The sequence below is a fragment of the Ochotona princeps genome, chromosome 8, assembly GCF_030435755.1.
Source record: "Ochotona princeps isolate mOchPri1 chromosome 8, mOchPri1.hap1, whole genome shotgun sequence".
Lineage (NCBI taxonomy): Eukaryota > Metazoa > Chordata > Mammalia > Lagomorpha > Ochotonidae > Ochotona > Ochotona princeps.
In genome coordinates, this window is record NC_080839.1 from 68,051,628 (window position 1) to 68,123,716 (window position 72,089).

Genomic DNA, 72,089 nt, shown 5'->3' on the forward strand with positions numbered 1-72,089 from the left:
TTTACTTCACATTCTGATTGCTGCTTCTATAACATCGATTTGACTTCATGCAAGAAAGTCCCATGCTTTATGATCTTGTGAGGGCTTTAACTCTGCTGTTTCCTTCAGGATACATTGCATCTGTTTTTTGTCAAGCTGCAACTGGAGAGCAACTACTTTGCAGGAAGCAAGATGAGTTGTGTGTGACCTCCTGTCAATAACTTGCTCTGAGTGAACTTCAGTTAGTTCATCAATAACATGAAAATAATCATACTGCCTATCTCTCTGGCTGCTGAGAAGCTGAAATGTAACAATATACACAGAACACTTGGAGCCGAGTACATGAGTACATCGTTATGTAGTGGAAAAGTATACATTCCACCAGTTCTTGTCTCTTTGTAATCCATCTAACAGGAATACCTCTGTCCCTCGCTTTCCCATCTTGTCTTGTGTCCTCAAATTACCTTATGAGCTGATTACAGATCTTCATTCTCTTTCTCTCCTCTTTTAGTTGCCTTGCCTGTTTGCCAAGAATCGCATTTTTTTAGAAAAAAAATTTCAAAAGTAAGTTAAAGGGAGAGATACTTAACCAGAGAGAGAGTAGTGGGAGGAGATCCTCTATCAGCTAGTTCACTTCCCAAATGGCCACTGTGGTTGAGTCTGGGCCAGGCAGGAGCCAGGAGCCAGGAGCTTCATCCCACACCCCACCCCCCACGTGAGAGGCAGTGGCCCAGGTACTTTATTTTCTATTCTTTCCCCAGGGTCATTAGCAGGAAGTTGCATCAGAAGTGGAGCAGCAGGGAACTGAACTGAACCAGAGCTCTGATGTGCAATCCTATATTACAGGTAGCTGCGTAACCCACTGCACATCACTGGCCCTGTGTTCTTAATTACCCTTGTAAAAAACCTAATCTTTCATCACAATGTGAGTTATAGATTATTTTTCAACTTTTTTTTTCTTAAAAAAATAATGGTTCTAATTCACATGGTGAAAGGTCACACTTGGGATGGGATTTGTTGGTACAAAAGAAACACCTGTATCTAATTTTTTTAGCCTGGAAAACTTTTGAGGGAAAAAAATTTGAAACGCACTCTGAGAGATGAAAATAATGTTCGAGGATTGTGGTGCAGCTAATGTTTGTGGTGCTTAGCTGAGAAAAGCTGTAACTGGGCAAAGGTCACGTGGGGTTTTTGATCATTTTTTATGATACTCAATGCGAAGAGTAAACTATGAAAACTCCTAATTTTAAAGTGTTTAATGTTTCTCAGAATGAAGTAAGAGATTCATGATGGGAAAAAAACTATTATTCCATGTCAGCATAACCCTCATTTCTATCCCATGGTCAACATTTATTGCCTTTATTGTGTTATTTCCACTTCTCGCTGACATTTGAATGACAATGAGTAAAAATGATCTCTCTTGCAGCATACATTGTTTTGCTGTTCTGTGGATCCAACTGAATAATAGTAAGAAGAATTTTTTTGAGCATGAGCTAATCATCTATGTTTTATTTATGCCTTGCTGGCTTGCAGAGGTATGGCTTAACCCATGGAGAATGCCAGCTGTTTGATAAAATAGACTCTATCAATTTGGTTTTCATGTGGCTCATCAATTTATAAGGTTTTTAGCTTTATGCTGTGGATTTAAGCTTCTCTTCTATGTGTCTTTGATATAATTCACATACCAGAAAATTCATCTTTTCAGAGTGTACAATTCAGTTTTTTTGTCTCTAAAACTTTGTGCAACTACTGGGCCCATTGCGGTAGCCTAATGGCTAAAGTCCTAGCCTTGAATGCACCAGGATCCCATATGGGCACCAGTTCATATCCCGGCAGTCCTGCTTCCCATCCAGCTCCCTGCCTGAACCCTGGGAGAGCAGTTGAGGTATGCCCAAAGCCTTGGGATCCTGCATACATGTGGGAGACCCGGAAGAGGCTCCTGGCTTCAGATGGGCTCAGCTCCAGCCATTGCAGTCACTTGGGGAGTAAATCAATGGACAGAAGATCTTCATCTGTCTCTCCTCCTCTTTGTATATGACTTTCACATAAAAAACAAATCTTAAAACAAAAATTGTGCAACTATCCATACTAGCTAATTCCAAGCATTTCCATTACACCCAGACTTAAAGAACTAGACCTGTTAGCCACCACAGCCCCTTCCCTATGATCTCCAGTCCCAGCAACCACTAATCTACTTTCTATTGTTATGAAGATGCCATTTTGCAGTAAGGAGATTCCTTGGATATCTGATAATAGATCTCCCATATGACCCAGCCACCCCACTCCTGAAAGTTGATTAAAAAAAAAATGAAATCAGCATATGGGAGTTATCTGTGCCCCCGTGTGTATTACAGCTCACAACAGCCAAGAAATGGGATCAACATGAAACTCATCAATGGGTGACTGAATAAAGAAACGTGGCAACTATGCACTAAGAAATACCACTTTGCCATGAAAACAATGAAATCTTGTTGTTTGTAACTAAACGGATATTGTTGGAAACCATTATGCTTAGTGAAATAAACCAGTTCCCCAAAGACAAATATATTTTTCTTTGTTATGGTAACTAATACACAGAGTCCAGAAAATATAATCCAAATGTAGAAGATGATACTCCAGCATCTGATCATGGGTTAAAGCCTTTGTTTAGATTCCCAAGTAACAGTAGTGTTTTTTGTTCTTTATTATTTTCTACTTTCTACAGGTTGACCTTTGTCTAGTGGAGTGTTAACTCTGTGATTGTAAGGTGAAATGAAATGCATAAAAAAATTAATAAGAAGAAATAAAAAAAGGAAAGAAGGAAGAGGGATTGGGCGGCACTGTGAGCAGGACAGAGGTTGGTGGTGGCATCACTGAGCTTCTAGATCTGAATTGGGAAATGGCTGAAATCTGTCCACTTTACAGGAATGCATTTTAAAAAAGTTTGTCTATTTTGGATGACTGCTATTAATAAAATCATATAATATATGGCTTTTTAGCTCTTCTTTCACCTAGCTTATTATTTTTAACATTCATCCATGCTGTCGTATTACTTTACTCTTTTCTATGACTGAATAATATTCAAATGTGTAAGTATAGCACATTTTGTTTACGCATTCATAGCTGACAGGTGTTTACGAAGATTTTTAACCTGGGTTAGTCACTGGAGATTTTTATTTAAGGATAAATTGTTGTTTCTACAGGAGCTGAACTGTAAGCACCAAATTCTAAACAGCCAGCTAACATCTTATTCAGCAACCTTCAATAGATTCCCAGGCTCCTAAAGGACACACAGCCCAGGCAGAGAACAGGGGTCACGTGGGTACTGCCAAGGCTGGTGGCCTGAGCTTTAGCAGCTGTAGGGAACTTGCAAAGGTTGCCATAGGTCAAATGCCAGGTTAATTGGGACACATTTCCTTGAATCAAAGGGGGGGGGGAACACACAGCTTTCATAAAACAAAGCAAACACATTTTTCATATGCTTCCAGGTACCAGTGAGATTCTGTGTATTGATAGGAAACGGACTATGTTAAGAGCTCTTGGCCCACTGCCAAGCTCTATTCTATAGCCAGGGCCAAGGAAAGATCCTTAGGGGAATATTTTATAACTTTTCCAGACACTGAAAAGCCAAATCCAATAGCTTGTATCAAATAGCTTTGGTGTATTTTACTATATGTGAGTTTCTGCCGTAGATAGCCAAATTTCCTCAAGCCAAGAAGAATTATGCCAAAAGGTGATGGGAAAAGATCAGTGTGAGATTGACATTAAAAATGTCTACTCAAAGGAGAATGCGGATGCTATGTCATTTGATACAGCCCTCAATTCCATACTAGCTTTCAATAGAAGAAGGAACTCAAAGGGGAAATCAACTTCCAGAAGTTTTGAATAGACTAACTTGGAAACAAATGTACCTCAAACGAGTCTTGGTGATAGGCAATATTATGTGCAAACTTATTTTACTACAAAGGCAGCAATTTTGCAAAAGCTACTTTTGGAAAAAGGAGATGCTTGAAATTAAGGTAAATATATAATTCCAAATCAATTTCCACTGGAAAATTATTCCCAGTGAGTTTATTACAGAACACAGATGAGCTACAATTTGATCATCATAAATATGGATTTTAGGAATTAAGAAATTTTATCTTTGTGAAAAAGTAACAGTGAGCCTCTGGCAAGGAAACTTTCCTGGAAATCACTCCAGGTAGCAGTTCTAGTTAACTTGGCAGACAACTGTAGGGCAATTGGGAAGAAGTGACCATCGTTAGCCACAAATACCTTCTTGTGAGGGAACTTTTCCAAACGTCGTACAAAGATGACAATTCTCACTTACTTCTTTTCTTTACAAATTATGAATGGATGGAATGAACTATTTGACATCCTGGGTAGTAGAGAATAGTGGAACCAAATGCAGCATCCATTTGATCAAAAGGGATAATTACTGTGGATGGCAGGAACCATCTTGTTTGTTAAAACTGTTTTTGGTTCTGAATCATGGTAGTCGCTTCCCACAACTGAAAACAATGAAACCTAAGATTGGAACTGAGCTAATAAAAACTTGAAAGAAGTTACTCTTTCTACTAGTCAAGAATTGGTTTAGCTCAAATTTAGCAGTGTGAGAAACTTACAATGGTATTATAATAATATCTGCTAACACAGAGAATCAATTTGAGACAATGTATCAATAATTTGAATTACAGTGGCAATCAAACGAAAATTTTTTTCATTTTACTTAGGTGGTAGGATGAATATTAAAGCCCACATATCCTGACTCAAAACTGTCTCTTTTACACTCTAGTGAACTCTTTCTCAAGGACATATTTCAGATTTTAACTTATAAATTTTATTTACTTATTTTTATTTTATTACTGATGGAGTGTCAGAGAGAGAAAGCGAGCTTCCTTCCACTGCCTCACTCCCCACACGCCTGCAAACACCAGTGATGGGCCAAGCCCAAACCAAGAGACTCAAACTTCCTTCATGTCTCCGATGTAGGTGGCAGGGCTCAAAGCATCGGAGCCATCACCTGCTGTCCCCCACCTCAGCATGCAGTCTCAGGAAACTAGGTCAAAAGTGGAATAGCCATGACTCAAAACAGGGATGTGGGTGTGCCAGGGATGACTCAACTATTTAACTCCTAATAGCTATAAAATATGGGTGGTTAATATTTGCAATTTCGTGTTTGACCAGAATTTGATATTGAACAAAATTTGTTTTTAAAACTCTTAATGTTAAACTGTATTTAAATACCCTCTAGTGGGAACAGAATGGACCAATGAATATCCCTCCCTTCTAACATCAACTAACCAAGCTAAGGACAGCAAATACACCCAGGAGCCAGCCACATGATCGACAGAGTGTCTCTCAGTAGACAGCCATGGTCACAACCACAGCCTGGGCTCAGGGAACAGTCACAGCTGAGTAGACATTCTTGATGGTTTCATCCATGGATACGACATGGGCTCTGAGGCTGCTGTCAAGGCATGGATACACATCACAGCCGGCTTCCACACAAAGGCCTCACAGTTGTCAGCAATGCCCTTGCTGTTTCTTTCTATCCTGTACCACATGCCACCCTGGGCATGCCATACCCACAGCTGTTGAGGATGTTTGTGGCATCAAAACCAGCACTGTCACATAATTGCCAAAGCCTGGGCATATGCCCCAATCAGCAGCTGTTGTTTTCCTGGAATAGTTCTTAAGTATTCCTGCAGGTGCTTGGAAAGCTGCATCTCAACAGCCCTGCCACCAGCCACTACTAGAACGTTCTTAATGGTCCTCTTAACAATCATGATGGTGTCATGTAGGGACTGCTCTGTCTCCTCCATAAACTGCTTGGCACCACCAAGGATGAAGATACACATCTTGGCCTTGGGGCAGCCAGTAAAGAAATTGTATCTCTCATCTCCAACTTGCATTTCTTCAACACTTGACCATGGCCCAACATGTCTGGTGTCAGAGCATTCACACTGGCCTGGGTGGAGTCTCCAGAGGCCATCATCCTACTCAGTCATTTGGCTAGCAAAGAACATGTCCCTGTCTGCAAAGTACTGGGTGGCCACATCCCCAGAGGGGGGATTGGATGCATCACCACCATACCAACCACCCTCTTAGCAAAGAAGGCTCTCTGCTGAGCGATCAGCTTGGAACTCAGGGCTGTCATGGCACACTTTTCAGCAGCCTCCTCTGCTTCACTTTATCTTACTTCTTCCAAAGAACCAGGAACAAATGGCTGATAAACAACAGGACTCTATCAAGATGCAGGTTCCAGCATGGCCAGTTTCTGACGTGGACCCTATTCCAGATTGCAGATTGCCAGTTTTTGTTCTATCTTGACATTATGTGGTCATTTTCATGAGGACACTGACTTCAGTCAAGAGGGTTCAGCCTCCAGATTTAATCACCCCAAATGCCCTGTCTCCCAATACCATCACAGTAAAGGTGAGTTTCAGCCTAAAACGCAAACATTTGTTCCACCGCAATATCATTTTCCTATCCTGATCATTGTCATAATTGCATCACTGTCATCCTCTCAGCCAGAGCTTTTCATGTCGATCCTTTAACTTTCACTTCAGCCTGTTTCATCCTTGCAAACCAATGCATTGATTTCAGAAGGGCCTCACGTGTGAGAGGACTTTCAAGAGTTCATGGGAAAAACAGAATTAAAGGTTATGAAATTTCCTGAAAAGTTCTGAAGCCCTCTCAAATTGCCCACAGATTCTCACATAATCAGCTTCCAAATTCATGACATGTTCTTATCTTCAACAGTAATCTATGCTAAGGGTCTCCTTTCAATTTGCAATCCTTACATTCTTCTTTTTTTTTCCAACTGTATTTTATAGTGTTATAGAGCCTGAACCTTGTATGTGAAGGGTGCATGTAACCCTAACCTACAGGTCAAAGACGTATGCAGAGCCCTACTGTCATTTCTATGAATCACTGTAGAGAAAACTTTCATGAGGTTCAGCTGGACTTGCATGGTACTGTAAGAACCCCACACTGACTGCCAAAGTCCACATTCATAATGCTACAAGTGCAAAGCAGGCATGGAGATGTTTTTTTAACCATATGAGACTTGCTGAGGATAGCAGGCAGCTCCCAAGTTGATCAGACAATACTTGAAAGACAAAAAAAAAATCTCTTTTTTTGAAGGTAGTGAGAGATGAAGGTGTCCACACAAAGGGAGAGGTCCACGTGGTCTCAACCTTCCTTTGAAATCAAGGGTATGAGCAGCAGCAGGCTTTTTAAAAAAAATTATTTTTCACTTAATGGGGCAGAAGGGAAGAGAAAGGGTAAGATGTTTGACTGCTGAAAGCTTTTAAGGCCAACAAATAACCATAATGCCAATTCTACTGCAAATGGGACTGTCCACTGTTTCCATTTGTAATTCTTATATGAAGAGGGAAAAATGTTCAGGTTGACTACTGTGTAAGAAAGAGCAGTTCTGCTTTTCTTCTGCATAATTCATACAAGGTTATATTGATGAAATTCAAAAGCACTAATCAACAAAATGAGGGTAGAACAGACAAAATGGGTAAGATGGAATTTTTGGACAAAAGTTAATTTATGTATAGGGTCGTCTGTCTTATTTGGAGCGATATTGAATAATCAAGTTCTCATTTTTAGATATACAAAAATGAAATGGTTTGTTAGAATGCAAGAGTAGTTGCTAAAGAACAGAAACAGCATGGCTAACTTGCCAGAAGAAGGAAAATGCATGAAGTATAACCAGACAAATGGAAGTAAAGAAAGAGAAAAAGCAAGAGTAAAAAAAATATCAGATGCACGTTTTAAAAATTCCAATGTCTGCAAATGAAGAGAACATAACCCTTGCAGGAGAAGTTTTGTGCTCATGTTGGCAAGGAAACATGTCAATGTGACTGACTGCACCACTGTTTGCGATTTGTAAACATTAGGACAAATTTCAATGCCTGTGAGCACAGAAATGGATGAGTAAATTGAGTCCTTTTTTACCATAGGCTACTGTGTGCTAAGGTTTGAACATGACTCCAGAAAGTTCCCTACTGTGTCGTGTATTGGAAGCTTGGTACCACCGTGGTGATAATGTTCACATGGTGGAAGCTTTAAGAAGAGAGACCCAGTGAGAGGTAATCAGGTCATGAGAGGAGTACTGTCTTCAGAAAGGATGAATGCTGGCTTCATGGGGCGAGTTCTGGGGAGAACCAGTTGTTACAAAGCCCTTTTAGGATATGGCCAATTCCCTTCCCACTTTTCTCCATGTTGTTGATGCAACCAGCAGAGCCCTCACCAGATACCAAGCAAATGAAGCTACCTGATCTTAGCGTTCCATTTAAACTGCAAGCCAAATAAACCTCTCTCTCTCTTTCTTTCTCTGAACCCAACATTAGTCAGCCTTAGTTACTCTGTAGCAACAAAAAGGAAGACCAATACACTGTGCAACAACTAAAATGAATAAAAAAGACACATGTATTTAAATTAGAGATATCCCAGAAAACGCTGAGTTAAAACTACACTTCCAGGAGAGACGCTTGGCTGAGTGCTTCAGATGCTTGTGTCCACATCAGATACCTGGGTTCTAGACTGTGTTCCATCTCTGACCTCAGCCCCTATAGTCACAGCCTCTGGAGGGCAACAGTGCTGGATGGAGTGACTGCATTCAGGACACTCGTGGGAGAGAACTGGATTGGATTTCTGGCTCTAGATGTTAGTACTTGACCTGCTCTGGGACCACTGTGGGCATCTGTGGCATGAACCAACAGATGGAAGAACTCTACCCTCTTATTCCCCCTGCCCCTCTCCTTCTCTGTTTCCAATACACACTCTCTCAAATTAGCAAAAGGTAAACAAACACTTGTCAGAATGATTCACACAACCACTTTTTTCAATTTAGTATTAAAACTATAAAATATTGAGTTCAGCAGAGTAGACTAGTGGCTCAAGTCCTCACCTTGTATGGGTCAGGATCACATATAGGCATCAATTTGTATCCCAGCAGCCCCGCTACTCCTCCAGCTCCCTGCTTGTGGCATGGGAAAGCTGTAAAGGATTGCCCAAAGCCTGGGAACCCTGTACCCATGTGGGAGACCTGGAACAAGCTCCTGGCTCCTGGCTCCTGGCATCAGCTCAGCTCAGCGCTGGAGGTTGCAGCCACTTGGGGAGTGAACCAGGGGATGGAAGATCTTTATCTCTCCCTCTCTCTCTATAAATGTGACGTTCCAACAAAATAAAGAAATAAATCTTTTAAAAAACTATAAAATATTACATATAATTTTAGTGGAAAGAGTATGTATTCCAGCAGAATAAACACAAAACCAGGACGAATATAATGAAAAGTTTCAGGAAAAATGCAAAAGAGAAAATGAAAAGATTAGAAAAAAACTTCAGCTGGTTTTCTAATATTTTGCTTTCACGTTTCATAATCTGAAGCAAATTTGACAACAATTTAAATAATTTTCCTACTGATTTTTTTTTTGCTATAGAAAGCAGAGCATTCTTGACCTTGTATAAGTCTAAGAAATTTTCTCTAACACAGACATCTCTTTCTAAAATGTAAACGGGGTGAAGGGGGATGGCAAGGAGCTGCTGGGAAGGAGATGGCGGAAATGCAGGGAGAAGGTTCACTCCGCTCTACAGTGAGCTTCTTCAAATGTGAAGAACTTCAGCCAAGGACTCAGAAGACATGGGCCTTCATTGCCATGAGTGGGACTGAGGTGAAATGGGACAAGAGCAGGCGGACATGGAGCTCTGCCCCCTTCAGACTAAGTTTCCCATCCAGTGGTTTTTATTCTATCTATAAATCCAGAGCGCGAGTTCACAATAGTAAGTGTAAGGATCACAGAATGCGGAGGTCATGGTGGTTAGAAATCTGAAGGTGAGACACAAATTGAGAAAGGTTTTCTTTGGGAAGTGGGAGGGGGCCTGGATGAGCAAGCAAGCTCTGGAGCCAGGCCGACTTTACAAAAGTGATCTCCCACCACTGTAAGTTCCATATTAACTACAGTACAATACCTTGAGACCTCATCAGCCACCAGAATAAACACACAGGATCAAGCAGTGGTATCAGTAATGAGGTCCAACACAGTGTCCATTTTGCCAAGTCAAAAGATAATCAGATATTAGTATTACAAGCTGACCAAATGATGATTAAAGAGGCCCTTTCTTATGCTAGGATCAGAGGAAGAGGAGGACAATAATAATAAAGAAATAAATTTGAAGCAATTCTCACAATCACTGTACCCTAAAATACCATTCCTGTTTCAGCACCAGCTTCGTACTAAAGAGCAGCAGGAGGTGGTGGGCATGTCTGCTCGGATCCCTGCATCCCTGCCACCTCTCTGTGAGTCCCGGCTGCTGCCTTCAGTCCCAGACTTGGTAGGGAATGAACCTGAGCAAAGATTACCCTGCTTCTCTCTCTCATTGCTGTTCTAACAAAATATTTAACATTTTTAAACATAGATGTAAGGATATAAGCATATTCATTTTATAGGCAAAAATGGCATTAAATAATGGCTAACATTTGGTGCCTAGAAATTGTGTGGCTATCTATCCAAGTCAATAAATAATCACCTAATAATTATTCAATGAATACATAACATTGAATTTTGGGGAGTGGACAAATTTACATTATATTTCTTTTATTGACTGGATGGCATTAATGTTCTTAGCAAATGTTTGCTATCATTGTATATTGTTGTAATACTCAATTTGAGGTTCATTCATTCATATAACATACAAAATATTTTATATAGATGTCTACACATTCATTTAAAAGTCAAACTTGTGGCATGAGGAGTCAGTCAGAAAGATATCTTCCATCTGCTAGTTCACTCCCCACATGGTCTTAATGACCAGGAATCAGCCAGTTGAAAGCTATATTCTAGTCAATTAAGCATGCTGAGAGTACACACAGAAAACAAAGATCAGTTCAAATTCCCCTTCTTGATTCGACATTTATTAATCAAAATACAATATATTTCTAATAACCAAGTTGATCGCTTTACAGTTATTTTCCTTTCTGCCTGCCAACTTTTGCCAGTTTTTCCGAGCACACAGGACAATCATCTTGTAAAAGTCTATTGAGCTGACCATGCCACAGGCACTTTGCAAGACCTGGGAAATCGAGATACTAAATTGCACAACATGCAGATTCTCCCATTTTCAATGTTCTTACACTATTTGTTATGTATTTTACTCCTTGAACTTTAAAACCCACAAGCTGTGGTAGGAGGATTAGCTTTCCCAGCCTCCAAGATGGGGATCTGTATACAATGGATGCATGCAGAATGCTGTCAGAAATCACAAACATAACCAAACTAGAAAAGAACGGGAGCAGGAAAATTATGAGAGGAAAATTATGAGAGGACCAAGCTGGGGTGTGGAAGCTCTGTTGTTCCTGTACTGAAAACCTGGGGACATGTCAAAGTCCTAGCAAGCCAGGACTTTGCCCCTTTGGATGTACCACACATTTTCTGTATGTTACCCTGGGTCAGCCCTTAGACCAAGGGTATATCATAGATAATGATCCAGTACAAGCAAAGAGCAGCACTCTTCAACAAGTGGTGCCTCAGTACTAAAGAGACTGAATCCGTGAAGTCCTGCTAAGACATTAGCACATGCTGGCGCTGAGGGCTAGTTCTGTTAAGTCAAATCGCGGAACCACCCGAAAAGTGCATAAATCGGAATGGTGAGTGACCCAGGAGGGAAACAATGGGTTCCCCCCTCCTGGGTCACTGCTCCCGCGGGAGGACATGACAACTTGGAAGGGGGCTGGGGAAGCTAGACAGAGAGGAACACAGCAACATCAGTAGGGGCAGGTTGGCTGAGCTGGTTAATTAGAACTAAGCTTTAAAACCCAGGGACAAATACAAGAGCTAGATGGGATGGGGGACAGACTGGACTAGTCTGCTATACACACAGGCAAACCAGGATAGGGGGCAGGCCTAGTGGGGGTTATTGTGGGTCGCCCCGACTAGGCTGCAGCCCCCACTGGTTGATGCAAAAGCTGAGTACGTGCTAGGCAGATCCAACCTAGTCTGCAACACCCTCTGGTTCCAGAGCAACTCCAGTCCGAAAACAAAACCAGCCCAAGAATTGCACCTACAAACTGATTGTGGCGATGACCAGCTGGACTCAGAACCCTAGCCAAGAAAAGACAGAGGATGGAACGGGTCAATCAACCATCTCGGATATATGTTGGCAGCAAAAACTGGGCGAATGAAGACTCTATGATGGGCAGTGTCAACCAGTGAACTCTGCAATGACCTCATCGAGCTGGGAAAGGCGAGACTGGCAGTGATTCATAACTAGAGAAATATTACAACCACTAGGGGTTGATCACAGCTAAATAGCCTCCCCAAGAAGCTGGTCAATCCATCTGGACAATGAGCAGCTGGACTATATGCTTGGCATCTGTTTGCAGGGGAAGAATCTTGATTCATTTTGAACTGTAATGCTGCAAAGGGGTGGGGGGTCCACCCGTGGGGGAGGGGCATGGGGAGGGGTGGGGGGAATCCCAGAGCCTATGAAACTGTCACATAATGCAAAAAAAAATCCAGAAAAAAAAAGACATTAGCACATGTTAACTTCTAATATGGGAGACACAGTTCTGCATTCACCCAAGGAAGGCATGAGTTTCCTAACTCCAAATGAATTGCAAAGTCCTGTCGATCAAAGAGGGTATATGGAATTTGTTTCCACACCACTCTGAGCTAATATTTCATCAGAATCAGGTGCCTTGCTGCCCCACTTTGTGATAGCCTCCCTCTAAAACTTACACAGCACTCATATCTGCCTCCTCACTTATCACCAGCATCTTACTGTTGCATTAGTAATTTCTTGCCTGAAGTGCTGCTTAAATTTTGTTTCACCTTGTTGTTAAAATCTCTCAAGTTTAACAGAAGGCAAATCATATTATTATGTTTAAATAGAGTGAATGTTGAATTTTGCACACACAATCTTGGAGTATACCCATATACTAAATACCACCTTTTTCATTTTGTGTTATCTACTCTCTCCTGCATCTTGGAATTGTGCATCTGATGACAAGAGTGTGTCTGCTTAACTCCAAGCATGGGGTCTTCCAGATGAGTAGTTGACAATGTACTTCATGTGTAGTCTCAGGTCAAAGTCTGAGAGAGACTAGTTAAAGCTGCAGCCAACAGACAGTAGAGGCAACATCTATACAAGTTTTCAGGGCCACGTCTGATCAATCAGTGCAGCTTTTAGGAATAAACCTTGCTGTTCCCTGTGAACATTTTACTCAGTGAAATCCCATTTCTGTTTAGCTTGTCTCACCTAGAATTGGAAATCACAGCAGAGAACCCAAGACAGGTCTGTTCACTACAAGTCAAAGCACATGCAGAATCTGCTGTACGCCCTGACTTGACTATTTATAGAAATCGGATATTGTGTCCATTTCTCTATGCTGTCAGTACTTCAGTTTGGAGACACAGTCTATATATTTTCCCTATTTTTTTAAGTTCTATTCATCTTTTTATTGGAAAGGCATATGTACAAGGAGAAGCAGATACAGAAAGCTTTTCCATTCACTTACCCACTCCTCAAATGGACACAATGGCTGCAGCTGAGCTGATCTGAAGCCAGGAGCCTCTTTTGGGTCTCCCATGTGGTGCACGGTCCCAAGGCATTGGACCATTCGCTACTGCTTTCCCTGATCAGAAGTAGGTTGCTGGATGGGGAGTGGAGCTGCCAGAACACAAACTGGAGCCATGCAGGCCAGCAGCATGTGCAAAGTGAGGATTTAGTTACTGAACCATTGCACCAGGCCAAAGTCCATCAGTTTCTATCCTCTGCTATACCATGCCCAATGGTTATCTACACTTTCTACATTTCTGTCTTCTTCTTTCCATCTCTCTCCTTGCATTTATTTATAAGTTTCCAAGTGATTGCTTTAAGCCTGACATAATACCAACTGATTAGTATTTATAAATCCATATATCAACATACTCAATCCTAATGAAACTAATTTTTATTTGTGATTATCTCTACTGTACATTAATTGAGACTCAGATTTATTTCTTGCCATTGATCATGTTCCCAGCAAATGAAAAGTCTACGAGTATGGAATAGTCTGTTTTCCCTTCCAGTTTGTCCACCAACACTTAAAAGGAAAATGTCTCATCTCTGGGAGTCCAATAATAAGCCAATGAAGGATGTGTTCATTCTTGTTGTTCCAGAAGTCTATTTTAGATCTGCCTCCTGCAGGATCTGCTTGGTCCACTAGGGCAGAATCCAGGTAAGCTAACCTCTCCTTAGGTTTGAAGATGAGGAAGCAGAACTCAGGCTTAAACAAGTCAATATAATAGCAATGTTGGATTGGAATTGCACTTTACATCTGTTATGTTGTACGTATCAGCTGCAGACAATATCCGTCTAAGTATCACAAATGTGTGAATGCTTGCACATAAAGCTCTGTGAAATTGAATGACTAATCAATAAATGTAAGCATGAGAAGAAATGAAATATATAATAGGAAATATATACTATATTAATTTAGCATAGACAGTTACATATTCTACAGACCTGCTTGCACAATATAGTGACATGCCACTGCATTATTAATGCTTTAGAAAAATTTATTTATTCTATTCCATTAGTGTATTTTAACAAACATTGCTTTGGGACAGTATGCCTGCCAATTTGTGTTTATGAGACTGTCAACATAATTTACATGCAGACAAAAAATATGATACAATATTGCCAATGCAGAATCGCCTTGTCAAATGATATTGTCATGAAAAAATGAAACAGTACCCCAGCTGAGGAACTAAGCATATTCATCACTGTTGGCTGCACAGAATTCGAGGTGACATGCTGAAATACACTTAATGCCTTTTTCATGCATCAAATGAATAAAAAAGTGAATGAATGAGGTACTTCTGACTGCCATATACTATGCAAAAGCAAATAGATTTCTTGTTTCCCTGGGAAAAAAAAAAGAATAAATATAATGCATGGGTTCCAGAAATATTCAACAGAATTATATTTATTATTCATTTGGAAAACTGAGTATGCAACAAAAATCACAAATGGTTCTAAGCATTCAGCTGCAATGAGTGAGACAGTCATGGACAGTGATGACAGCAAACTTACAGCTCCAACTCATCCAGGAAGAAGGACTGGGGCAGATTTGTTGCTATACGGCCTATGGAATAGCGCTGAGGAATGCAGGTAAACCCCCAATATTGTGTTTGTCTATTTGAGAAGAAAAAACAAGGAAATAATGATTCCCCAACATCGAGTTCACTCACCCAAATATTTGAAGTGGCTGGACCTGAGACAATGCTGACACCAGGAGCTAGGAATGCAGTCTAGGTCTGCCCTGTGGGTGGCAGGACCCCAACTACTGGGATCAACACCATTGCCTTCCAGAGTCTGTGTTGACAGCAATCCAGGGACAGGAGATAGAGTTGAGGATTGAACCCAGGTTCTCCAATGCTGGATATAGGATTTTAACTGCTAGGCCCAACACGTGTCCCAATACAAAAGAATTTGATGAGACTTCTTCCTTTAGAAAATGAACTACTGGAAATGTGGCTCTGCTTTTTCTGCACTTTGAAAAAAAAAATGAATCCAGAAAGTGTGATTTCTGAACACTGGAGGGTTCTAACCCTGATGCAATCTGCATGTCTGAGCTTCAGCAGTATGCAAGTGCTTAAGGTTTTCTACCACTCCCTGTGCTGGTGGCGTCTGAGTTCAAGGGATTTTACTAACAAGAGAACACGCAACTAGCTGTTCACGTGGTGTGAACAGCGAGCACCATCATCTTACAGGCATCGCTGTGCGGGCACTGCCTTCACCTCCTGCTGAGTGGACCTCTGTGCTGGAGGCTGCTTCTCATTCTGGGCCACATTATCAAAGGCAAAGCAAGTAAGCCTAAAGCGTGTTCAGTAGAAGAAGCCTGTGTAGCCCTTTTGCCATAATAGCTCCTCTCATTCTTACAAACACCTCAGGAGAGAGGAACATGGCTCTAATGCATGTTCCTGTGCGTACAAGTGTGCTCAGGGCTCATGTTTTCAAGGAAAGTGGGGGGGAAAACTGTGTCAGGAATGCAAGAACGAATCCAAGTAGCTCATCCCCGGTGTGTGGATGACTGTCTCAACAGCAGAGTGAGGAACCTGAATTCTCTCCCGGAACTTGCATTTTGCTGGACTGAAGTATGTGAGCAGCAAGCTACAGTTGTAGATGACTTGACATAGCATCAGGACAATGCTCTCTCTGCACTGTTGGCACACAGTCTCCACCAGGTCTGTCTGAACCTGTTTCTTGCCACGTAGTGTTATTATGACAACTGAATGGAAAACCATTGAATTGTGTGAAATGTCTCGTATACAATGTCACAGGGTTCACCCAGTACAACCCCAGACAGATGATGCATACTCATTGTAGGAATAGGTATCACATCTTAAAAGCTGAAGAAACTTTGTAAAAAATATTGCTGCTGGGCCCAGTGGCATGGCCTAGTGGCTAAGGTCCTCACCTTGAATGTGCTGGGATCCCATATGGTTGCCAGTTCTAATCCCGGCAGCTCCACTAACTCTCTATCTCTCCTCCTCTCTGTATATCTGACTTTGTAATACAAATAAAAAAAAAATATTGCTGCTACTTACACTACTTCTATCCTAGGTACCACCCCTCACTATGACATCTGAGGTGAAATTTGTCAACTGTAACACCCCAAGTCTTGGAACGGCTATTTGGCATATGAAGGTTACATGCCATTATAGCATCTAGCTCACATCTCATTCCACTGCGATTTCAGCTTCCTATTAACATACATCCAGACAGAAGCAGGTGATTGGATCAAACAATTCCATTCTTGTCACCACTGCCCACCTAGTGAGACTCCCAGGATACCAGGCTGAGTTCTCTGGACCCGGCTTCAGCTTGGCACAGATGTTGTAGGCATTTGGGTTATAAATCAACAGCTGGAATCTCTCTCTCACTCTCTTCCCATTTCCCCCTCCCTCCAAACCCTCTCTTGAATTAAATATCTTCTTAGAAATTAATAGCATCCTATATCTCTCAGAATCAAGTAAAGAATGTAATAAAACGCAAAATAGGCTGTTTTAAATTGAACTGCCTTAACAAGTATACAGATCATTGGATATTTATTTTATGGTTCATGAGTATACAGATTATTATCTTAAAATATTTTTACTTATATTTACTTCAAAATTCAAGACTCTGAAAACCCTGTTAATGCGTCCTATAGGCAGAATGGAACTTTCCATTTTTCCATATTATACCCTCAACAGAGCGGCTGGCTTCTACAGTTCACACATGTCAGTGAGTGTTCTAAGTTATGGTGGAAGATGGCATGGAAGTCCAGCAAACCAGGAGAACTGGAAGGACAGACCTGGTTTCTGAGAGCTGCCAAGCCTGGACACCTACACAGTTCATCAGCAAAGAGGGAGAGGAAACGGGCATGCCATGATGAAGAAAGAAAAGCTAGGGCAAAATGAGATGGTGAGATAGGGAATAGAGGAAAGACGGATAAATAAGGTAATGGAGAAAAATTACTGCAGAGGAAGCAGATGAGGCACCATCAAGGGAAGTCCACATCTGCTTGTCAGAGAGATGGAAGTGTTTGCATTAAGCACCAATTGGAGGGAATTAAACAACACTTTCTCTTGGCTGAAAAAATTTCTTCCTGACCCCAGCTGGTGATCAAATGGGGCCTCGGTGAATGAAGATGAATAACTCTTGTCATTTTGATCTTTGCATTAGAAATTACCATTACTATCTTTCTCAGAGTTAAATCCATTTTAAAGAAATTACCTCAATATTAACTGGAAGGTAGATAGAGCTGGGAAAATTTGAGGCAAAAAAATCAAATTTAAAGTCCCCCCCTCCAAAAAAAAGGGTGGGAGAAAGCATTTTTCCCCCCACACCACTGCTAGCATGAAAGACAAAAATAGTTCCTACCTTGTTGAACTGCAGCAAGTGACATACAGTTTGATTTAGAATACTACTTAATCTGACCAATACTTGAACCTGGGATTTTTTGGGTGAACATAAACAGATTCTGATGATATCCTCCATTAAATGCATTTACACCTACATCAGAAAATGTCTAGGCTCTGCAAAGCCTGTGGAATGTGGGGTCAGATATAAGTTGAGCTTGGACAACGTTAAGAGTCATCCAACAAGCCATTAGCTACCTAAAAATGTCAATGTAAATATGTCTGAAATGAAAAAGAATAATAAATTTATGAAAGAAACCCCAAACAACCTTCAGTCTATTAACCGATATTTTCAAGTTTTGATTTTCTACATCTTGCAGGATCCTGGCCTTAGGTGTTACCACAGAAAGTCATGCCATAAAGAAGAAAACACTTGGTCAGGAACCCACTGGCACTTTTCAATGGCAGGAAATGACTGTGCTTCTGATGGCTGGTGCTCTACCAGTGGCGGATGACGCAAAGACAGTTCTATTTCACTTTGACACACAGACCCAAGTCACATGTTCTATGTGTAATGTACATACACATATGTGTATATGTATGTGTGTATATGTGTGCATGCACACATTGTATGTATATACACATATATGTATCTGTATGTCATATCCATGCCATATTTCTTTTGAAAGACTAAATATGATTTGATTTATAGAATAATTTTATATAACAATGCATGTGAAAATGTGAAGAATTGTCAAAAGTATGACTTTGGTCCATGAATAATTAAAGTTTGTAAAATGAGAGTTTACAGGAAGGCATAAGTGGCTGTTGGCCAAATCTCCAGATGGTGCAAAGCTAAGAGAGACGGAGCCAAGATCTGATGAGTGGGCCTGGGTGAAAGGGCAAATGCCGGGCTGGAACTAAAAGGAAAAAATCTAAATAGCATAAATGTAAATTTTTACATTTTAGGTACAAAACAACATTAGAGAAAGTATAGAGGATGCGGGACTTCACAGCAACTTAGGTGAAAATGTATTTTTAATTAAAAATCTTGTTCTCTTATTGGTCTTGACGGTGCACAAATTATATTCACCTATCTTTTGCCCTTCAGCTTTGATGAGTCCAACTTAATACAAACCAAGAACTTTCTAAATAACTAATTTACTGTAGGAGGGAAATAGAAGACTACAAAGGAGCGGAAGAACAATGATACTCAAACTTCAGCAAGAGACACAGGAAAAGAAAATCAAGCCCTCTTCCTTCACTCATGCTTTTACTAGGAGTTAAGAGGAAATGGGATGTTTTAAGCACCGCATCCTTCTTACCCTAGTTTGCTTGCTTGCCTTCCTATCTCTGTCAGTAGAATATAGGAACTAATAAACACTTATTTTTTTAAAATGGTATACAGTTTTATGACTGGAGTTGGTAAAATATTTATTCTTACTTTAGGTGAACTGTTTCACCTCTTTACAGCATATCTGTATTTGAGCTTTTACTTTTTTATTCCTTCTTTTCTCCCCAGTGGAGGTGAACATCTTCTAGAGTGTGCATGTGTACATACAAGTGTTTGCATGTATCTTTTAAGTATGCACGCCTGGTAGACTATCTGAGCCTTTAGATATCCAAAAGTATTCAAATGTCTTTCCATGTAAAATGCAAGCACACAGAGAACAAAATCATCTCAAACCACATCATTTTCTTCCAACTGCTGTAGCTTTCACCCACCACCTTTGGATACTTTCTGGTATTATAAAGCAAAACACAGAGGCCATGTTCATGCTGGTTGTGCCTTAAGCCTAGAGGCTAAAGTCCTCGACCTTGAACGCCCCGGGATCCCATATGGGCGCCGGTTCTAATCCCGGCAGCTCCACTTCCCATCCAGCTCCCTGCTTGTGGCCTGGGAAAGCAGTTGAGGACGGCCCAAAGCATTGGGACCCTGCACCCGCGTGGGAGACCCGGAAGAGGTTCCAGGTTCCCGGCTCTGGATCGGCGCGCATCGGCCCGTTGTGGCTCACTTGGGGAGTGAATCATTGGACGGAAGATCTTCCTCTCTGTCTCTCCTTGTCTCTGTATATCTGACTTTGTAATAAAATAAATAAATCTTTAAAAAAAAAAGACACTTCACTTTTGGGAACACCCCCACCCCACCCTGTCCACTCCCTACTGAATACTAATGAGCTATAGAAAACACATTTATAATAATTTGCTTTTATTATCAAGGTATGTTCGTCAACTGGCCACACAAGCCAAGCCATGGGACGCCTCAGTTCACTGTTGTCTATCTTCAGGTGTAGAAAACATGTTTTTTTCTTACCCAGATAAATACCTGATGATTTTTCAGTTCTGTCCTTAATTCTATCATATTTCCCATCTTTTCATTCTGATAGCTGCTTTGCTATCCTAGAACTGTGAATCTTGAAACATTTTCTCATTGTTTTCTCAAGATTAAATTGTTACATCATTACAGTGGGTATTTAGCTAATAGGTTATAAACAAAACCCACACTGGAATGCCTGGGTTTGCTTTCCAGCCCTGGCTCCTGACTCCAGCTTGCAGTCAATACAGGCCCTGGAAAGCAGCAGTGAGGGCTCGCTGAGAGAGACCTGGACAGCATTCTCAGATCATGGCTTGGCATAGCAGTTGGGGTAGTTGTAAATTGAGCCAGTGAATGGGAGCTTTCTCTTACTAGGATCTCTCTCTCCTTCTTCTCCTTCTTCTCCTCATACCCCGTTGACTCTCCTACCCTCTTCCTCTTCTCTCCCTCTCTTCCTCTTCTTCCTCTCCCTTGTCTCCTCCCCCTTCCCTTTCTCCTCTCTCTACTGCTCTCTCCTTCCTTCCCTTCCTCTCTATCCCTTTGTTTCTCTGCATGCCAACCTAATAAATACATAAAGGTCTTCAATGTATGGCATCATCACATATCTTTCCTCCTCAACCTATTGTCTTTTCCGACTTCTTTCCTTCATCTTCTCTCTCTTCTTGTTTTGCCTTATTATGTCCTCAGCACATCATCAGGTTCCTTTGCTGTCATGTCTATTCTTGTTTTATAATGCGTAGTCTCTCACTCTAAGGAGAATTTTTTTTTTAAAGTCATAAAAAAATGAGAACTTAAGAGGATGCTCTTTTGAGGGGTCGGCATTGTGGTATTCTTGATAAAACCACTGCCTATGAGGTTGGTATATGCCATATGGGTGCCAGTTTGGGTCTGAGCTGTCTCATTTCCCATCCAGCCCTCTGCCACTGGTCGAGGAAAAAGCAGAAGATGGGGCAAGTTCTTGGGCCCCTGCCACCCATGAGGGAGACTCAGATGGAACTCCCAGCTTCAGCCTGGCCCAGCCCTGGCTGTTGGGGCTTTTGGGGAGTGAACCAGCAGATGAAAGATTAATACTGATCCTCACCCAGCCCCTCTCAGCTCTGACTTTCAAGTAAATAAATTTAAAATCTTTTCAAAAAGAGCACTATATTTTCAGAAATGTTACTGTTGCCTCCACATAAGTCTCGAGCTTTTTCTTCACTGGTTCTATGGAGATTGGCTCTTCCATGATTCCTCCTCTAACTCAAAATTAATTCCCTATTACTTGACTCCTTTCACCAGCTTAAACATATCTAGTCCGTATTAAGTGAAAAGAAACCAATATTCTTGCAGCTATGTCAAAATATACAAGTAAACCCAAACCCTTAGAAGTCATTTTCGACATTTCTTCTTCTCATATTTGGTGTATTCATCTGCCTTATCAAGTCCTTTGGGTGTGACCTGGCAGACATTACTAACATGCTCACTCTGTGTTGTTATATGCTTAGTTTAAGGTTCTAGGATCCCTGGCTTGATGGACTATTTGCTCGAGTTTCCTACATCTACTCCTGTATTGCCTGAACTGACCTTCCAAATAGGCAGATGAATTAGTAGATTCCCAGGAGAAAATTCTTGAAAGACTTGCACTACTCTTAAAATTAAAAATCTATTAACTTCACAAGACCTACAAGATTCTGCATACTCTGCACCTGCTCGGCTTACCAGGCGTCCCCAGCACGTTGTCTGATCTCTCTTTGGTTCTCATACGGAACACACTTCCTTCTGCCACAGCCTCAACAGTTTCTGTTTCTCTTACCAAACAGGCTCATTGCCCCCATTCCACGCTAAACAACTCATTACTACACAAACGTCTGTTCATCCTCTAAGATGATACACTTTGGGGAAGGTTTCCTTGAGATTTAAAATAATTAGTGTCCTTCTTATTCCCAAACCATACATTCATCTTTCTTATAAATCACAGTATATGACAATATTTTTGTCAATTTTTCTATACCAGTTTCTTTTGCCTATCTAAAAACTTCATGACATGGTAACTGTTGTCTGTTTTGATCACCAATTGTTGCATTAATAATTGAAATCTCTGTGTCCTCTTTTCAAATCCAGTGTTGAAAGGCAGGTTGAAGTGCCCAATTTCTAATTCAATCCCACATTTCAAGTAGGCATTCAGCTAATTCTGTTACACTCTTCTCAAGTGGCATCTGGTGATGAAAAACTGCAGATGCCAGCATCCACTACAAATAGGGTCCTTCATTTCCACCCACAATCGCTGTCTAAGGGCTCCTTTCTTCTAAGGATGCTGGCTCCTCTTGGTTACTGCCCACAACATCTTCATCAAGTTTGAGTCCAGCTGGGTTCTGGGTACTCTGGACTCATATCAAAAGCCATCTCTAACACTGATAGACTAGCCTCTTCAATCCATTATATTGTATTTCCTGTTTTATTCTGTTCTTCATCATTAATTTGATTTATAGATTTGCTTATTATTTGTAGAAGCATAACATCATCACCCACAAAGACTGGTTAAATCCAGAGGTACTTAGAACTCCGTTTGTTCTGGCTTTGCAGTGGCTGTTTTATAGTCACCAAAATAATGTCCTTTTTTTAATGCAGTCACATCACATGGCACACTATAGGCTTGTGTTAAGATACATCAGTGAGATTGTGTATTGATGAGATAGCTGGACTCAAGTGATGAGAAGGAAATTTGTTGTGATCTTTTCACATGTTCTTCCCTCAATGCCAATGAATCCAGAAGAGCAGAGGAGAAGATAGTAGCCAGCAGACAAGACAAAGTGGCTCATCTGAGACAGGCTGTCCTGGGATGGGACTGTGGTTGAAGACACCAGAGCTATCAGGAGGACCCCTTGTGAACAAACTGCAGGTAGGATTTAGGAGGTGGGAGTGAGAATAAGAGGCAGGTAAGTTTTGGTAGCAGAGTAGTAGATTCATCTACTGCTCAGGTACAGCATTCCTACGATCTCTACCTTCCTCCTCCTCCTACCAGAACAACTGCATTCCACATCCTTAGGCTTGAACACCGAGTTCATGTCTCATGTGACAAAGAACAAGGTGGAACATCTAAAGCCAGAGGCCCTTGGGCCCGGTGTGGCAGCCTAATAACTGAAGTCCTCACCTTGCAACAGTAAGATCCATATGGGTACCAGTTCTGATTCTGGCTGCTCCATTTTCCTTCCAGCTCCCTGCCTGTGGCCTGAGAAAACAGTCAAGGTCTGCCCAAAGCCTTGGGCACATAAGGCTATACTAAAGTGGGGGACCCAGAAAAAACTCCTGGTTCCTGGCTTCTGATCAGCTCAGTACTGGCCAGGAGTTCCATCTTCCAGTGAATTAACAGATGGAAGATCCTTCCCTTTGTCTCTCCTTCTCTCTGTACATCCACCTTACCAATAAAAGTCAACACACACACACACACACACATATATATAGATATAGATATATATTTTTTTAATACAGTCAGAGGCTCTTGTAGATATAAATATGCCAGGGCTAGGTGCTTCAGCACATAGCTTGAGTTGCTAAGGTATTTTCAGAGAATGACCTGGTAGGGAAAACATAAGCTCAAGCCACTCAGGTCAACAGAGTAGAGGCCTGAGTCAACACCCTTACTCATGTGGACCAGGCAGGTGAGTGCTGGCCCACATGCTTCCTGCCTTTACGATCCTAGGTGATAACTCTGAGTTGAGATCTATGTGTATGAGAAATTTTGTTGTGAGATTGTTGCAGGGTATATGCATCCTTCCACGGCCTAGAACAAAACTTATCACTTTTCCTTCTTCAGTTTCTTTTTGTTTGTGCTTTTTTTTCCTATTCTCCTGTTACTTTGGGTACCACAGAAAGATTGCCCTGCCTAAAGAAATGTGAAATATTCCTGATGGATTGCACTGTGAGTGTGTGTACCACAAATCAAGTTGCCTTGGGCTTCTCTGACACACAGCCAGTGTTCTAATGTTCCCATTTATACTGATATGTAATACATCTTCATAGTGTTGGCTTAATCACAAATGACAAGGGTGGAAAATGTAATAAAGACAGAGGCACATTAATCCACTTTGTATGAAAATGTGGAAAGGTAATCCAATTTTGAATTGCTTGCTCTTAAGAAAAATATAAGTTTGTAAGATGTCTGCATCTTCTTTGGGGAGATGGCAGACAACCCTAAAGAGGCGTGTTGCAGGTAAAGAGGCCTCAGGATCTGGAGAGCGCACAGTGGCGTGACAAACGAAACTGGGGACCTTGGGGAGCCGAGGCACCTGGTGACCTCCTGGAAGCTCCTCTACCAGATTAACATTCAGGCAGCAACCTCATGGGTCTCAGGGAGAGATTTCAGTGCTAAGGATGCTGTTGTGTCCCTTCCTGCACGACTCCTCATGCTAGATTATATGAAATGTTATTCCGACTCTGTTTCCTAAAGAAAAACCAGAGCACGTTTTCTAAAAAACCTATAGACATGAGATAAAAACCCAGTGAGGCTTCATATTTCTAGCAGCAGAGTTGGCGTGGAAAGAGAGAATAGTCCAAGGATGCTGGCTTGCCTTGTGGCACACAGGATGTCTTTGCAATGACTGAGTATGCCGGTGTTTATGGCTGGTATGCACTGCATACCTGATGGAGGCGATTCTTCAGTGCTCACTTCTAACATAAAAGCATAACAGAAAGTCAAGCTCTGGACTCAAAAGGCCTTCAGGAGTTTTTGTTTTTCCCTTTATGTTCATTTACTTATAGGAGAGAGAGTGCTTTCCTATTTGCTCCCAAGTCAGAGGCAAAACTCAGGTTCCTAGAACTCAATTCAGTTCTTTCACATTGGTGACAGAGATCCAACTACCAGAAGACTCCCAGGGAATGTATTCACAGCAAGCTGGAATTACGAAAATGTCTGGACCCAAACCTAGGAACTCCGCTATGGGGTGCCAGAATCTCAACCATAAACAAGCTCTGGACAAAACACCTGCCTTGGGCCTTCAGTTTCTACCTCATGTTCTAACTGCCCCAGTGACATGGTAACTGAGCTAACTCTTCAGAACCTCAGTGTCCTTAACAGTGAGTTGGAGATTATAACATTTACGTTGTTATTAGCAATACAAGACCAGCCATTCCATTCCTAGGCATCTACCAAGAGGAATAAAACATACAGAAAAAGATACGTTCACAAATGTTCATAGTAGTGTTATTCACAGGCGCCCAAAGCTGAAAACAAAATATCAACTGGTAAGTATATTTCCAATATGTGATACATTCAATACAAAGGACTGTCATTCTACCATTAAAAGAAATGCTGTTTTGCCTCATTAGCTCAACTATGACAGGCTTTTAAAGCAATTCTAAGGCTATTAAAGATCACATATCAGGAGTACTTTCATCAGACATGTCCAGAAAAGGGAAATATACAATGATTAAAATTATATTAGGGCCCGGCGGCGTGGCCTAGCAGCTGAAGTCCTCCCCTTGAACACGCCGGGATCCAATATGGGCGCCGGTTCTAATCCTGGCAGCTCCACTTCCCATCCAGCTCCTTGTTTGTGGCCTGGGAAAGCAGTCGAGGATGGCCAAAGGCTTGGGAACCCTGCACCCATGTGGGAGACCTGGAAGAGGTTCCTGGCTCCCGGCATCGGATCAGCACAGCACCGGCCCATTGCGGCTCACTTGGGGAGTGAATCATCGGATGGAAGATCTTCCTCTTGTCTCTCCTTGTCTCTGTATATCTGACTTTGTAATAAAAATAAATAAATCTTAAAAAAAAATATATCAGTGGTTGTATACATTTTTCCAAGACCTTCTTTCAGTACAAGTTAGCCTTTCTTTCCTATATAAATTTTATTTTCTCTTTCTTTTGAGGTTAGAGTCAGTCTTTCTTACAATTGGTTGCTTAACAGAGGACTTCTGGCTAATCTAAGAACATATCTCCATTACATTTCTTAGCTTTCCCTTTTGATCCAACTCTTGTCCTAGCAGGTAACTCACAGATAACGTATACAGGGTCACAAATTCAGGTGCCATAAAAACAATTGCATGATTTCTCCACTTTTTATCCTCAGGTTCCATGTGGGCAGGAATGCAAAATATTTCTAAAAAGTTTTTTCTAAAGAAATTCTGGATTTAATCTGCCAGCAAGAGTGACACAAACTTTCACCGAAAATAGACCACTATTGAATGAAGCTGAAATTCCAAAACATCTTTAAAATCTTTAGAGGAATATATACATTAGGTTAGGGAAATTATAAACCTAGAATTGATTTATTTTTTATGTAAAAATCCAATGAATAACTGGATCTCCCACAGGACACACCCTTCTGCAAACCTAAGAAAATCCTGTTGGGAAGGAGAACCCCCACCATCTGTTTAGATTCTTTGATAGTTTCTTCAAATACTTGCAAACTGAAAACAGAAATTTTTTTATTAAATCCATTAAGATTGACAGAATCTGAGAATATCAGGGGCCAAATAATGAAACTTTATCAGGAAACCAAAACGGATGTGATCTGTGATCCTTTTAACAAATTTCATTAGGGCTGATTTGTTGGCAAGGGAGCTCCTGAAGCAGAAATAGGTACACTACAAAAGTCTTATTTTATTCATCTTGGCAAAACTCTTTGCTTCTGAGCAGCAAAACTGCCCTCAATCAAAGATTTGAAAAAGAATCATCCATTCCTCTCCAGTTTTGAACCAACTTTCAGACATACAGCCTCTTGAAGGAAGATGGTACTACCTTGTGGAAATAACTGTAAATATCCAACTGAATTTTGCTCTGAAAGAATCCAGGGGCCTAACTACTGAAAATGCATGTGAAACAGGCAACTAACCACATTTTTTCCCAGAAATTACTGGCAACAATATGAACTGACTCATTCCCAGAGATCCAGAATGCTACTTTAGTCCATTAATCAAAATCGAGACGAAGGTAGGTAGGTTGATTAATGAGATTTTGCTGACTTCTGACTCAGCAGGTCACCCATCATACTCTGTTCATCTTCCTTCTTGCAGAGTACATAATTAACATAGATACACTTAGCATCTGGCAGAATCCCCATGTTGACTCCTTGACCTATTTAATGTGGCTGTTATGGTAAGACAATGAAAAAAGAAAACTCTAAAAGTTTCCCTCTCCCCAAGTAGTGATACCATACTCCTAAAGACAGTGAAGAGATGAGCACCATCACTGAGTGCTGAGATGCAATATTGATTCCTTACTTAACTTGCCAAGCAAGATAAGCCAATCTTGAAGAGTTCGAGAGGCTACCAAAGCTAGAGCACGTGATGACCTTTGCTGTATATGTTGTTACATTGTTGGAGCAAACCAACACAACCACTGTTAATATGCATTTAGGAACAGGTTTGGTCAATGATTTTTTCTCTATATACTCATTAATAAAAACCAACCAAGAGTTCGACCTTGCTGGCTCTGGTGACAACAGCCCTCCGCAGCAGTGGTGACCCATTTGCAGAGAGTACCTGGGCCAGGTCGGACCCAATGCCTGAGACTCGGCCCATTGGCACCGTTGCCACATGGTGAGAGAGTCTTAGGCTTTGGGCACCAGGCTCTGCCTGCTGGTCACCCGGCAGCGAGCTCTACGGTTTTCAGGGTATGTAATTGCTGCCTAGGGACATCCAGGGATAAGGCCAGTGTGAGTGTAGGTGAGGGATGAATTCTGTGTGATTCCTAGCAACGGAGTCATGGAACTTGCTTGCAAGCATGGGGACGGAGATCTATGGGTTTTGAGGGGAGAGTCCATAAGTTCTATTTGGGCCAGACTGATTCATCAAGCCACATGGGAATCCTGAGATGGGCTGCTAGCATAGAGCATCACTGACTGCCACACACCAGTCCACGGGAAAGCTATGAGCCCATGGTATGGCATAACAGAGGAAGCTATCACCTGCAACACAAGCATCCCATATGAGCACCAGTCTGATTCCCAGTTGTTCTATATCCCATAAACCTGCCAGTTACGCACCTGGGAAAGCAGCAGAGGATGGTCCAAGTTCTTGGGCCCCAGCACCCATATCAGAGACCCAGAACAAGCTCCTGGCTCCTGGCTTAGATTTGGCCAAGTCCCAGTCTGCAGCCATTTATAATGTCAATTAGAATTAGCAAATTTAGTAAATTTCCCTCCCTCCTCCTTTTTTCTCCCCCCTCCATCTCTCTGCCCCACCTCTTCCTTCTTTCTAATTCTGTTTTTCAAATAAAAGCATACAGCTTTAAAGAGAAACTTTGGGTCAAATCACAACTTAATTAGATCATATTTCCCCTACACACAAAATAAGCCTAAAATCCTTCCATAATAGAAGTAGAGAAAATGAGTGAGGTAGTGAATACACAGTGAGTGAAACAGAACAGTTGTTAAATAAACATTAAAGATTTGTATGTGTCAGTGGATCGGAAATAAAACCCTGAAAAGCAGGTCTGTTACTTCATTGAAATTTCTAGGAGTCCAGCGGCATAGGGCATAACAATAGATCATACCTACACCGAAGACAATATTTTGTATCTCAATTCTTTTACTACTCATTAAGAGACACCACACCGTGAATTTCCCTTGACTTGGAGGTAATATACACTTCATTTGAGCCTGCAACAGTCTTCCACTTGTCAGGTAGCCCACAAAGCTGCCAGAATGATAATTAAAAAGAAAAAAATAAAACTAAAGCAAGAGAAAGTCTACAACCATATGAGTTTTGCTGCCACTTAGGCCGTGATATTTAGCAGAGCTTACAGCACTTGAAATGCATGTAGCAGGCAAAAACAATGTGAGGGGTCTTTGTTAACTTTCTATGTGTGAATCTCAGCACAAACTCATGGGATTTTTGAACAAAACTTTACTATCCACTTAGGATTTTTCTCCTTGAAAAAAAAAACAAAACAGCTTTTAGATCATGACTCATCCTTGTGGAAACTGAACATCTAACCAGGCCACTAAGTATCCATGTATATGTGGGCAAATCATCATCATCAGGCCATTTGCTGGCCTACACTAAAGCATAAATGTGAGTATACACAGCCCTATTTAATCATCAAATAAAAAAGTTATCAGGATTAACCTTAACCAAGTCTTTGTTATCACTGTGGATACATTTTCCCTGTTACAACTTGCCTCATTCCTTACCTACAATGATGTGAGCAGAATCAACACCCCTTTTCACTGTAAGGCATTGTACACAGCAATGCTTTTGACTGAATCACTCATTTGAGAGCAAGTAGATTGTGGCAATGGACTCATATTCAACAGGTGCCTTTCTTCCTATCCCCCAGAACTAGCGGAAGTAGCTAGACTCAAGGACAATGAAACTCGCCATCTTAACTACATTTAAACTGCATTCATGTTAGTGTGCAATGACAGCTGCCATCCACTGCAAAAACTTGTATTTATTAAGCAGAAATGTTCCAATCATCCTCTGTCCCGAGGCTCTGGAAAACAGCAGTCTATATTCCATCTCTGACTTTGGGGACCTAGAGTCCATAGAAATCAAATAAATACAAATCAAATCATGCAATATTTCTATTTTATGATTGTCTTTATTTAGTATAATGTCTCTAAGTTTAATCCAATGCTATAGCATATTCCAAGATTTCCTTCATTTCTAAAACTAAATATTTCACTACATATATACATATACATTTACATATACATGTATATATAAATGCACACATGTGTGTGGATAAATACTTATCCATTAATGAGCTCCTGGGAGTTGCTTCCAAGTTCTAACTATGAATAATTCAATTATGAACACAGATTTTAAAGTATATCTTAGATCCCTTTTACATTATAATTTTTTTAAGATTTATTTTTATTTGGAAAGTCAGATACACAGAGAGGAGGAGAGACAGAGAGGAAGATCTTCCGTCCAATGATTCACTCCACAAGTGACCACAATGGCTGGGGCTGAGCCAATCTGAAGCCAGGAGCCCAGAGCCTCTTCTTGGGTCTCCCACAAAGGTGCAGGGTCCCAAAGCTTTTGGCCGTCCTCAACTGCTGTCCCAGGACATAGGCAGGGAGCTGGATGGGAAGTGGAGCTGCCAGGATTAGAACCGGCACCCATATGGATCCTGGCACGTTCAAGGCAAGGACCTTAACCACTACGCTATTGTGCCGGGCCCATAATTTTCTTCTTTCTCTAGCTTTGTAATATTGTGAAACTGGGTCATTGTTTTAAGAAGTTTCTCGATTGTTTATATATAAGAATTTATAGCTGTAAGTTTTCTTCAGTATGGGCCTTCCTGTGTCTAATACATTATGGCATGCTGTGTTTCCTTTTCACCTGTTTCTAAGTAATGTCTAATTCCTTTGTTATTTATTTTTATCTGTTGATTAACAGTATATGTTAAATTCCCACCGATTCATGCATTTTCCACTTTTACTTTCATTACTGATTTCCAGCTTCATCTCTTTGTGTTTGGAGAACATACTTTTTTTTTTTAAAGATTTCTTTTTTTTTATTACAAAGTTATATTTACAGAGAGAAGAAGAAATAGAAAGATCTTCCATCCACTGGTTCACTCCCCAAGCAGCCACAAAGGCCAGAGCTGAGCCGATCTGAAGCCAAGAAGCAGGAGCCTCTTCCGGGTCTCCCACACTGGTCCCAAGGCTTTCGGTTGTCCTACAATGCTTTCCCAGGCCATAGGCAGGGAGATAGAAGGGAAGTGGAACATATGGCATACGAACTAGAGCTCATATGGGATCCTGGCGCATGCAAGGCAAGGACTTTAGCCACTAGGCTACTGTGCCAGGCACAAGAGAAGATACTTTTTCTGATATCTTTTTTTAAATTAAGATTCAGTTTTGAGTCAAAATATTGTGTATCCTGGAAAATTGTCTACCTTTGTATGCTTAAGAAGAATATGTATGATGTTGTTGGGTAAAATTATCTGAATATATTGCTTAGGTCAGACGGATTCATTGTGTTGTTAAGTTCTCTAATGTTTTACTTCTTTTCTGATTTTTCAATCCGCTATTGACAAGGGGACATTTCTTATTCAATCGTTATTGACAAGAGGAAGATCTCTATTTCTTCACACAATGTCTAATTACTGTCTAGCTTCAGTTCACCCTTGAGAAAGTCTCCCTTGAGAAATATCTGCAGATTAAGTCTAGTTACAACAAACTTCCTCACTTTTTATGTACCTGCAACGTCTTGATTTCTCCGTAATCTTCTAAAGCAGTCTTTTCAGATAGAAAATTTTGATTGATGGTCCTGGCTTCATTTCTTCTTTCTTTTGGTACTTTAATTACATTATCCCACTGCCTCTGGCAACCTCCAGTCTTTATGGAGATCAATCTGAGGAGAATCTTACCTGACATTCCCTATATGATTTGACTCACCTCTCTCTTGCCGCATTCCATTTTTTTTTCCCTCTTTTTCTCTGGCTCCTGATATTTCAGTTATGCCATGGCTTGCCCATCTGTTGTTCGGGGGCTGCCTGCAACACCTGTATCCTATATTCCTGCTGATGAGAGTACCAGCTGCTACCCTTCCAGTTCTGCCTCCTGCTGGAGCATCCGGGGACGCAGAGAAAGATCGGCTAGGTTCCCAGGCCTCTGCTGCTCACTACAGACTCCGACGAAGCTCCTGGCTTGGCCTAGCCTACTACTGCCATGGCAGGCATCCTGGGAGATGGAGATTTCTCTGCCTCTCCCTTTCTAACATCACCTTTCCAATAAGTATTTTTTTAAAAAGAGACAGTTCCTTTAATATTTTGTCTATTTCATCTTCTACCAGGTCTTTTCAGGGATAGCATGTCTTGCTCTAGTGTTGTTTTTTCTTTTTTTGAATTTTCATTGCTGTTATTATTTTCCTTGGCATGGTTGTGTAGGTACAGGGATTCTCCCTCCACCTCCCTCCCTGATTCCTCATCCCTCCTCCCTAGCATTTGCCTCCAAAACATTACAATTGTGCAGTCCTCCAGCAACAGTCACACTTCTAACGTCCTATTAAAGTGTATCATGGTATCGTAGGCATAGGCTATCACAGAAAATCTAGTGTCAGGGTATATTTAACAGTTTCATTGGGAAACTTCCTTATATTTGGGAGTAGAGATGCATACTGCAATTTTTCTTCATTTCCCAGTATGCAAGACTCCATTACACAGTGCATCTATAAGACTATATGGGGGGCCTGGTGGCGTGGCCTAGCAGCTAAAGTCCTCACCTTGAACACCCCGGGATCCCATATGGGCGCTGGTTCTAATCCCGGCAGCTCCACTTCCCATCCAGCTCCCTGCTTGTGGCCTGGGAAAGCAGTTGAGGACGGCCCAAAGCCTTGGGGCCCTGCACCCCATGGGAGACCTGGAGGAAGTTCCTGGCTCCTGGCTTCGGATCGGCGCAGCACCGGCTGTTACGGTCACTTGGGGAGTGGACCATCGGACAGAAGTTCTTCCTCTCTGTCTCTCCTCCTCTCTGTGTATCTGACTTTGTAATAAAAATAAATAAATCTTTAAAAAAAGAATAGATCTATATGCTTGTTCACCTATGTGTCTATCTCTTTAAGGCCTGGCAACGATGAAAGCCTGATTCAGGCTCTGTCTTCGTGAGTTCTAATCCATCCTAACAGGTTCCAGTTTTTCCTTGTATTGCCCTACTTCAAACTCATCTCCCCCTACCTCCCCAACTTTCTGTCATGTTAGTTTTGGGACCCTGTGCCAACCAATGAAGAAGAGCCTTCGAAATATGGTTTTTGTATCTATGTAACATCAAAGCCCTATTTTAACTCCCTTTTGTATGTTGTTCTTTATGATTTTGCTTCTCTGGTTAGATTTGAACTGTACTGAAGCTATCACACTAAGGAAATGGCCCACATACTTGACTCAACCTCCAGGAGCATAACAAAGAACTGAATGAATTCTCTGTGAGAAAAGGTCAGGTTTTGCAAAAGATTTCTTGTTAACCACAAGATCTGAAGATTGGGCTGGTAGCATAAGAAATGACACTCTGGTTAACTTAACTGTTTTACCAAGATGGTCACGGCCAGTACCTAGAAATGAAGGGTAAGAGGTTCTCTTTCCTCAATCTACATACTACTCTAGCCAGCGGGGATGCACCTTGTACAAGGCCTAGGGCACTAGGGCTGACTTTCCTGTTCCCTACAACCAGGCTTCAGATGGGAGGATTCTGATGAACCTAAGAGAGACCAATGTTCTCTAGGAGTAATTTCCTGACGTCTCCTGCTAGCTCTCAGGCTCTCATCCAGCCACACCACTGAGTCCTTTCTGGGTGAGCGGGAGGGAGGCTGCTCCAATCTGAGCTCGCACTCAGTGTATTCTTTTTGGCATCTTTTTCCATCAGTTTCCTAGCAGCAACACATAACTGAGGAAAGCACACATTGACCAAGTCCGTGACAACCTACAAAAGCTGGAGACTCACAAAGAATTCTGTCATTGTATCCCAGACCATCTTGTCTAGAGTCTGCATCCTTAAGTTGTCCCTTGGAACATCCATTGACCTACAATGGCAGGGAGTGTCTGAAGGAGTCCCTATAAAGCCCTGTCACTTTGTTATCCCTCCAGGCTATTTAAGGAAGATGCACTGAAGTTATATTTCTAGAAACCAGAGTAGGTTGTCTAGCTTGGTCCACTCTGGCACCAGGAGATCTGATTGAGAAGATTCAAAGGTTTATTTAAGACAGGGTGTTCTAGGGCAAATTCTCCTGACTAAAGCTTGACGGTATATACAGTTAGAATAGCCAGAAATTAACGGTCATATGTTGGATGTGTACAAACACTTTCTATTTTAAAAGGTGCTTTAAATATTTATTGAGCCCTATTACTGGAGGCACAGGTTTATACAACAGAATCTGATAGTAATGAGAAAAGAGAAAGAATTGGCTTTTATAAACCTTGCTCCCTTGCTGTGGCAGACAGACAATAAACATACAAACAAACAGATAATTGGTGCTATGGGCTATGAAATACAGAACAAAGGGTAGAGGGTAATGATGAGAGTCCTGTTTATGGAAGAGACACAGTGAGGTACTCTTCACAAAATGATATTCATGTCAGGTCCTACAGTAAGGGCGCAAAGTGCAAAAACATCCATGGGAAAAGGGGGGGCTTGCTTATAAGAAGTAAGTGAGAGAGCTGAAGTTTGAAACTCAAGGCACCCATTTAGAAATGTGTTGTGTTTTTATTCTTCCTGGGAACATTCTCAATATTTTTATTTCCTATGGTGTTAGCCTCAACGAAACCTTGAACAGATATTTCCTTCGAGAATTAGGAGACTTTTAAATGCTTACATTCTGACTCTGAGAATGATGTACTGTTTGTTGATGTGGCTACCTCCTCTCCTCACCCCACCCTTGTCCACTGCTCAGGGGAACTCAAGTTCCTTCCACAGGAACCAAGCAGCAGGCATCTGACTTCCCATTTCTGAGAGCCTGTTCAAGCCACAGCCCCCATCCCACTCTTGATCTAGCTTCCCACTAATGCACACGCTCAGAGGAAATAGGTGACACTGCCATGGGGTCACTCAAATTGAGTTTTGATTCTCTGGGCTTCTGCCTGGTCCAGTGCTGGCTGCTCTGGACAACTGAGAAGCTCACCAGTGGATTAAAGATTTGTGTGTGTGTGTGTGTGTATGTGTGTGTGTGTCTCAATTGCTCTCTCTCCCTGTGTGTGTTCTTTCAGTAAAGAAGCCAAGCAGGCCTCAACACAAGTTCCAGGATAAAACGCTATGAGATCTTCTATAAAACTTCCTGCCTCGCATTGTACTGTCTCTGGAAATGTTTCTTGCATATCTGTTGCATCTATTGCCAACCTATGGCAGCAGCGCTCAAACGAACACAGTCTTGGTAATCCAGCTGCATAGGACGACAGTCACTCTGAGCTGGGTGGCCTTGGGTAAATACCATTTGCAAATCCAGACTTTCTAAGTGTTTTCAAGTAGAAGGCAACAATATTGTTCTGTGCTCATGGACACTGCAGGGTGTCTCACAGTGCCACCTTTGGCTGCCTGGTGTTCAATAAACCCTCTCTTAAGTATGGTTTTCATTAGTAGTGTATGTAAATGGGTAGTATGACAGCCGAATTTCAATTTATTTCTCAATTTTGTCAAAATTCACCTGCTTGGAGAGTGTACTTGTGGAAACCTACCTCCTGGGGAGGGAAGAAAGATGCTGCTGAGCAACAGGGGGCTCATTTACTTCTTCCCCCTGATTCAGTGAGCTGCCTCACTGCCCTGCAATCCAGAGCAGAGGTCTAGACCTGCACTCTGTCTTCTATATATCCACCCCGCTAAACATTTTTTTGTAATTTGTTTATTGAAATTCAGCCTTCAAGAAGAAAGCTGCGCATATAATAAATATTCACATTGCTGGAGACTGGATGGGAAACAGACATCACTTTAACATGCTTATTGGTGTCCCGCCTAAATCTAACACTAAAAGCGCAACATTCAAACACCATAGTTTAGTTATGTATAAACAGAACCATATAATAAGTTATCTTTTGTGATTATTTATCCTCCTGTGTTCAAAATTGTTTGTGATTCATCCATACTGCTGCATACAGCTACAGTGCATTGACAATGCTGCATAATATTCCATTGTAGACATGCTTTGCCAAGTCTCAAACCAACTTTCTGCATTTTACAGATTAGTTCCTTACATAGATTTTTATGCAAAGACCTCAGGCTTCGTGAATCTTTGAGAATCACGAGAGACTTGTTTTGAGAGACACGAAGAAATCAAGGGAAAGAAAGATTTGGATGAATCTATTCTGGATCATCCTCAAACAAGTAATGACGACTCACTGACACGAGGCATTAATCGTTCCAATGGAATATCCCACAAAGTGCTGAATAATAATTGAAAAATAATTTCAACTCATACAATCAAAAGTACAGTTCCTACTTTGAACAGAAAGAAGGAGTAGGGAGTGGAAGAGAAAGAAAAAGAAACGGAGAGGGGAGAGAGGTCTGTCATCTATTGGGTCGCACTTAAATGCTTGTCACAGTTGGAAATACAGCAAGCCAGGCAGGAGCCCCAATCTCAAACTGGGTCACTCACGTGGGTGGCAGGTATCTAAGCAGACCAGCCATCATTATCTGATGCCTCCCAGGGGACACATGAGCAGAAAACCAGATCAGCATGAGGGCTGCAACTTGAATCGAAGGACTCTACTATAGGATGCCGGTATCCCACATCATGATTTAAACCAGTTGCCTGAGCCCTGCTTTGCTTCATGGAGGCCACATAGTCCAAATCCTCTTTCACAGGATCTGCCTTTTAAACAAAATCCTTGCTATTTGCAGATACATCATCTCCAAAAAAGTGACTGCCAAATGATACTCAGCTCCCTATCCTGGAGTGTTACACAGCCTCTCTTGAATAGTACTTTGAATAAATATGTACGTGTGTATATATGAAGTTTATATGTGTAATTGGCTCTCTGTACTCACCAGCTTTATACTCAAAGACCCATCAAACAATGGCTACAAAACAATCCAAAAAATCTTCACCCTGTTGTACATACATGTGTTTCCTTTTCATGACTCCCTGAACAATACTGTGTCACAGTTTACATGGAATTTACAATGTATCAGGAAAATGCAATCTAGAGATCACACGTGATTCAGAGTATACAGGAGGGTATAAGGAGGCTATGCGCAAACACTAGGACATTTAAGACTCTAGTTTCAGCACAGTCTGGTTTCTGCAAGAGTCATGGGATTAATCCCTATCCCCCTTAAGATGCCATGAGACAGCGGTAAATGAGGTGGGATGCTTGCTCATTAGGTCCACCAGAAACCTTTTAGATTAACATTCCTTGGTAAGCAAAGTTCTAAATTCAAGTTCATTAGTCTGTGAGTCCATACTAATTGAAGATCTGGCTACACGGATGGAGCTGGGACACATAGAAAGGAGAATCAATAACATAGGCTATGCGACTGGTGCTGTGGCTTAGCAACACTAATATTCCACACGGGCACCAGTTTGTGTCCCACATGCTCCACTTCTAATTCAGCTCTCTACAAATAGCCTTGGAAAAGCAAGAGAAGATGCCCCAAGTGTTTGGATCCCTGGCACCATCAGGGAGACCTGGATGAAGCTTCTGGCTCTGGTGTGACCCAGCTCTGCAGGTTGCAGCCATCCTGGGAATACAACAAGCGAGAGTTTGTTTTCTCTCTCTCTTTCTCTCTTTCTTTCTCTCTCTCACTCTTTCTCTTTCCCCCCTCTCTCCTTCTCCATTTGTGTGTGTGTGTGTGTGTGTGTGTGTGTCTATGTATATCTCTTTAACTCAAATAAGTTGAGGTTGGTATTATAATGCCACCTACCAGGCTGGCATGCCTTATCAGAGTGCTGGTTTTGAGTCCTGGATGCTCCATTTCCCATCCGACATCCTGCTAATACACCTCGGAAAGCAGTGGAAGATGACACAAGTACTTCAGCCTTAGCCAATGATTTGGGAGATCAACATGGAGCACTTGAGTCCTGGATTCAATCTAACCAAGACTGCCATTGGCAGAGTGAGGCAAAGATGTCTCTCTCTCTTTCTTTCCTTCTATCAATGCTCTCTTCTTTTAGCTCTGCCTTTCAAATAAATAAACAAATATATATATATAAATAAATATATATATACACACACATACATACATATACAGTGTGTGTGCATATATGGTTTGGAGCAAGTTGTTTTTCTCTGCATTTTAATAGTTCTGTAACCAAGGGCAAATTGGTAAGCTCCAATTAATGTTACTTTTTTTGTTTGTTTACATGAGAAAATTAAGAACATTTTAGCTTGGTTTAGCACATGGTAAATAATTAATATTTATAACAACAATTTAATTACTTATATTTTTGTTATTCTGGGATGTTTATGACCTCACTGCAGCACAACAACTTGAAATTCATTTTTACCCAAAAACGGCCATTTATTCAAAGCCAAATAGGTAGCAAGAGTCAGTGTATAAAGCCAAGTTCAAGCTTAAATTGACTTGATTTTAAATTTTTGTGCTTTCATTACTAGGCCCAACGCCCCTTCACATGACAGGGCTAATTATCCAAGCAAATGCAATCTGATAAATTTAGGGCCCTTTCTTTCAAATAGCCTGCGGAGGATTTAATTCTTATATTTCAAAAGTATTCACTGCTCAGAATGCCTTTGGATTTGTCTTTGGAAAGGTTTTCAAAAGCAGATAAACTTCAGAAAAAGAAACTTTAGTGAGAGTAAATTGCGTATTTTGTTGCTAAATTCAAATTCGCCCTCACTCAGAAGCCATTCAGAGTGCAGCTTGCTGAAGAAGCTGAGTGATTGAGCTTCAGGTTCATTTTGTGTCGTACGTGGCAACATGCCTACAAATTGAGCTCAACTTGTATAACTGTAAACGGGCTTCAAAAGCTATCCTCAATGGAGAGTTTCCATAAAGCTTCTTTCCCCTCATTCATTTAAGTCTATGCCTACAAGATAATTCTTTCAAGAAACATAAGACTTATTTGAAAACATAAATTCCCTCTTACTTTTTAAACACATAAGTCAATTCTATTAATTGAACTAAAGGCATCATTTTGTAACAAGATATCCTAAAGATATTTGGCAAATTCTAAGGCTATAGAGGCAAAATTCTCACCTAACAAGAATTTTTCAGCATACACGGGGAAAAAAGAGAGTAATGATGTCATGTATTTTTTTCATGCATCAATTGTGTTGAGGACATGAAACAAAACATTCAGGAACTGTGTTCTGGACTCAGTGACAAAGTAGTGGCATAGGAGGGCTCTCTGAGTTAATCAGCAAGAAATCAGGGAAAAAACACAATTGGGCATTCAAGTAGCCACCAGATTATAGGCAGAGCTAGCAGGGAAAGTGTAAGGATTCTGTTGCAAAGCAGACTGGCAGGATCAGGCAGGGGTTATACTGCAAAGATTGAGTTTCAGATATTAAAAAGTTTAGCTTCAGCATTACACAAGGAAGCTAGAATAAGAAAGGACGACTTAACAGGTTAGACAAAGGGTTTGACAGCAGCAGGATGAGACTGGGGTAACTCTCCTCAAACTAGTCTGGCCTGCAGAAATTCAGTGTCAGTGTCAGAGGAGATGGGAGGGAAAGTGTAGGACTATGGATGTCAGGGGTGACCGAGGAGAGGGTCAAGAAGCATTGTTAACCTACAGCAAGAGAAAACGCAAAGAAACATGTTTTACCGTTGTTTGATTCACACAGTCTTCCATTTCGGCAGACATTTTCCGTGGGAATATTTAGGTGCTGGAGTCTGAAAGAGTCTGAAATACATCCCCACACACATAAACTCTGCATAATGAATCCATTTCATTATTTAGTCAATCGCAGGGCCATCACATAGAACGGAAGTGATGCGTGAGGCCAGACATAATTTTAGACCTCTGTGTTTGGCATTTATTTAAAGTTATTGTCAAGAGATAATAGACTATGTGCTCCTTATAATAGATTTGTAGAGTTGCTCTTTTTTTTTTAATAAAGTAAAGTAACAACTAGTGAAATCCCCTGTGCATGACAGTAATAGTTAGCTTCTTTTAGCTTATTTTTTTTTCTCAGACACTGGGTCCAAGGTGATTTTCCACAGAGTCCTTGGAGGCAGTTCTGAGTCATCCATTGATTTCATATACACAGATGTTTCAGCTGTGCTCTAAACGATGCCTATATTTAACCAGTTTAAAGGGGGGAAGCTTGAACGGAACAATAAAAAACCTTTGAGATGGATTTCAGGCTCAGGGCAACGCAACAATCAACCAAGAACCACACTCCATCACATCTACCATCACCTTACAGGAGGCAGAAGTATCAGACACAAATACTCATGTGCAAAAAAAAAAAAAAAAAAAGACTCTTTATTCTCAGATGTTCTAGATACTTCCTTCTCACCTTTGCATTAAAAAAAGAAAAAAAAAACCATCTCCTTTCCTATAAAAAGTATTTTATGGGGCTGGCATTGTGGAATCAGAGCTAACTCTACCCTTAAGTTGCTGGCATCCCACTGTGGCCATTGTAGGAGTGAACCAGCAGATGGAAGATCTTTGTCTCCCCTTCTCGTGCTGTACCTGCCTTTCCTTAAAAAAAAAAAAAACTAGAAAGATTTTATGGAATGAGAAAGAGAGACAGAGAGAAGGTCTTCTTCAATCCACTAGTTCCCTCCCCAAGTGGCTGCACTGCCCAGAGCTAAGCTGACACAAAGCTGAGAGCCAGCAGTTTCTTCTGGGTCTCCCAGAAGCCACAGCATCCCAAAATCGGGCATTCTCCTGTGCTTTCCCAGACCATAAGCAGAAACCTGGATCAGTAGTGGAGCAGCCAGGATATGAACCAGGGCCCATCTGGGAAGCCAGTGCCATATTACAGAAGCTTAGTCTGATGTGCCACCATGCCCACCTCCATCTCTCTTGTAATAGCCTGGAAAAACAAATGAAGATGACCCAAATGTTTAGGTCTCTGTCCCCACATAGCACACCTGAATGCAGGCTCAGGTTACTGTCTTTGATTTGGCCCAGCTCCAGCCTTTGTGGCCGCTTGAAGAGTATACCACTGTAGCATGGAATAGCTTCTCTCTCTCTCTCTCTCTCTCTCTCTCTCTCTCTCTCTCTCTCTGTCTGTCTTCTACTATCACTAGCCTTTTAAATAAGTAAAATAATTTTTTAAAAAGACTTCACAGATGGAAGATCCAAAGGAGAGTTTTGAAATGCTCTGTCAATCAATTTAAATGGGCAGGAGTAAGATACTGAGGTAGCCAGGACTTCAGAGTGAAGCAAGAGCCCTGCAGAAGAGCAGCCTTTGCCTGGAGAGCAAGACCTGGCTGCACAGAAGACAGTAGCAGTGCGCATGCCGGAGAACAGCCACGTATGCGCCTCTGTCATCTACACAAGTCACACTGACCACTGGCTCTAGCAAAGTGATGATTGGCCATGCATGACTTCATACAATTTGCCCGGGAAGTTGAGAACAAATTAATGGGAAAAGGACATGATGCTTTTCTTGGAAAATCTAAAATGTGTGCATGAAACTTGGTATAAAGCCTCAATCAATAGGACAATGCAGACAGGGTTAAGAATCACATGATGATTTGTTATTTTGTTTTCTTAAATATATGAAATAGTTGGACAAAACACATTGTCCAAACACTGTATATTACAGGCCCCATAGACTGGGGTGCCCTAGGGTGGGAGTATGGGTCTCAGCTCCTCTGTGATATAGGACAGGGCTGAAGTTGTCCCACAACCCTTCTCCAAGAGGACCATTGACATGGTCCTAACTGGCTCTCAGGTGTGCTATGGAAGGGCCTATTGATTGTGTGGCTGTATCCCAGTTCTTTGACACTACAGAAGTACAACAGGTATTTCTGGAGCTTTAATTTAGCTTGAATATTGATGGGAAAGTAACATAAGTCGTTTGTATTAAAATGGTTTTATGGAGCACTTATTTCATGGCCCTGTATATACTATCATATATGAATGAAGAGTTAATTTTTATCACTTCAACAGTATGATCGAGGTGTCAACATTGGGGCATAGTGAGTTAAGACACTATTTGCAAAGCTAGAATTCTGTATCAGAGTGGTAGTTGGAGTTTCAGATGCACTACTTCTAATCCAGTTCCTTGAAAATGCAATTAGGAGATAACAGAAGATAGTCAAAATGTTTAAGCTGCTGCCATCCATGTGGGAGACTAGGTTGGAGTTCTGGTAGCTTTGCCCAACCCTGGTCACAACATCCATTTGGAAAATAAATCAATGGTTGGAAGATTAACTAACTAAGTAACTAAATCTTCTCCTCTTTGCCTTCCAAGTAAACTTTTCAAATAAATAATATATAAACAATTGCCATGCTTGTTTTACTAAGAGACAACTCACACAGAAGCTAAGTGACTGAACCATGACTACACAGTAGTAAGTATTAAAATCACATTTTTGTATACTCTCTACTGTTATTATTTGGAAGGCATTAACATGAACATTACTGGTAAATGTTCTAGGCTTGTCTCTTATGACAAGGTCCTTTCTACAAAGGTCTATAACATACAAAGCCAAGTGCCAGGCATACTAATCAGTATGACAGAAATGTCAGATACCACTCCTATCCACATGTTTGAGAAATAAAATGCACACGTAAGCAAAAGAACAAAACAAATAGCATGTGATTGTTATGGCAACTGCCCCCAAGTCTTGACGACATTTCCAGCAAGCCAGGGGTTAGTGTGGCTCAAACTAGTCAGGGCTGATTTTCAAGCACATTAAAAAGTAGGTCACTGAGGAAAAATATAGATTTATGCAGGAGGAGGAAAAGTCCAATGGAGATGCAAGATTAAACACTAGGCTGAAAGTAGAATAAGGATCTACCCTGGGAAACAGAGGTTAAAGGGTGGCAACAGGAGTTATGTCAGGCAAGGAAGATCCATGTTAGCCAGTTTGAAGAAAATGTCGTTAGAAAAGGTAAAAATTTCTAATAGAAGTATTTGAATTTTATTCAACTTATCCCTTCACTGAGACATTATGAAATGCTATATTCAGACTGATAATTCAGTCTAAAGTTGATCCAAACTGTGGGGATAATGATGCCCTGTGTATCTATCTATCTATCGGGCTAGACAGTGTCATGCTGAAACTGGTGTTTTGATAAGGTTGAATAGGATGGAATATTAGAAATAAGAAATGAGTGATCAGAACTAGTCAGCAGCTAATTTTTTTCTATATTGCCCTTTAGAGATCGTGAGAGCCAGGACAGTGAAAAATGGAAGGATTACAAGAGAGAGGGAACATTTGAAAGATAAAAATAAAATCAAGGTGACTTTTGCTAATACACTGAATTTGAGAGACAAACTTGAAACAGAATAGATAAGGAACCTGGAAAATGATGCTGTCTACTGCAACGAAGGGAAGGCCTGAAACACTGGCTTGAAAGTAATCCTTTCAAGACTTCCACTTGACCCGCAAGCTACGAAAGTCTCCCATTCGCAAGTGACCTTGCGTAACTGATAAACCTAGAAAGTTTGATCTTGCTATTGGCACCATTAGAAAGAAAACAAAACCAGATGAACTTCCAATGTCTTCCCATGAAAGACAGCACACCCATTGGACAGCCATTTCATCAGAAAGTGACCAGAATTGAAACAATGGCACATGTTTGTCAAAGGACAACAAGCAACAGCAAAGACACAAACTTGGAGACCACCAGCAACACACTATTGAAGCTGTAGATGTTGATCAGAAGTACACACTGCAGATTGTGAAATCTCCCTAAAAGGAGGGAAAGGTTTCTGTACAGAACTGTTGGAGATTAGGGTGTGAGAAGGAGGACTTGCAAGGTCCTTTCATCTGATGAAGTTAGGCCCTCTGTTCCTCTTCCCATTTCGTGGAGTCTCTTCCAAACCGAAGAAGCTTCAGCAGTTTTCAGACTGTGTCTGGGACTGGAAGGTGAGGATGGGGATATTCAACATACCATAATCAGGGAAGACGGACGGGCTCAATCAAGATTGTGAGCAGCAGGTAAGAACTAAGTTTAGCAGGCAGAACTGCATCCTTGAAATCTCAAAGGAGTCAAGCTCTCAATTAGGTGAGGTAGGAAAGTATTTATTTTCACACACATACAAACAGGTTAAGTATATCTAATTGGAAGATCCAAAATCTGAATCCAAACCTTTTTGAGCATGGACGCATGTCGCAAGTGGATATTTTACACCTGACCTCATGTGAAGGGTCATAGTAAAAAAAAAAAGTGCAATCATCATGAAAGAGAATATAAAATTACCTTCAGGTGATATGTGTAAGGCATCTATGAAACACAGATGAATGTTCTGGTTTAGGCTTCGTTTTCATCCCCAAGATATCTCATTATCCATACACAAAATTCCAAGCATGAAAAAATGCAAAACCTAAAACATGTCTATTCTTAAGCATCTGAAATGAAGGATATTCAATATGTACATCTACATCTAAAAGGTTACATCCCACGTGTCCTCTATGAAACAGCTCCTGAAGAATGTGCTCAAAGTGAGGCAGAGGACTTACACAGCACAAGAAGAAAACTTCAGGGTCAGAATCACAGGGAAAGTCCCACAGAATCACTGGGAAAATGGGTGGCTACAGGATGAATAACAAATCAACAATAGGAAATTTAACAAATAGGCTTTGCATGAAAAAAAAAAGCAATGGTAGCACCACAATCCAGGTACATATGGTGTTTGCATCACGGTAGTAGTGTAAGAACTACCCTTGATTCAATTTTAATGCAACCATATTGGGAGGACAAAGGAATAAAAATGGATGTTTTATAGGAAGTTAAGGATGAAAGGTTTCATCTGCTATCATTAGAAGACAAGGACTTGCAATAACTGGCAAAAAAAAAAATCAAGTTCCTATTCAGAACGTACTGGAGTAAATACTAAACAGTCTCTCAGTGTAGGATACTCATTCTGTAAGAGACAAAAGAATGTCCCTTTCCCTGAAACTTGGCCAAGTCTTAGTTTCTGAGGCTCTGAATGTTACCTTTACATGGCAAAAGGATTTATAAATGTGACTCTGTGGATGAGAGCAGGAATAAAGACATTGAGACAGAGTGCTTGTCCATGTAGGCTCTGTGTATTCACTCCAATTCTTTAAGTGGAAGCCAAAGGCAAAAGGTACTACTGGGGAATTGGCACAATACAAAACATGAGCAGTGGTTGCTACCGAGAGGTAGGGCACTACGTATAAACAGTTGAGCTAATGGGGTGGGGGTTGGGGGGAACAGGGGAAGCGTAGGCCTGGCCTGGAGGCCAATGATAGTAATGCATTCACAAGGATTTGAATTTTGTCAACACAGAATAAGCTAGAAAATGGATTCTCCCCTGGAACTAGGTGAGGACCATGCCCTCTTGACTCCTTGATGGGAACAGCCTGCAACTCACAGTGGACATCTGACCTTTGGAACTCAAAGGTTACACATTGGTGGTGTCCTAAGCCACCAAATTGGCAGTAATCACAACAACACACAGGAGAAACGGTAAATCACGGAGGGAGAGGAGGGACAGTGATATTTCAAAGGAACTTTGAAGAAATGTGCATGTTTATATTTATGTCCCCTTAACGAAGATTTTTTTTAATGAATTACAAAATCAGCTTAAGATGCTAGGAACTGTTCAATCCACTGTCAGTTTATGGCTCAAATTTTCATTATAGGATGATTTTCAAAAGAAACAGCAAGCATGAATGGAAAATTGGGGTTTAATGAGCAGTTCTTAAAAAGTTCTTAGACAATGTATCTCATAAAAATGGTTACTGGAAAAACTGTATGGCTTTCAGTATTTTCCTACACCAAAATACAGTATGACCTATGCGTGAATTACAGGATTCCAACTTCAATGTAACCCCAACCGTGTGGGCATTTGGGTAGGGAATGAGCAGATGAGAGCTCTCTGTACCCTTAGCCACATTGTGTATGTGCACCTGTGTGTGTGTGTGTGCACCTGTGTGTGAGAGAGAGATTTTAAAAATTAAAAAAAAAAAACTCAAGGGAAAGAGAGAGATTTAAAAAATTATTTTAAAAAACCTTTAAGGTCTGGCTATACAAAATTAATACATTCTTTGAAAAGACATAGGACATTTATTCATTTTGTTTTGGAAGACCTATACACACTTCAACATAAACAAAGGTATCAGAACGAGAGGGACAGAGAGAGAGGAAGGGAGTAAGGTGAAGAATAAAGCAGAGCATGAAGCTGAATGGGGGAAAGATGCCCCCTACTCCCCACACCCTGTATTTTGGAGCTGCAGTGTGCAAGAAAGCCCCCAGGACAAGTCGAGAGGAGAGACAGCGGGATGAAGGGGTTAGCACTGTGGACTCACGCTAAAGAGCGGTGAGTGTGTGAAGATTCATTAAGCTCTCTGCTAAGGGCTGAGGATTCAGAAGAAATAAACAGATGCCAAACAAACAGGAAAGAAAGGAGAAAGAATGAGAAACAACACTTCAGTGATGCCACTCATATCCAGTCAAGCGCAGCTAATTAATGACATCAGAAAGAACATTAGTATCTTCCTTAGTCTGGTGACTGCAAAGAGGTCATCAGGGACAATGAATTCTTTCATCCAACTGTTTATCCAACTGTGTGCTCAGCAGGTGTATCTAGAGACCGATGAGATGGACAGATTACTCATTCATGGCAGAAACCAGGAGGGGGAGCCAGGCAAAGAGATTCCAACTTTTCCTTCTGGTTTCCAAGTGAGCCTCGTGGCAATCCTAGGGCTTGGTGAAGGAAGACTCTGTGTGGGTCCTTCTGCCCCTAATGGGGGGCTAGGGGTGATGGATATCTACACCGTTAGCGACATCACGGCAGACTGGTCACCTCCAAAAGCGAGTGAGCATGCCCCGGATCACGCAGCTTGCAGAGTCGGCTTGCTCTGAAGCACACACAGCCCTGAAGAATCTGCTTGGACAGTTGGAATGAATGCTGTGTTCCCCAAGGTTTTTTTCCTAATATTTTATGTAAGAGCCGATTAGTAGTGAAAAGCACGTGTCTCCCTCGACTCCTTTATGTTGTCTTGTAAATGTTGGGTCCTCAGAAGTTGTATTATTTTTGTCTCTGCTCTGGAGGCCTGCTGTTTCCTTAATTGATGTGGTAGCATTTGACTGCCTTTATTCCCATCGTCACATAATCATTATTTTCCATATCTCAGTTGTTGCTCCATTTCATTAACTTTTTCAGAAAATTGCTCCCTATTTATCTATTTATAGGTTTCGAATGTGTGTAGTCTTTGTCCAAAACCAGTATGATTTCCTTTATCTTCTTGCTTTTGATCTTTAATTTTTCTTTGTTCTGAATCAATCATTTTCCCCTCGATATTTCCTTTGATATTTCTCTGGTTTTAACGGCTGTCACAGCATTTGGAATTTTCCTGAATTTGTACTTTATTTGAAATATTTTGGTTGTGGATAGTCAGTCGAAGGACCAAGTCGTCCAAAGCTTGAAATCTACCGTCTCGGGCTCCCAGCCCTCTCACAACACTTCTCTCCACGCTCTTCACAGAGTGAACTCCCTCAACAGCTGCCTGGGCGCCCTCTCATCACCCAGCCTGAACCCCATGATGCTGACTTTTCCACTTCCATTCATCTATCATGCCCTCATGCCACAGAATCCCCTTAATTCATCAATGTGGCCCCTTCAATGGATTTATATTTGTTCATTCATTTTCAACTCATTTTTCACTTTTTAAGATATTAACCCCCTGGTTCTGAGCTCTTTAGCTTTTCCCGTTGTGTTTTCTCTGCTAGTATGTAAAAGTGCTCTTTGATTTGCTCGGTGTGCTCATTAGTTCAGCGTTATCTGCTTTGTCTAGACCATTAAATCCATTTTACTTGATGGATTCTTTTGGCAACTTGTCTTCAGATTGAAGCTAAGAGGAAACTTCATAGTAGAATCCGACGCATGTCCATGGGATGAATGAAAGAATGAGTGGGAGGCTGTGTGATCAGCTCGGGGGCCAATGGCAGAGTATCTAACCATCTCCTTCCATATCACTCTCAGTGATGTATACTTAGATCCAGTCCAGCCAGGTAAGGCTGTAAATCTCTAGTTGCTCTGATTTCAACAATTCACTAACTGTTTATGAAACCTTTTATCTAGTTAACTCAGCTGCTTGCTATTAAGATGTGTTATCTTCTTGGCTCAGAAATCAAAGTCCCAGGGTACAAAATAAAGAGGCCTGGTGTTCGCTCTTTCTGAAGCCCTGCTTGACTGTCCCCAGCTTCAGCTTCCTGGTGCTAAATTATCTATAACAGACCTTGTTTTAACACTGTGAAATGGAATAAAGGGGCATGTGCCTGAGCCCAAGAAGGCCAATGTTCCAGAGAATTCTAAATGAGAAGACACAGTAAGTCATACCTGATCTTCTTTACAACTGAAGACAATGGTTGCTGAGGTGGCAAGGGCTCCAGTATCCCTTCTTAGCACCTGCTGCATGCTGGCTTCATGCAGGTTTCTGCACCCCACTGGCTTTGCAGGCACAGATGATGCTGGAACTACAATGACCAGCGGCCTGGGGGACCTCCCTATTGGAAGCAACGTCAGTTAGTATTTCTGGAGTAGTCGATGGAAAGCTTTTCCAATTACTCTGATCCATTCTCTTAGATGACATCACTGGCCATTCTTCCAAGTCCCTACCGACTAGGTCAAAACGGCTTCATACTACACCGTGCACAGGTGCCCTCCGTTCAGGGCCACCTCTTAGCTTCTTACTGTCTTCACAGAGAAGGCAATAGTGACTCAGCCACTATCATCAGTCTTACTGCTTCCATGTGCACACAGCATAGTTGCCGCATACTTTAACTCCAACAGCGCTATGAGCCCCTTGAGGTGACCAGATGCAGTCATGTTCCCTGGAACTCACTGTATGCCAGTTTGTTTTGCAGCCTATGCCAAGGCAGGAGAAGGGCCTCTACTCCTCTCCACAGTCATGCCTGGTTGCTTGGGAAACAGCAGAGGGCTGCCTCACCGCATGCGATCTTATCAGAGACTTCATTGCAATGATTTTCCTTTGTTCATTATTTATTCCTTGTCTTTTGACATAACATTTATCTGCCAAGGTTCTACAGGAAAATCCTGGGGCTAGCGGTAGGTTCTGGAAAAAGTGAAAACCCATATGTGCCTAAGTAACACACTCAACCCCCCAGCCTCTCGCTTCACCCTCCAGCCACTGTTGTTGCAACAACCTTGTGTGCTCAATTCTTTCATCAGAATTACCTTCTCTTCCTATGGAACTCCTAGGTAACGTGTACACTGAGCCCTGTTCCGGCCCTGACTCAAGTGCTTACTTACTATTATTGCTTGGGTGCTTTGCATTCCTAGACGAGAGCACACTTCCAGTTCATTCTGAGATGTCATCCTAACCATGGATTCATCAGTAAATACAACAGCACTTCTAATCCTTTTTCATGTCTACTTCCAGTAACCCCTTTTCTTTACTCACAACTGTGAAATATGCAAGATACCTGATACCAATCACATCATTAGTCTCATTGTAACTCTGACAAACACAGCAAGGGAGTTTGCATTTCACTCCTGTAGCGACTGAAACTACTACGTCACCCCTTTGTTCAGTGCCACATAATGACTGGGCTGTGTTCCTCGGAGTTCAGCTACCTGTTAGTTTTAAGACTTCACTGTATTCCTAAAACTTTTGATTATACTTAGTGGTGTTTAGATAAGGATGTTCTATATGTAACTATAACTTATTAAGGTGTTTAAAATATTAGTAAAGCTTGGCATATAAAACTTACATGTAAATTAAGTGGAGGTGGCTCAACAGATTTATCCTCTGCGTGCTATTGCTGATATCCCCAGTGGTCACCGGTTCTAGCCCCAGATGCTCCAGCTCCAACCCAGCTCCCTGCTAATGCCCTGGAAAAGCTGCAGAGAGTGGCCCAAGTCCTTGAGACCCTGCACACAATGTGGGAGAGCCAGAGGAGGCCACAGGATTTAGTTCAGCTCAGTTCTGGCTATTACAGTCATTTAGGGAATAAATCACTGGATGGAAGATGTCTCTCACTGTCTCTTCTCTCTTAAAATCTGCTTGACAAAAAAAAAAATAACTATTTAAAAAGTAAGTTGAAAGTCTGATAGAAGTATTTTCTGTGAATCCATTCACAGCAAGTAAAGCAAAAAGGTTAGCGTGTGAGCTAACACTGAAGGGAGGAAACAGGCAAGTGTGGATTAACTTAATTCCAAGCTACTCTTTTCTTCAGAGGAATAGGCTTGCGTACAGCTGTAAAAGCAGGGTTTCAATTTCGTTCACAAAGCACAACTCAGGTTGCCCCTTTGCCAGGCCCCATGGTAAGGTGTGCAAAGGATTACAAAGATGATTACAAACTGGGCTTTAATATCAAAGTGTTCACAGTATGCTGGGAAAAATAAGCCTGAGACACGCAAATCTATGAGACAGGTTGGATGTGATAAGAAACAGATAAAAAGCCACCACCAAGGCATTCCAGGGTAGCAAGAAATATCAGCAATGCAAGTTGCCTTTAAAATGCAAATCACTTTTCTTAGCTGAGGGATAGGAACAAGGTTCATATCCACTTTATCACTCAGTATACAGATGGGAAGTGACCCCAGTACCCTCTCCCAGCCAAGCCCGCACTCAAGCACAGCCTGGAGGAGCAGGTAGACCCCCTGACTGGACAGAGGACGCTGGGCCCTCCCTCTATTGTGAAGGGATTGTTTTGTGCTGTTTTTAATCAGGGCAGGATTTATAATCTTTAGTATGAACCACTGGAAGTTGGGCCACTCCACTGCTCAGGTGGTCTGACTCAGCCAGTCCCTCTCTCACAATGGATGTGTTCTGATTTCATTTGGGGGTATTCCTCTCCAGGGGGCATATGTGCAACCCCACAAGAAGCTAACAACCCATTAATGACGATTCCCCATGAGAAAGTTCCTTGTGCATCCCCAAAGATTGAGATCACACCTTCATCCTTGGAAATTTAGTTGTGATCATATTAAAAGCACATGACAAGCCTGTCGCCTCTCATTTCAGTCAATGTCTGTGGAAACCATGCTGGATCCCTTTATCCCCTGTTAAATCGTGAGCATTTCCTCTGGATTCAGACATACCCTCTCTAGCACAAAACAGCAGCACACCCAACAGTTGCAGTTTGGAACTGAAACAGAAACCCACATCCACTTACACAGGTTTTTATATGGTGTAATAAGCACAAATGTGCTTTTCTATGTACCCAAATAAGGATGATGAATGTGATGCCCAGACTCTGCCTTCAGTTTTCCTCTAGAAGGGTAGGCCCGAGCTAGCTTACACCTGCTCACTGCATGCTCACATTCCCTTTGCTCTACAGTGGTCCAGCACACGTTCCCCTGCACCTGCCCAGACCCATCCTTCAGCACATTTGGGTGAAAAACGTTACCCGGGGCCGCCCTCTGCATGAACTTGTAAGGCCCTCTCTGAGAATCATACTCCATTATTTTTCACATTTACATGTTAAAATACTGAGCACTTTCTATCTTCTACTATTTCCCAGAGACCCAATAGCTCCTGAGTCAGTAGGGTTAGTCTCATTGCCCTCACTTTACAGAATAGCAAACAAACCCACGCATGCTGTTAAAGGGAGAGGATGGGGCAATGTAACCCAATGGCTAAGTAGTAGAGCTACAGCTCATGTGGCCAAGATACCAAGCACACCCCAGGCCCAGTCCTAGGTAAGAAGAATGATCAGGTGGTGGGTCATGGACGCACTCTGGAGATCTCTGTAAACAGATGGTGTGGCCCTTCACATGGCAGAAACACCAGCCTAAGAATGGGAGAACCGGGGTTCTTGTCTGACCTCTGCCACTGAAATGATGATCTTGAGCACACATTTTAACACCTAAGAGCTAAAATAACATAGCTGATGCCTACCCCTCAATAACTGTGAGATGCACAGAAATGTCACAGATTTGGGAAGCACAAATCACCCTCAGAAGGTCAGTCTATAGCAACAGTGGGGATAGTCAGAGATGCCTGAAATCCCAAAGTACAGAGAATAAAGTACATCCAGGGCATAGGAAGACCCCACTAACATATGCAACTTAAAGCGTGAATTCTTGCATCACAGATGGTGGCTCCAAATGTTTGTAAGGAGTGGCTGATTCCAGTGAGTAGAGGATAAATAGTCCCTCATCTAAATGCAGATAAATGTATATAAGCAAATTGTCCTTGTGCAAATTGGACGTCCTCATACAATCAATAGGGTTCCAGATAGCTTTGATTCAGGTCAGAAAACGTATTCTCTATCAGTTTGCCTTGATGACCAATATCTATGCTTATCAAGCACAACAAGTAACCTCCTTCTCTCCATGGTCTCCCTCAGCCCCCTCTCCCATCCTGCCCAGAGAGCTAGTGAAACTCAAATCACTCAGAGAACATGCTCATGTGCTGATGACTTATGTCAGCATCTCTTAGGAAGAGAAGAGGCCATGACAGGTTGCCAAAGGCTGACTAGCTGGGTACCACCCTAACTTCCTATGTGATCATAAGAATTTTTATGAAATAAATATCTTCTCCAAACCCTAAGTTCTTAAATACTCTATAATGATCTGAATTATTCTCTAGCTGTATTCAGAATCACAATTTGTAAGACCATCAATACACTGATTGCTCTTGTCTGACCCACCATAACCAGTATCACTTAGCTGTACCACAGCATCAGCACAAACAGTATCCTAGCTGTCGAGTTGCTCATAGTGTTAAATCCCGAGGTCAAATGCTCTCGACTATCAAGGCTATTGCAGTTTCCTTCAAACTTGTCTGTGCGAGATGGTACAAGAAACCCTTAAGAATGAAATTAAATAAATAAATAAATAAATAAATAAAATTCAACAGCTATGCATACTTTTTGGAGGAGCAGGGAAGAGAGGCAGAGAGAGAGAGAAAGAGGGAGAGAGCGAGCGCCAGCCCAAATATGAGAGCATTTCCATCCACAATGACTGGAACTGAGAGAATGCGGGTGAAGCTGGAACCCATGTCTCCTACAGAGCTGGCAAGAATCCAAATGCTAGAATCACCTGCACATGCAGGGAGCAGGAATCAGAGGCCTGAACCAGGATTAGAACCGAAGACCTCTGACGTGGGATATTAGCATCTGGACCAGCGTGTTCACCAAGCTGCAATCCCCACCTTGGCCTGGCTGTTACGACCATCATAAAATGCCACTGGCTATTTAGTAGGAAACAAGATTTAAAATATTTAAAGTAATTGATTTTTTTCCTGTGTAAACAATCTCAGAGATAAGCTAAGGGTTAGCATATTATCCTTACATTTCCTTGCACATACACTGGGGAGAGAGGGGAGGGCTGTGTGGGAAGATGCAGTTAGAATCTTTCCCAGCCCATATACTTAATTACACTCGGGTCTTGAATTCTCAAGTTAGTATATTTTGCCCATTCATTGCTCAATAAATATTAATTGGTGGAGATGGGTTATAATTTAGCATGTGTATAATATATAATTTACCTGTAGCCTATAATTATCTTAAATGTTCAAATAAGGGAATTGATTGGAATGAGAAGAAAATAACTTATTTAACTTAAAAGGCTGTTATGATCTAACTCTTCATGAAATCAAACACCTTCAGATGGCATTTCACGTTGACTGACCAATCACCAGGAGCTAATCTCCCATGCCCAGCAACCTAGGATGGCAGTGGAGACCACACAGAGACCTGTGCAGGTTCTGAAGTCCCCTGATGCATTCAAATAGCCTGTGGTACCTGATAAGCAGACAATGACCACTTCCCACCAAAACTGCCACCTCTACACACAGAATAGGCCTCAGGAGTTTAGACTTGCTTGCTTTTTGGTTGGTTGATCTATTACAGGTGTATCTCATCTTCTTCGCCATAAAAATGTATACAGTTAATTTTCTAAAGTCATATGATTAGTGTGAGAGATGCCATTTATTTATAGCAGCAGCCATGGGAGCAAGAAGAAGGTGCCATTAGTTAGCCACGAGGGAGGATTCTTGATTTAAACCAGATCCACCAAATTCCCTCTTCTAGGAAGGCAAAACTAGCCATTTTCTGCATGCAGTAGACACACAAAAAGGTATTTTCTTTCCAACGTTTATCTAGAGAAAGAAACACTGAAGCCAATCTCAGGTAAAGGAAGAAGAAAAATGCAGCAGAATAGCAGAGAGGTGGGACATGGGTTCCCATGGCCTCCAGAAGCCTGGCTGCTATGTCCTCCAAGCTACACCAGTGACCCAAGAATTCTATCTTCTTTCCTTGACATAATTCTAAACGATTTCTGCCTTTTTACAAGCAAAATATTCCCTGAGTGTTATAAAAACTCTTGGCTCATTCAGATAATAATTCATAACTCTTCCACCCCTCACCACATTTCCTCCAATCAGGGACACTGTAGTCTTTGCCTACTGCTCATCCCCTAACCTCCATTTTTTTTTCTTTTTTTTTTTTTTTATTTCCATTTCAGGAGGTTTATTTTCTTTTCATTTTTTTTTCTTAAGGAAAAAGACTGGAAGATGAGGTGTAACTAAGCATGTCCTTATTGGTGAAAAAATTAACCTTTGGTCTTCACTTCAGAAAGCCAGTTACTCTTCCAGCTAGATCTAAGAGAAGAGACCATCCAGGACTGAGAGATCTAGATGTGGTGGTGGGAAGTACAGTCCAGGACAAAAGATTTCTCCTCCCTCTCATAGACACATACGTATCTCCCTGATCCACCTCCATGTACACATGCGCACATACACAGCACAATGAGTGCGAGAAGCCTCGAGGCCACACCAGTGCTCTGTTAGAAGCACCCTACCACCACACCCCTGCAGAGAAACATCCTACCACCATGCCCCTGCAGAGAAACATCCTACCACCACACCCCTGCAGCCTTGCCCAACTCTTGGGTCACATCTATCCAAACCACCCTCCCATGGAGCGAGTGATGAGAATTGCCATTCAGTTCCATCTCTCAGGGCCCCTTGCTTTGCAGTTCTATTACTGTTTCATGAAACTTTAAAACTTTCCACCCTTCCTTCATTGTAGTCAACTTTAAATAAATTCAGAATGTCACTTGTTAAAATAAATGACATTTAAACAACCTCAGCATGGTAACTCATTCCTCATTATCATAGAGAGCTCCTTTGAAAGGTCTATAGTACATTATCTGTACGGAATGGATTTTACCTTCAATATTAACCTCATTGCTCAGAGAGGACAGGTGCTAAGCACTTTGGTGAGAGGTGGCATAGAAATGCATAGGTAGATTGATAGAACTGAGCAAGCAATGATGAACTAAAACAAAAGCAGGGGAAGGGTTTAGGTTAAATATTAGGTAGCAAATCTGAGCAGAGAGTTGTGATGATGGAGCAAGCTGCCATGGAAAACTAAAGAACATTTTTATTATTTTACTAACTCTGAGCTCACGGTGCCTGTGCTAGCAGTGAAAGAGAAGTGCCCTGCAGGCTGGGGCTGAAACCTGGGTGCCGCATTGCCACCACGGTTGGAGGTGGCAAGCAGAGGGGCTAAGCAGCCATTGTCTCCATGCAGAGTGCAGGGTGAGTTGAGAATGTACACTGCATGAAAGCAGAGGTCAATAAACACACCGCCAAAGTCTCCTTGGAAACCACAGAGAACTTGCTGTGATTTTTGCTTATTTTCTCTCTGCCTCCCTAGACCTTTCTCGTTTTCCACTTTCGGAGTGTGGAGCCAAATGGATCCAATTGTCACAACTTTCACCTGCTACTTTGTTTTCTCTGCCTGCATACTTCCAGAATGATAGGTACAGAAGTAACTTATTCTTGTTTAATTTCTACTTATGTATTTGACGGTCAAAGAGTGAGTAAGTGAGTTCCCAACTGCTGGCTAATTTAGCACATGCCTGTGATGGCAAAGGCTGGGTCAAGGCCACAGGCAGGAGTGGCACACTCCATCCTGGTCGCTCCCAGTTCATTATGCCATCCCTACAGCTTCCCAGGATCTGCTTTAGTAGAAAGCTCCAGAGTAAGAAGTCAGAGATAGGAATCAAATCCTGCCACTCTCATGTGGATGTGGGTTCTTAACTACATAACTATTGAAGTCCTTTGTTGTCTCAGGGGACTCCAAAGCCAGAGCCCAGAATGAGGTCACTGCGCGAGTACACAAATACAGAGGCCGTTGTTGAGATGGGCTGTCATCTGAACGTGAAGTCTCACAGCATTGGGTGCCTCCTCATCTGTAACCCTTCTGAATCCAAAAGTCAATCAATAAGACTCTAATTGGTTTGCCTGAGGACGAATATGAAGTGGGCAGGATCGAGCTGGACTACAACACCCATTGGTTCATGAGGAAGACAGGGCTGGAAACAGAATGGACCCAGCAATTGCAACGACCAGCATGTGCATAAGCAGATCAGTGTGACGGAGGGTGTTGGAGTCTATACTAGCAAACTCACGCAAGAATCAGGCCTGGGATCATCTCAGGTGAAGTTTGTTTGGAGATCCCTCCAACTGAACTACTGATCTTAGAACCCCAACTATGAAGCGACTGTCAGCCAGTAGACTCTGAATAGGTTTCATTGCGATTGGAACGGCGAGATTGGCAGCAATCCAGACCTGATGAACTATCAAAACTGTTTGAGCAGGACCCTCGGAACGCGCCTCCCATTGGGGATCTGGGATGGGTGGGAGGATGGGTGGGGCTTTTCCCTTTGTTTCTCTCCTGATCCCAGATACAGGGGAAAATGATAACATTAGTGTGGAAACAATGGTATTACCCACTTTCACCTTGTAGCCCTTGACCCTTTGTACCCTAATCAACTAAGTAAGATGATTAAAACTTAATTTAAAGAAAAAAAGAGAAAGAGAAAAAAGACTCTAATGGAATATACTCTGTTGCATCTTGGTCAGCTGCTGTGGGCTTCACTGTGACCGTAATAGCCAGCGGGAAGCAGAAGCTGGTTAAAGCAGAAGGCAGAGAGAAAACGTAGCCTTTGACTTATTCACAAGCTTGAATTACATAGGCAAGGAGGCAAGTCTGACAAGTGTGACCCAAAGAAAACCTGTGAGAGGACCAGCTGTCTGGCACAGTGGCTATGACACTGCTTGGGATCACCATGTCCCATAGGCAAGTCCCTGGGTTCAGGTCCTAACTCAGCTTCCAATTCCAGCTTCCTGCTGATACACCTTGTTGGGGGAAGTGCGTGAATGTTCCCGTAACTGAGTCCCCACTACACACATGAGAGACCAGGTTAAGTTAGCATCTCCTGGCTTTGGTCTGATATAATTCTAGCTGTTGCAGGCACTGGGGGAGCAAACCAGAAGAATGGTCAGTCTCTCTCTCTCTCTCTTAAAATTCCATTAGTATAAATAGAAGATACTTGATATCATTGATAGCATAATCCTAAGATATTATTCCTACATCTCTCTCCTCCTTCACAATCCCTCCTCCTTCATTTCCTTTTTTTTTAAATGTTTGAAATAACATCATTTAACTTACTTTATAATCACAGGTTTAATACAAACCAGCAGCAAAGTTCAACAAGAAAAAAAAATAGGAAGTCCACTGCTCCACAAGGCTAAAGCAAAAATAAAATCGTGTCAGTTCCATGAATAGCTTTTCTGCATTCTATGTTAACTACCACATAACAGAAAAATACATCTGTCTATTGTGGAGTTGCCTATTTCACTATGCATGATGCTTGGCTGTTACATTCACTTTGCTGTAAAAGACAGAATTTCATTTTTTATGACTAAGTAGTATTTCATTATATATATATATATCTCACATTTTTAATCTAGTCATCAGTTGATGGTCTTATGGGTTTATTCCAAATCTTACCTATTGTAATTTGAGCTTCCATAAACACTGGGTGCAAATAATGCTTTTGTGTGCTGATTTCGTTTCCTTTGGGTAAATTCGCAGGAGGGAGAAGGCTGGATCGGGGGTAGTAGGAAAGACAGCATGGACATTCCTCAGAAATCCGAAAATAGATCAACCGCATAATTAAAAAGGAAAGCAGCATGTGGCAGTGCACACGGGCTACCAACTGCAGCAAAACGGAAACGCAGAAGTTGAATGTAGGCCTGGGCACAAGAAAGCAGGAACACTAGGCATGTTTTTATGATGTGGAATGCAAGCTGCATCTTCTAAAGTAAGCAAATAGGAGGAGAATTACACTCCAGCTCCTGGTTTACTGTGGGAGTAGGGTGTATTCTGGCTTGCTGGATCCTCTCATGGGTGCAGGCTGGTTTCTGGATTCCCTTTCAGCAGAGGGTGGAGCCCCATGTGTATGTCTACACCACATCCCTCTCTGTCACGTGGGACAACAAATGAATCCCCTGACCAAGACCATCTGCTTCCTCCCAGCTTTCCTACAGATTTGCTCTCAGATTAACAAGTTTCATAAAGTCCAAAAACAGCGCAAAGTTTATCTTCAGAACTCATACGAATAAGTGTTTAAAATCACTATTTACTGGCAATAATGAAAATATTTAAGGGACTCTTATAAAGTTCTAGTTGTGAAACATCAATAAAATAATTGCCTAATTCCAAACCATGCATTGCTCTAATTAATTCTGCGTGAGACATTTTTCCAGCTTCAAAGATTGCCTTACTTGTATTGCATAACAAAATAATGGTATAATTAGGAATAAATTTGTCACTTTTATAAGTAATTTCTTTTTATTATGTGTTTGGAAGCAAAGCACAAGTATGATTAAAACCCCCTTTAAAAGGTTTTATTAATTATTGTGATTATTATGGCTGAGATGCATCCACACGCTGCAGCATGCACCCTGGCCAAGATGCACAAAGCCAGTAGACATGGCAGAGCAGAGGCAGAGTCCAGATGCTGCGTTCCTTCTGGCCCAGGTCTACTTCCTGTCTCATCCCTGTGCAGGGCAGGGCAGGGGAATGCCTTCCACTTCCCAGGTCCTTCAATCTCTTCTCAGGCACTCTCTCCACCAAGCCAATCAAATATCTCAGGTCCTTGGTCTCAAGCTTCTTGCCCTTGCTGGTAACCTTTTTATTATCCCTAGTCTTACGAAGGTGCCATCTATCCTCAAATTTCAGTTCTGAAAATCCACATCCAGGGGCTTCCCTGGCAGCCACCCTCGGTCAGGAACCACCTCCTCGCCGCCCCCCCCCCCGCCCCCCCGGCCACACACACACCCTAAGTTAGGATTCCAGTCTTGGTCACTGGCCAATAGACTCCTTAAGGACAAGGGCTTTGTCACGAGTTTTTGTACGTTTCACACGTAAGCAACTGTAGGAAGTGTTCAAGAGTATTTATTTACTAGCTAGATGAGTCAATTTCTGGCAGAAATCAAGGCACAGTGAGCACTCCTCTTCCCAATCATGCTACCGTGTTCCCTGAAGTGCATGGACTGGATGGACACGGATGCTCAGCACAACAGCACAGGCCTCGGGCATAGCCAGCCGGCCTAAGGAGGGACTGGATCCCTTACCCCCAGGATGCCTGGAGTACCCACTGGTGGGGCCACACTCTGCCATGGAGCATGTATCCCCTGTGTCCCTGTCTCAGTGACTCACTGTGAAGCCACAGGCCACCAGTTGCCAGGCTCTGATCACTCACATCCTTGAGTCCAGTTGTTGGCAGAAATGGCTGTGAGAAGTGATTTGAACATCCCATCCTGGACCCAGCACCACTTCCTGCTTCCCCTTTCCCACAGCTCGCGAAATTTCCACTGTTCTGATTATCCACAAATCAACTGTAACCTGGTGCCTTACCTGAGAATCTCACTCCCCAGTCTCTCACGGTCCCTCCTTTAGCCCCCACCAACCTACCTGTGGCTCTGATAATCTCACCAGTCCCCAGGGCACACACACACACCCCATACAGCCCCTCCCTTCTCCTTCCCACTCTCTCTCTTCCTTTCCCTTCTTACCTGGCTCTCCCCCGTCCTCCTCCATCCTGTCCCATCCCCTGCCCTGGCAGCCCCCATCCTGCTACCATGGCAGATGTGTCCCTTCTAGTTTTCTCCCCCTCCACCCCTGCTCCCATTCCTACACTGCTGAAATAAAAAGATCCGCTAATATCTCATCACTTTTAGAGTTTTCGGCTTAAGGTAAAAGAGGACATTGCTGTGGGAATTAGCTGTGCATAACAACATGAGAAAGTAGCATTGTAAGAACTTTAAGAGCTGTAAGAACTTGAAGTGTGTTTAAAACCTAAGAGCAGAGGCCATGATGACATCCAGCAGACCTTCTGTTGTTTCCGGGTTGTATGGAGGGTTCCTTGTGTTGGCAAACAACTCGCAGGAATCTCTGGGGTTCTAGAACTGAAGGCTTCCCGTTATCTTTATTTCCCAATGCAATTCCCCTGCCTTTGTCTCTTCCCTCCCAAGCCTCATTGCCCTCACCCTCATTCCACTGCTCAGTTGGAAGACAGTGGTGTCTGGTGATAATGCCCAATGCCATCCCAAAGCTGACCATCCCTCCAAAAATCAGATAAAAATGCACCTGCAGCAGAAATCACATATCATTTTCGGTCGGCAACACAATTTTCTAAACTTGCTCTGCCTGACTTCCATTCATGACCTGATTCCTCTAATTGCAAGTCCAAATGCACATTTGGAATATGGGTCAGCCCTGAAAAAGAGCTCGAGTTGAGCCATATGAAGACAGACTTCTCTCTTTTTTTTGGGGAAAAAAAGATGATTGCATCAGAAATTTTTACGTGACCCAAAACTCTAAGAACTTCATCTAAAACAAGCTTGGCAGCTCTGGCTGCCAGCTGGGAAATCACCTGCCTGTAACAAGTGCCAGCCTCATGAAGAAGAGCTAACAACGTTCTGAATGTTGCCTGGCCTCCCAAGTTATCCTCAGGGACAATGAGGAAGGCATTTGCACATGGAAAGTAACTTTGCCCCCTTGTAGTCAGTTCTTACAAGTTTCTTCAGGCCTTCTGAAGTTCCTAAGAAAACCCACAAACATCTCACCCACAGGATCCATGACAATCTGAAAGGAAGACAATAGAGGATGGTTTCTGGGTGACATTGCACTTGAGTGAGCAAGAGGGTTCACCTCTCACTGATACAGCCGAGGATACAGCTCAAGCACCATGGACCAGTTAAGGCACAGCTGAGTCCAGTTCACGTGTGAGGAATAACACCAAGGAGCAGAGAAGAACTGCTTGTTTGGTGAGCTACGGGAATTGACCCCCCAGAAGTGGGACAGATAGGAACATGACCAGTCCTGGTCCTCAGTGGACCTCACAGTGAGGAGATGCTTGCAGCCCACATTTACATGGGAGCCCTGGGAGGAAGATCATGGGAGTTACGGCTTCTGCGGGAAAGCAGCTGATGGCTTCCATGGAAATCCAGAGCTTTCTGCTGCACCTGCCTTGGCTGTTGCTCTGTCTTGTGTTTTGCTACCACCTTCTTGGTTTCTGCATGGATGTGATTATTTCTTGACTGTGTGAGTGATATGGGAAAGGGAAACGGATCAGAGAGTTGAGGAGGGCACTAGAACATCAATGGGGACACTGAGGCTGACTGTTCCCAGAGGAGGGATACATCTTTCCATAACAGAATAACTCTTGTGGTTGAAAAGCATCAACTGTTCTTTTTGGATAGCATTCCTGTATTTCTGATCACTGTGGAGAAGTGACTGCAGCACTGGTAGGGGAAGGTGCTCCTAGCATCCCCTAGGAAAGCACAACTGAGTTCCACATTCCAGACACAACTCAAAGTCTACCCTTGCTCTCCCTGGATGCTTCCTCCAGCTGCCCAGCTGCCCTGTTCTCCACCCTTCAGTACTTATCATAACAATCTGTTTCATAACTGGCCAATCTATTGCTATATTTCTCCTTGCCTGACTCAGATCTTAAATGTCAGTTTCTTGGAAAGTGAGCGATGTGGCTTAACTTTTTTCTGATGTCTATCCCATTGCCAAGGAGATGAGAGCCATCTATGCATTCATTGATTCACTGTGGCCCAAGCATTTATTTATTCACTGAGAACCTGTCCATTGGTAAGATTTAATCTAGCTGCGAGATCCACAAAGTTGCATAAAGTATGGTCCCTGACTTTGACAGCTCTCAGTTAAGCAAGAGAATCTGCCATGTAGGCATGTCAAGCTCACATGGTATGGCACATATGCTACTGAAGTACAGGCAACATGAATTCTGTCAGAGCACAGAGCAGGGAAAAAGGGCAGTGGGACTGCATGCCAAAGCGGCTCCATAAATATTGGCTGATTAATTGGAGAAGGAGTACACTTCTTTAGGGATTACAGGGACAAAATGTCCTCATTAGCTGATGATGAGAGAAATATTTTCTTTAGTCAGGAAGCTCCTGGGAGTTGGCAAATCATAATCTGTATTAATGTTAACAAAAGGAACAAACGTAGGCAGAAACAAAGAGCTCAGATGCATCTTGAGCATCCGATGAGCTGATTCCTCTTCCAGATCTACAGTGTCCTGTAGGCAACCCCTGTCCTATTTTCTGTTCCAGTCCTAGGAGATGCTTTTTCCCAGTGAGAGCAACAAACCAAAAACCCAACCCAGGAACTTCAGCGGGTTCAACTCTATAGCTGATAGACTGACTGGTAGACAGGTCTACCTTAAGCGCCTGGCCACACAAGGGGTGGGAGCCTACATGTGGCCTGGGCTTTGCCTGCACACTTTATTTATTCTGCAGCATATGCTGGCTCAGCAAATGAAGGCAGCTCCAATTTTCTGTGTTCATTTTAGTTCTCCCTTAACTCTAATAAGTTGCATTTTGCAGCAATTTCACCCTTACGGTTTGCAAGGAAACCAGCTGTGATTTTTCATCCTTTGAACTCTTGAGTCAAATAGCCTACTACTACCCATGAGTTAGCCTCTCTCCTGGAGACAGTAACTGGCGATGTGGTAATTAGCAACCAGACACTCAGCAAGGCAGGTACAGTACACACTACACCATCATGGTGGCAGTATGCTCCCAGTCTGACACATTGCCTAGAACACTTTGCTCAGGTGGGAAAGCTATATTACCACGCCTGTAATATGAGGAGTAGTTACACTCCCTTCCACATACATACCTGGGATTTATAATGGATTTTCGTTTCTGGTCAACATCACAATTTTGACTACCACACCTACTGTGTCGGTACTAGCAACCCAGTTTTTAGCTATTCCTTTTAAACCAACCAAGTTTTTAGCTATTCCTACCAACCATCAGTGAGAAGAGAATTTGGAAAAAAGAAACAATACTATTTTATCAAAGCAATGGTGAGGATTAAGAATAGTTTTTAAAATCCATGTTATGAAGGCAATTTATTTCATATACAATCAATGGCCTATCTCTGCCACATCTAAGAAATTTTCAAACATCAATATTTGGAGCTGAAAATCAAGTCACATGGTGTCAATAACCCTTCAGTCTTTGGGAGTGCAAGGTTCAGGAGCAACTTTAGTCCAGCATTTTGAACCTTGTACTTGGTTCGAATGCTGAAGCTCTTTATTGTATTTCATTTTAATACTTCATTTGTCATTCTCAAGTTTGCCCTCTGGAGGACTACGCACCTCAGGAAATTGCCTCTGAGAATTTCAGTCCTTGTTTCAAGAATCTCAACTGAGTTTTGAATGCAAAGGGAAGATAATCAATTCAAACAACAGTTTCAGAAAACAGCAACACTGGATCGGAGCACCAGCTACGCTACTTTACTTTGATTTGACTTACGGTCTTTGTGGGTTTTTCATTTTCTCTTTTTTAAAGATCTCTTTACTTGAAAGACAGAGAGGAGGGAGTCAGACTCAGCTGAGTGAGAGGTCTTCCATCTACTGGTTCACTTTCAATATTTTAACAAAGGTCCTGCATGGCCCAGACTGAAACCTGCAGGTTTGTCTGGGTCACCCACCAAGTTGCAGTGGCCCAAGCACTGATGCCATCTTCTGTTGCTTTCCCAGGAACTTGGTAACACCTGGGGAAACCAGGAATCACACCAGTACTCATATAGGATGCTAGCATTACAGGTGATGGCTTAACCCACCACACCACAATATTCAAGTCCCTAGCATTTACTTGTGAATAGAAATTTTAATCTTTCGCTAAGACACTGAGCTTAAGGAAAAAGCCAAGGATAGAACAGGACATGAAAAGCTTTTAGGGGAAATAGTTTGCTAGAAAGAGAAATAAAAACATGGTCTAAGAGAGATACAGCAATTCAGAAAGGATAAACTTGGCTCTATAAAACAAGGCTGGCTTCTCCCTCCGTGTGTGATCTAACTATGGCCCAGACATCCCAAGGGCTCATGGGCTGCACTGCTGCCAACAGGATTTGAGATACAAACACATTTCACCCATGGTATGGAGTCGGTCCTGACACTGGTGAGGGGAAGCAAGTGGGACAGCCCTTAGGTGTTTGGGACCAAGAATAATTTCACAAGGTTGATATGAACAGGAGGAGGAGACTCCATGTTTAGGAAAGGTTCAAGTTTTAGAACTTCATTCTCTCTGCCTTTAGGAGAAGCATCCAGGGAGGGCCACGTGCTTGCATCTCGGTGCACAATCATTTTTTGAGAAAATGCCAAGATCTTGTGTTCAAATGGCCTTGCTAAGCAGGCTGAATGTTTTCCATGACTTCCCACAGCCAGCACTCCTGAAATGCATTTCCTTTGCTCCACAGAGGCAAGGGCAGTCTCCCTGCACGGGCTGAGTGGGGCAGAGGGTCATGTGATCTAGTGAAGCAGATCAAAGCAGGGATGTCAAGACACCAGCCCGCTGTACAGTAAACAGTTTGGTCCTCACATATGGTCTTTACACATAGATAACTCCTGTTGCTGTCTGCCCAGAGGCTGCAGTGAGTTCTAGGTGGAAATAATTAAACGTGGGTAGTTATTTTTCTTTATCTGAAGGTTCTTCGAAATGTAACAAGCTCCTTCCTGACTCGATTAGGCAGAGGCATTTGATGCCACATCATGATTTCTGCCCACCTGTCAACAGGCAGACCAAAGACAACAAAGTTCAGAAACGCCAAAGCTAAGCCGCAGCACCAAGTCTGAATTAATAATGCTGGAGGGCCAGGTGTGGTAGCCTAGTGGTTAAGGTTCTCACCTTGAATGTATCATAATCCCATATGGGCGCTCTTTCTAATCCCTGTGGTGCCGATTCCCATCCAGCTCCCTGCTTGTGGCCTGGCAATGCAGTGGAAGACAGCGCAAAGCCTTGGGACCCTGAACCCACGTGGAGGACCTAAAGAAAGCTCCTGGCTCCTGGCTTCGGATTGGCTCAGCACTGGCCATTGTGGTCACTTGGGGAGTGAATCATCGGACGGAAGATCTTCCTGTCTCTCCTCCTCTCTGTATATATGACTTTGCAATAAAAATAAATAAATGTTTTTTAAAAATCGGTTTCCCTTAGGTTTGAATATTACATACATTAAAAATGCTGTAAGGAGTCAGATGGGCTAAGAGGCGGTTAGGGTCTCTGGTCTCTGGTCAAGTTTACTGGGGTTGAGCAGAAGTGACCCCAGTTTGCTTCCAAAGCCAAATGACACTCCCATCCAAGAATTTCTTTGGAATGCTGAGTCAGCACAGAACTTCAACACCCACCATGATGATCCATTCCCCAAAGACACCCACCCAAGAAGCTGCTCATCCAAACAAACCCACGAGACCAAACATCCCTGCGAGCCTCAGGAAAAACTCAGACCGCCTTTTCAAAAGGACTTCTGTTAAGTAACCCCTCTCTGCAGTCCTGTGTCATCCACACTCAAATGCAAAATATATATATATTTGTATTGGAAGAGCTTCTTTGGCAGGGCTCCAAGCCTCTCCTGAGCTCCCATTCCTGCCTGGAGAACACCGCCCCCAAATTCAGCTGGAAGAAACCATGCAGGAGAACAATGTCCCTTTTCCTTTACATACAACGAAAGGGAGGGATGTGAGGAGTGACTTGACATCAGCCCTGAAGGCCCCCGGCCTTTTGGACTCTGTACTGTTTTAAATATCTGTGTCACCCCTTCCCACAGCTGGCAGCTTTCATGCCCTTCCAATTGCCCACCAATCCACTATAATCTCACAGGACCGTCCCGCCCAATGCACTCTAACCTCATGTCACTGTATCTGTCAGCCCCCCCAACCCCCTCCCACGTACCAATCCCCTGTGGTTCCAACAAGCCTATGAACCAATCCTCAGGCCGCCCTCCCATCCATTTCCTTTTCCTCCTTCGCTTCCTCCTCTGCCCACTAGGCATGCCAGTGACTTTCGGCAGGCTGGCTCTCCCCGCTCCTCTTTCATCTTGCCCCATTTCCCTCTCCTTATTGCCCCTCCTGGCATCGTGGCAGGAGACATTTCTCTTCTCTATCTCCCTCCCTCTGGCCCTCCTTCCTCCCCTACCCTGCTGGAATAAAAGACCTGCTGTGTACCCCACTGTGTCTGGTATTTGGGTTTGAGAACTTGGCTATGGGAAATTGGCTGCATGTAAGGACCTGATTGCAGGTAAGAGCTAATAAAGTTACCTTTTAAAATATAAAATCTTGCTTCTCCTCATTTCTTACCCTTCCAAGAGCACCTTTCTCCCTAGTTCATCCCCCAGTCTCCTTGAGGGAGAAGAAAGAAACAGAACCAGCATGTCTATTTCCAGCTCTTAGAGTGGTTGGCTGTGGAGACGTAGCCTAAAGCAATGCCCATCTCGGGAGTTACTGTAGGGAGTCGGTGCCTGAGATTTCAGCTTATCATCAGGATGGGAGGAGGAAGCCACCAGTCACACCCTTTTGTCCTGAGCAAAGCGCCAGACATGACTGTCCAGGAGAGTAAGTTCCCCTTTTTCTTTCTCTTCAGCCCCTTGGTGACTCTCTTCGGGTCTTTGAACCCCTGGAGCACCCTCCTGTCAATAGGGCAGGAGATCTCGCTTGCAGTTTCTTAAATAAATCTTGCTTTGCACACTGAAATTGTCCCCATGAACATTCTTCTTTCAAGTACGAAATGACGTTGCTGTCTTCTTTCGTATCCAATTCCCTGCCTCAGTAGTTACGCAGGAGTGGAGCTATCCCCGTCTCCCTAGACAATTAGTTAAACAGAATAATGGTCCTCCTCCGGGTGATCTTGCACTTCACCCCGGGGATATCTGGCATTTGTTAGTCGTTTTGGTTCTCACTCTTGTGAAGACATCACTAGTAAGAGGCCAAGGATACTGTGAATCATCAGGAGTCACAGAATACCCCTCCACTACCAAGAATGTTCTGGCCCCAAAATGTCAAGAGCATCAAACCTGCCAAGCCCTGCTTTGGAGTTACCTTAACATGCACAGAGGAGATTTTTCAAAGTGTGGCGGGAGGCATACACCTGACTATGACCCACCCATAAAGGAAGGCCTTTCCTGTCTGCCCAGTTCTTTCTCTCTGAAAGTAAAAGTGGCCTCATCGCATCCGGGAATACGTGCTGGCACTACAGGTTATTCTTTGTCTCATCAGCCCCGCCACAATGTTCTTGATGGGAGGGCAGGATAGATGATGATATGGGAGGGTAGAGAACCAGACTTGTCATTGTAGAATCACAGTTACAGCTTTGTCCTGGTATGCAATTCAGCATCGGTCTCCTTCACGAAGCCTTCTGATACCATATGGTCAGTCGCTGTTGCCACTGCTAGCCTCCTCTGGTCTCCTTCTCATTAGTTCAGATATCTTCTCAATCAGATTCAATATGCTTTTCAGGACATGTCATGGCATCAGAGGCTAAAACTCTACCCGTGGTGCTAATATCCCTTATGGACACCATTTCTAGTCCCAGCTCCTCCACTTCCTATCCAGCTCCCTGCTAATATGCTGGGTAAAATGTTGCAGAGATTTCAACGCAAAACACACAGCAACCTCATTTCTCATCTCACACAGAAGAATTTTCATGCAGACAACTCTAGTTTGCAAGACCAGATTTATTTAAGAGAGAAAAAGAGGTTCCCTAAGATAGCTTCAGGAGGGAGTTCCAAGGGAGGAAAGACCCAAGGAAATGGTGGAAGTGGTTGGTGTCTTTTATGCGCCATCTCAGAGAGAGGGTTCACATGATCACCCCAAGGGCAGAAAGAAAAAAAAAACTCATTCACCATGGGCAGCAATGTCCATCACCTCCTCCAGAGCTAACGGCCATCTGAAGGGAGGGCCCGGTGGCTTCCTCCTCCCATTCTGATAAGCTGCCAACTCAAGCACCATCTCTTTGATAGTAACCAGCGATGGGATTAGTATGGGCTCCATCTCCTTGCTTTTTGTTACAATGGAATTGATGCATTGTTTCTGTCCCTATATTCTTGCTCAAGGGTGGGGACGGGTGGACGTGCTCCTGGAAGGCTAAGAAATTGGGAGAAGCACAATTCTACATTTTAAAAGGTAACTTTATCAGGGACCAGAGACTCTAACTATTATCTCATCTGACTCTTCCCAAGAGCTTCCGAAGATGACCTAATTTCTTATGTCCCTATATCCAAGTGAGTGGCCTGGAAAAAGCTCCTGTCTCCTCGCTTAGCCCCAGCCTTGCTCTGGACACTACAGTCATCGGGGGTGGGTGTGGTGGGTGAACAAGTGGATGCGAGATCTTGATCTCTCTCTCATCCTTTCTTCCTTTCCCCATCTCTCCCTCTGCCTCTCCCTCTCTCTATCTCCTTCTCTCTGTGTAATTCTGCCTTTTAAATAAAATAGAGATAAATCTTAAAATTCAATATACTTCACCCATGAAGCACATTCTCTGGACTTGCCACAGGTCAGTAATCCTTTGCATTCTAAGAGATCGCGTATGCATGATCCATCTTTGTAACTCGCTTTACAGCCAAGCCTTCCCTAACTGCTATATTTCCCATTCTGTCCATTTCCTGAGCCACAGAGCACACACTCTGTGTTAGCTCATTTCTGGTTATATAACGCCCTGAGCTATAGCATCTCAACTTTACAAGGAGCATGCTAGTTTTTCTTCCCATTTTACCAATGAGTAAATTAAGTTGGAAAACTTGAATAAGTTTCTCCAGGTTGTCCACTTTGATATTTAAGACTGTCCATCTGGTTTCCGCATGCATGTATCTAAAAATCCATATTCCGGGCCCGGCGGCGTGGCCTAGCAGCTGAAGTCCTCCCCTTGAACACGCCGGGATCCAATATGGGCGCCGGTTCTAATCCCAGCAGCTCCACTTCCCATCCAGCTCCCTGCTTGTGGCCTGGGAAAGCAGTTGAGGACGGCCCAATACATTGGGACCCTGCACCCATGTGGGAGACCTGGAAGAGGTTCCTGGTTCCCGGCATCGGATTGGCGCGTACCGGGCCATTGTGGTCACTTGGGGAGTGAAACATCGGATGGAAGATCTTCCTCTCTGTCTCTCCTCCTCTCTGTATATCTGACTTTGTAATAAAAATAAATCTTTAAAAAAAAATTAAAAAAAATAAAAATCTATATTTCACCTCCCAGTCTTCCTCAAGGTGTTCCAAGCCTGAAGAGCAGTGTGAGTACATGCTTTGGAAGCAGTAGAATCACCCCGTTTGAAGTCAGGCTAATGAGCTTCCAGGTGACTTGGCATCCATAGGCCCTGGGCAGGCATCCCACTGACAACTTGCATGCACCTCTCCGAAAACCAGCCTTGAGGACCTAGTCGACACATGACTTAGCCCTGCGCAGTCTTATGAATAGTAATGAAATCCAATCAGGGATGGAGGCCTGAGATTTTAATTGAGCTATCCTTTCAAGGACTGCCTTTCTCCGTGTCAAGGTCATGTTCTCCTAGCTAAAGAAGTGATTTTCTGTGCATAGCAGAGATAATGGGCACTGGAGACACATTGAGGACAAGTGGCATACGGCATGAAAGAAAGGAGGAAATATACGAAAAGCAATCATTGAAGTATACACTATAGACTTGCCCATTGATAATTGGTTTAAATTATTAAAGCACATAAGAGGTTATTAACTAGAGAGAGTATAAATTACTTTTTTTTTTGCTGAGCTTGACTTTTCAAAGTCTCCAAAACTTTCACTTGAAAAAAAGAAAAAACCTTTATATATAGAATCTTCAGGAAAAAAAAAAATCTTTCAAAAATGATCTCCAGTGTGGATGGATAAGGAGAGAGCAGATACTGCATGAATTTGAGATCATGGTACCTGCCCTGAAAGGATATAATATGAAATGCTACTTAAATAATGCCGAGCGCTCAGAGGGTGGCTGGCATTGGCCAGGTCCAAAGACTTACCAGAGTGGCAGGCCCTGGGGAGACTACATCTCTGAGCAAAAAGCAGACCCTTAGGATTTCTGGAACACTCCATGATGAACAGCCCTGTCAGGTGGGAAGATCGGGACTTTGGTAGAGTCCACTGGGAGGGGACTGACCTCATCACGTCCCCTGGCAGCCAGGAGCCTGCGAGGGAACAGGCCAATCCTACAGCTTTTCAGAAGAGGCCAAGGCAGAGAAAAGTGCAGGACTCACCTCTCCCTTCTCCCACTGGAGATGCTGACCCATCAGCCCATTCTCCAATCCCCCCCAACCATTTTTGCAGGTACGTCTGATGACTCTGTTCTCATCTAGCGCTGCTCCAATCTTCTGGGGTTCTGAATTAGCATTTTTAGGATGTACTCTTCTGGCAAGAGACGGCTATATCAAGTAAGACCAATTATTTCCTTAGCTTCCTAGCGTTATCTTTATTCATTAACTCCCTTTCCTCTCTAAGAAATGCAGGCATCCGAACGGGCCTTTGACTTTTTCTCCTTGTAACCTAAATCCGGGATCTTTTTACTCCACCTCCCCCAGGCTTCCTCCTTTGCCCTGTGGTTTCCTCACCTCCTCCTTGGAGTCATACCTGGGGTCCCCAGGGACTAAGTGAAAGTGATGAGCAAAACTGCTTTGCTCTGCCAAGCTACACCCTGCCTGGCCTGGTCTGAGACACTCTGAGAGCCATTTTTTCAGACAGTTGTGAGGGGTCAGAGCTGTAGCATAGTAGATTAGGCCTCTGTGTACAACACTGGCATCCCATATGGGTGCTGGTTCAAGTCCCAGTTGCTCCACTTCAATCTAGCTCCCTGCCTTTGGTCTGGGAAAGCAGCAGTGGAAGGTTCAAGTCCTTGGGCTAGATCAGGCTGAGCTAGGAACTTGGAATTTCGTCATCCGGATATTCCACATGGGTGGCAAGGGCCCGAGCATTTGCGTCACCACCTTCTGCCTCCCCGGAGCATTAGAAAGAAACTGGCTCAGAATGAGTCTAACCGGGACTTGAACTTGCACTCCAATATGGGAAGCCATCTTCATAAGCAGTACCTTCATCTGCTGGAGCACAAAATCTTCCCCTGAGCTACTGTTTGATAATCAACCTGAAATACTTGTATCATTTTATGAAGATGTACAACTTTTTGTCACAGGAATTGGTCTATATCTTTCAAAGAAAAAATTTGTATCAAAAGTAACTGTGGAGAAATTTGGTAGTAATAAGGAATCCATTACAATTAAGTCAAGCTTATATGTTTGTCCTCAAATACCTATTGAACGTCCAGCAATAACAAGTGTCAATAGCGCACAGGTTAGCAAATATGGCTGCTGTGTTTTTGGAATGTGTGATTTGGGGACAGATACGGTACATTCACGACCATTCAGATAAACATAAACTTTCTACAGTGATGAGCTCCGTGAAGAACAACAATTGAAAATGAAGAGATGTGACCTAGTTAGATAAGATAGAGATAACTGCTGAAATAAAGTCACATCTAAGATCTTGGTGAAAAGCCAGAGTTAACCGGGGAAGCTAGAGGAAGAAAAGAACATTCTGCAGAGTGGAAACTGCAGATCAAAGACTCTATGTTAGCAGGGAATCAGGGGAGTTGGGGAAGAAAGCCAGAGCCAGAGCGGAAGAAGAAAAGGAACCATTATGGGAGAGGAGAGTGGTGAAGCAGATGCCAAGCGACCATGAGACAGTTTGTGAGCTGGGTTATAGCCCAGGCCAACAAAGGGCCACTGGAAACATGTATGCTGTGCCCATTGGCATGCCTATTTGGGGAGAAAATTGGAAAGTATTTGCCTTTTCCAGATGTCACTTGCATTATGGCCTCCAGGGCAGATATGAGAAGGAACTTTCATGAAAAAGGCCTCTGAAATGAGCATGAGTCAGATGAGGGACTATAATGAGTAACATCATGAAGGAAGTGCTGATAGAAAATAGGGCAAAACTCGATATTGACACATCTCTGTTTTCAGAAAATGGAATTCCAATCAGTAGCAGGACTTCCCTTATCCCAGGGCAGAGAAATCTGAGTATGTGACAATGTGACATGGCCAAATAAAACTGAGCAAAAATGTATTAAGTCTCATTTCTATCAGAAGTAATTAGAGGAAACTTCATAACAGGAGCAGGGGCAGGGCCCAAGCTGTGTATTGAGGAATGGGTCAGGTTTTTGTGAACTTTTGAGAAAATTCCTGCAGAATTTATTAGGAAATAGGAGCCACCTTCAAACTGGACAGTTGGAGGAAGGCTAATAAGGGTATTATATATAAAGGTGTATTGATATCCCAGAAATAGGAGAACACACAGATCTGGTAATCAGGTTTAAAC

General features: G+C 42.5%; 1 pseudogene; it reads right to left on the reverse strand.

Annotated features, from left to right (window-relative positions):
• Positions 1-5,355: 5,355 nt before the first annotated feature.
• On the reverse strand, positions 5,356-48,064 carry LOC101519017 (T-complex protein 1 subunit eta-like; annotated as a pseudogene).
• Positions 48,065-72,089: the final 24,025 nt, after the last annotated feature.